At 53.0% G+C, this 62,302-nt stretch overlaps 1 protein-coding gene across 8 annotated transcripts; it reads right to left on the reverse strand.

The window, feature by feature from the left end:
* Positions 1–19,368: 19,368 nt before the first annotated feature.
* MTHFS (methenyltetrahydrofolate synthetase) lies at positions 19,369–56,954 on the reverse strand. 8 transcript variants are annotated; one of them, XR_010404786.1, is made up of 6 exons: positions 56,678–56,954; positions 51,332–51,593; positions 49,913–50,042; positions 47,410–47,510; positions 40,334–47,257; positions 24,136–40,230 (listed from the first exon to the last, which is right to left on the reverse strand). XR_010404786.1 is itself a non-coding variant. In XM_064569773.1 (4 exons), exons 3-4 carry the CDS (start codon positions 51,588–51,590, stop codon positions 19,547–19,549), a joined length of 489 nt encoding a protein of 162 aa, XP_064425843.1. In that variant the 5' UTR covers positions 51,591–51,593; positions 54,307–54,459; positions 56,426–56,539; the 3' UTR covers positions 19,369–19,546. The 8 variants fall into 8 exon arrangements, 5 of the variants coding, with proteins under 5 accessions (XP_064425843.1, XP_064425839.1, XP_064425842.1 ...); XR_010404784.1 differs by lacking the exon at positions 47,410–47,510; XR_010404785.1 differs by having other exon boundaries at positions 40,334–47,510; positions 56,678–56,953.
* Between the last annotated feature and the right edge of the window lie 5,348 nt (positions 56,955–62,302).

Below are 62,302 nucleotides of genomic sequence, written 5' to 3' on the forward strand. Positions count from 1 at the left end.
TGATGTAGTGTTCCATGATTCTTTTAAAGATTTATTCATTTATTTAGAGAGAAAGAGTGCACAGAGGGAGAGAGAGAATCTCAAGCAGACTTCCCGCTGAGCAGGAAGCCAGATGCGGGGCTCAATCCCAGGACCCTGGGATCATGACCTGAGGAGGAGGCAGACGCTTAACCGACTGAGCCACCCAGGTGCCCCATCACATGACATTTTAAAAGCTGAAAAAACAGTAGGAGAAGCTGGAGACGGGGTAACAGAGGCCTGGACCTGGAGCAGGAAAGGGGGTTACAGGGTCCTCCTGGAAGAAATGACAACATCGTAGCTCTCACAGCTGAGTGGGGGCAACAGGGTCAGCCCCAGAGAAGCGCGTCCCAGAAGAGCAAGGGGCAGGAGAGACCGTGCACAGGTGGGAAGGAGCTGGCCCTTCGGGGGCTGAAAGGAGGTCACAGAGGGCAAGGCAGAAAGCAACTGGTGGGGTGGGGGGGTCACAGGGCACCGCCCATCCCGACAGGAGGCTGCGGCGGGCTCCCTAGGGCTGGTGTGGCCCCAGCACAACACAGTAAAGAGCACCCCACTGGATGCCAGGCCCAGCACCTGCACCTGCCGGGGCACCTGCCCGGGGCGCCTTCCCGGGGCGGGTTCTCATTTTAAAGTAGATGCCCCCCTCACCCAGAGCATAGGGCAACCTTCATCTACTCTCTTGGTGGTAAAATCTCTATCCCTTAGCACCCAAATAGGATCTTAGTCCCAAGAGGCTGCTCTAGGATCTCTCTCGGGAAGCCCAGCAAATCCTCAGGACAGCAGGGCTCTGGGAGCCTGGCCAAGATCCCGGGCTTCTCGGGACAGGTGTGCACAGAGGTGAAGCTCCCCACCCGCCTACTCACTCAACAGGACGGAGCATGGTGCTTCTATCTGGCGCCCTCCCTGTCACAGCAGGTTCCTCATCCCTCGCTCCTTTACTCCATCTCCCAAGAGCCCCTTCTTGGAGTCTCGGCCCCTGAGCCCACAGCTACCACTTTCCAGAAATCGAGTGCCACGCGGCAGTCTCCAATTCCCCATTCCCTTTAAATCTCTGTCTTCTCTCTCTCTCTCTGCTTCACGGCTTCTGGGTAATTAAAGCAAAAGAGCCTAGAAAACCCCCTTCTAATCAATAATTCAAAGTGTTGGTCTCCTGTGACATATTTTTTTTTTATTACAATTCTCCGTGTCAGGCATTCACAAATTCTCCAGGATGGAGTTCCCTGCTGGGCACTGAAGTAGAATTAATATCGTCTTTGGGTAATTATGTATTTTTAAATTATCCTTGTTTTTTTTCCTTAAGCAGCCAGAAAGAATTGTTTATGAATAAAGGGAAATGCTATGGTTTCATGAATTGAGCACTTGCAAAGAAAGAGACATTTGGAGTATTTGCTGAGTCGAGAAAGAGGTGAAAATAGTTCAAGCCCATTTAAAAATTCCTGACGTGACATTTCGGCTTTGTAATGAGCACCACTGGGTGCACCTTCTCTGCTCGCCCCTCCCACCACCTCTCTCTTCCCGGCTGCGGAAGATGGTGCCAGGGGTTCTGCCAACCCCCGTTCTCTCCTTCCCTCAATGTTCTACTTCAGTAATGGAACGCTGATTTTGTGCAGCGTGGCAAGGTGTCCAATTTAAAATATCTCCCAACTCGACCACAGCCAGAGGTGACCAGGTGAACGTGTCTGGCCAATGAGATGCAAACCGAAGTCCACTGTGTGAGACCTCAGGGAAAACAAAGTCGACTCACCGGGCATAGGCCTGTGCCCTTGCCTTTCTGTCTTTCTCCTGCCTGGAATGTGAAAGTGATGGCTGGAGGAAGGGCAGCCATTCTGCAACCATGAGGATAAAACACACATGTTAAGAATGGCACAGCAGAGAGCTAAACAACAAGCACCCTAGACTCAGCTGCACTGGTCCTAAACAGACGTCTTTGGGAGTCTTGTGATCTGTGAAAAACCAATTCCTTGTGTTCAAGCCACTGTTAGCTCACTTTCCTGCCACGGACAGCCAACGCAAGCCCCAGATCACACACGTTTCTGGGTAACAGGACACTCACAGAGCCAACTAAACCAGCACACCTGCAGGAGCTCTCCTCTGCTGCACCCGGCATTTTGCCGACTCTCCATGCTCGGAGGAGACTGGGCATCGCCTGAGGTCATCCTCCACACCCAAAACAGGCCCCACCAGCTGCAGGCCGGGAATGCAGCACTGAGTAACTCCGTCACTGAGGACCACCACCTCCCGGGGCCACAGTGAGCACCTGCCGCGGGGGTTCAAGCCCCACAGCGCCCCCACCGGGGCCCGGGCTCCTCAAACCCTCTGCGGGGGCACGCTCCCTGGCGCCCCCGGCTGCCTGAGGTCACCGGCCTCGCAGCCAGTCTGACGCCGGGCACCGCCTCCCTCTCCGGCCTGCAGCACCTTCTCCTCCCGCTTTGCCCCCTGCGGCCCCGGCTCTTCCTCCCCGGGGACTACTGTTTCTCCCCTTCCTCGCCCACTTGCGTTTGAGGGATTTCCACAGGACCCAACCTGGTCTCCTTCCTCCCAGGGACCCGCCCCAGGCCGGGCCGTACGATCCCGTGTGCCGGGGACTCGATGCCTTCTCTCTTCGGCGCCACAGCCCGATGCATGCCGCGGGCCTGCCACTGCCACTGGGCGGCTCCGAAGAAGCTGAGGCCTCAGTGTCCGCACCTGAAGGTTCATCTCACGTAAATCAAAACCACCGCGAGGAGCACTTTGCGCCCATTAGGACAGCTGTTATTTATTTTTTAACAGACTGGAAATACCCAACGGTGGCCAGGGTGTGAAGAAATTACTGGCCAGAACATAAACTGGTGCAGCCGCTGTGGAAAACAGGAGGGCGACCCTTCAAAAAATTAAATGTAGAATTAGCGTGTGATCCAGTGCTTCTGCTTCTGGGCACGTGCCCCGAAGAAGGGAAGGCAGGTCTCAAACGGACCCGTGTATGACCACGTTCGGGGCAGCGGCGCTCACAAGAGTCGAAACGTGGACGCAGCCCAAGTGTCCACTGACAGATGAACGGGGAAGCAAAGGGGCCCCGCGCACCATGGGATGTCGTTCAGCCCTGACGAGGAAGGGCAGCCTGGCACCTGCCCCCACGGAAGAACCCTGAAGCCCTCACACTGGGTGAAGTATGGCAGTCACAAGAGAACGGAGTAGATGGCGGGGGCGGGGGCCGGGGGCACCGAGCACGAGGGCTGGGTGCTGGAGGGCGACCGAGTTCCGGTGTGGGCAGATGAGAAAGTTCTGGAGACGGATGGGGGCGCTTCCTGCCCCTGGACAGTACACTCACACGTGGTGAAGAAAATACATTGTGTGTTGTATATATTTTACTACAATTGTTAAATGTTTGTTTTACCCTCCCTCGCTTCCGCCCCTCTTCCCTGTGTGTGTGTCCCTGCTGCAGATGCACCCACCTTCCCAAAACTAGGGAGTCATCCTTCACCCCCCCTTCCACCTTCCCACCAACCAACCCATCAGCAAGCGCCGCCCACACCACCTTCTACTACGGCCCAGTGCGAACCCGCCTCTTTTCACGGCCGCCACAGTGATCCAGTGCACCCCCCGTGTCTACCCGTGCTGAGCGAGGGGCCCCGCCTGACTTCACGGGTCCTTCCCACCAGTGCAGGCCGCCTCCCTGCCTGCCACCGATCCAGGCCGCCCAGCGCACCTGCAGTCACGTCCAAGCCGCTCGGCGCACCACCTCGCACAATCCGTTCCCGACTCACTCTTCGGCTTCCACGCCCCATTCCCTATGGGGCACGGCCCTCCAGCCAGACCACACCGAGCAAACCAGGGCCTTTGTTAAAGGACTCCCCTGCCCGGGCTGTGCTTACATCTCATGTACATACGTCATACATATATCAGAGGGAGAGTCTTAAGCAGCTAAGAGAAGACTAAACATTACCCCAAGAAAAAAGGGACTTCATGTCCTCCTCTGGGGATGGGATTGGTGTCTGTCTGGCTGCACGTGGGCTTGGCTGTCTCACGTTACAAGAAGCATGACCTTTTATTGTCTGTATGTGGAGGCTACGTGTGGTCTAACGAGATGCGTGTGGGCGTCGAGTAGACAGAGTGGGCCGTGGTGAGGCTGAACCACATTTCCCAGCGGCCGGGCCACACAGGCGAGATCAGGTGCGAGGTCTGGGGAGCCGGAGGGAGCCGCAGCTGTTCTGCTCACACACACCGTCACTGACCGCAGACCCGGCTGGTTGGTGCCATGCGGCAGCGGGCCACACCCCATCGTCCCCAAATCCTCCTTCAGCTTCCCCAGCTCCTGGGCCAGACGTGTATAGTTGGCCCCAGACAGAGGGCCCCGGCTTCTGCAGAGCACCTGCACCACGGGTCCGAGGCCAAGAAGAGACCCAGCCTCCAGCCCATCCTCGCGGTCTCCAGCTCGTTCGGGTGGGTATGGGCCGCCCTTTCCTCCCCTAAGGCCACCCTGCAACCTCACGCTCCCACACCGGACCAAAACCCAAAGTCCTATCACTAACCCTGTGAAAGAACCAGATCCACGTATGTGCAGCCCCCGCGGGGTGCTGTCTTCCTGACTGTGCCCGTCTCACGCGCCAAGAAGCTACCAGGTGCAAGGTGAGCTTGACGAGGAGGGAGAGGAGTGGGCAGGGAGGCTGTGCCAGGGGCTCCCGCGCGGACAGAAGGAATCGGGCTCACGACAGGGTACATACAGCGTGCTCCAGGCCCGTGGAAATGCCCACCTGGATCATCACCCTGGCCCCAGCACCTGCCAGCTCTGTGGCCTGGGCCATGCCACCCAGGGGGTGCCCGCACCCCTTCCCTGCTCCACTCCGGGATGGCGCTCCAGGGGAAGGCGTCTCCGATGGTGGGGACCACGCCGGGGAGGCTGTCACAGAAAAGGATGCTGTGTTCCAGGCGGGCCTGGCGGGAGACCACTTCGGCATAGCCTTTTCCCATCCTGTGTGGAAGGAGTTAATGCATTTTGGCGAGACGGAGTGGGAAAAGGTCATTCTGCAAATATTCAAAAGCAATTTCATGAAACAGTGGGATCTCATCCATCTGCTGTAACAAACTGGCTGGGCGCCATGGAGCCTGAAGCACCATACATTCTGTGAAATGATGACTCCCACCGGGGATATCTCTAGATTTTTCCGGGGCTGAGATGAAAAGATATACAGTACACTGGATACGCGGGCCCATGATGCTGGGGAGACTCTCGGAGCCGGCACTGCTGTTTACGGAAGATCAGTGATAAATCAAGCCGTAAAATTTGCAACCGACAGTTTCATTTGTTCTTTAATGTTCCTCTGATCTTTCGGAAATGAAGAGATTTCACATAAAACAAGGAGTCTGACGAACTTTCATCTTGCCCATAATTGGATCATAAAGTCGGGTACGTGCAGTAATTAAAAGGACAGTGATAAAGGAGTCGGCGTGCGGGTTCGCATCGGGCCTCTGCCGGGACCGAGGGGTTCAGCTCAGGGCGCCCGGGACTGGAAAAGGCCCCGGGCAGGAAGGCTGCGCGGTCGTGCGCTTGCGGGCTGGAGGTGTGTGTGGAGAGGCGCAGAGCCACACTCCAGTCCTAGGACAGGTCGTCTGCAGGATGTCAAGCAGGCAAGGGGAGCTTACACTAGTGCAGGGAGGACGGGAGGTGGCGAGGGACCCCTACAATTCCTGGACCACCACGTACCCCGGACACACCCCTGATGCCCGGGATCTGGGTCCCCTGCGGCTCTATCACTCCCTGCCTCTGCACCAAAGCCACTGGGGTCACATCACTTCCTCTCCGACTGAAATGCTAGCAAAAGGCCAATCACTTTTCATCTCTGATTAAAATGTCTCAGGATGAAATTGGAAATAATTCAGCAAAGGAAGCTCCCACTCTTGGAGGTGCAGGATGCACACTGACTTCGGAGCAGGTGGCAAGAAGCTGCAGGCAGCCTCTCTGCCTATCAGCATATGTGAGGGCTCACTGGGTAGGTGGGCTCCCGGGGGGAACGGGAACATGCTCGGGCAACCAGAGTACAACATTCCTGCTGAGGACTCTCAAGAGCCACCTGTTCAGCTTTTCCCAAGAATGCCTTTGTTGGAGGTACTTGTTAGAACTACAAATTACCAGGTGTTTCTCCCTGGATCCTGACTCAGTGTGCCTAGAGTAGGACCAGGAAATCAGCATTTTTAAACAAGGGTCTCAGGTGTTTCTTACGATCAGGCAAAGAGCTGATTTTTGTCCAGCACTTCTCACATTAAAATTTTGTTAATTTAAAATTAAAAGGAGATTTATTTTTATCTCTCTTAAGATTTTATTTATTTATTTGAGAGAGAGAGAGAGAGCACAAGCAGGGGGAGTGGCAGAGGGAGAAGCAGGCTCCCCACTGAGCAAGGAGCCCGATGCGGGGCTCGATCCCAGGACTCTGGGATCATGACCTGAGCCACAGGCAGACGCTTAACCCACTGAGCCACCCAGATGCCCCTAAAAGGAGATTTAAAAAACAATACCAAGGAGTTCCATTTCTGCCTATGGCCAACTGACTTACACAGATCAGCTCTTCTCCCGAGAACATACAGAAACTTAAAAAAATCTGTTTAAAAACATCCTAGAGCGATAACATGTGGGAGGTCTTAAGGCAGCTCGGAGATCTCAGAAGGAAATCACAAAGGTGAACCTGATATTCAGCACAGCTATTTGCCTTGAAGCATCTGCTGATTCTTAGGAAAAATCTAAAAGCTGAGAAGCTGTGCTTTGTAGGAGCTGGTCAGTGAAGAATCCAAGGGAAGGAGGGACAAAACAGAACCAGCAGCCAAGAGGCTGCGAGTCCAAGCACAGCCCTTACAGCCCGACCCCTGGGAGAGCAAGAGTGGGGCTCAGGGGAAGCAGGGGGAGCCTGGTGTGCATCCCAAACTTTCAGAGGGAATCTGGAGCCCAACAGAAACAGACTGGTTTGCACGAGGACCAAAGCCTGGCTTCCAATCTGCTCAATCCCACACTGGGTTACGAAGCTCTGCCCCTCCCTCACTTCCAAAAGCACAAGTGCATCATCCAGACCCTCGATGGTTTTCACACATCATCTCTGACAGTCAGTGAGCAAATCACACAATGGGAAATGCAGAAGGCTCAGAACCAAGAGAAAAAACGGACATAGAAATAGACCTAATGAGACTCTAATTTGGGAATTATCAGACAGACACTTTCAAAATAAATGTGACAAAGATGTCCGAGAAAATGAAAAACCAGATGGAGAACTTAAGCAAAGAAAATGTATTTTAAAAGATCAATTACACCCAGGGATGCCTGGGTGGCTCAGTCGGTTAAGCGTCTGCCTTTGGCTTGGGTCATGGTCCCAGGGTCCTGGGATTGAGTCCCATGTCGGGCTCCCTGCTTATTAATTTATTATTTACTTGCATTATTTATTAATGACCAATGACACCAGAATCTCTGAGAATTGGGCCAGGACGCGGGGAGGGGAGGGGGGGGTTGCTTTTTACAAATGCAGGTTCTAGGCCCCTCCACTGGAGGCAACTCTGATTTGGTTAACTTGGGGCAAGGCCTGTGAATCAGCATGAAAATTTCCACAAGCCATGGAGGTGATTCTGCAGCAGAGGCTCACAAACCAGCCCTCCGCAAACCCCGCTTGTCCTCACCCCTCAGGCCACAGCTCCAGGGAAGCCAGTGCCTTCTGCAGCCAGGAGGTACGGGATGCAGCTCTTCGGACCCAGCCCCCAGGGGACCCCCCGGGGCACCATGGGGAGGACGGGCACCCCAGAGCCTGCAGGGACTCGTGACCAGGAATGATGGCAGGAAGGGACCGAGATTCCTGGTCACGCATGTGAGACTTTCACAGACCTCCTCGGATTCCAAGTGGGCCCACGGCTACACCATCTGCCCAGCTCTCTGCGTGCCGGGCACTCTGGTGGGCGCGTACCCATGGTCTCCTGCGAGCTGGACGCTGTCATGCCCCATCCTACAGAGACACGGGGAAGTTAGCGTTACACAAAATCGCAGCAGCCCGTGCGGGGGGCGGGGGGGGCAGGATCGGAACCCACAGAGCTTGGCTTCAGAGCCCATACTTAGGACTCTCATGTCTGGGGCTCCCCTAACTCCCGTCCCCGCCTACCCATTCGCACACACTCACCCCACAGGCCGACACAGGGCTCTTTGTGTATCTCCCCCGCAGAGTGTTTTTGGTGGTGGGGAGGCCTGACAAAGCTAAGGAGGTCCTGCTCCCCCCACCCCATCTGTGGTTTCATGAAGGCTCCCTCCTCCCTGTGCTCCTAGTTTCTTTGTCTGGAAAGCAGGGATGCAGTACTAGCTTGGGACTGTGGCCAGGATCACATGCCCTTGAAGGCTGGTCACCCCTCCAAACGCTGAGCTCCAGGCTGACGAGCTGGACATCGGGCTCTCCCGGCCCGTTTGGCCCCGACGCCTCGTCCGCAGGATGGCGCCTGCTGAGGTGTGGGCACCCCCCCAGCCGCCCCACGTTACTGAACGGCTTGCCGGCCTGCAATAGCTTTCCGAACTAGCCCAAGCAGCCACGCGGTCGTCTACGGGGTTTTCAATAAACTTGGAAACCTGATCATCTCATTCTCTGAAATCTCCTTTCTGGTGGCTGATGCTAATGGGATTTTTAAAAACTTTTATGTGAACTTCAATAAAAGGCTGATAAATTAGACGGTAGAAATAAATGCCTTTACAGGGGGAAGCCAGTATAGGCAGTTCCCATCCTGGGCAAGCTTTCAAGAGAACAGGACGAGGGGTGGAGCCCCTGGCTCTCCTTCCCCACCCCCTCCTCACTTGGGGTGGCTGCCTGCCTGCACCCCTACAGCGGCTGCCCAGCAGCCTCAGGTGAGTCCCCACACTGCCCGGGGCTCTCGCATGACCCTCAGCCGCGAGCAGGACCTCCCCGGGGCACTGCTTTCTACCAGGAAGCACCGGGACCTCCTATCCATGGGACAGAGACCTTCCCCTGCAGAGAGGCCTGTCCTCCCGACTTCGAGGTGGAGATGTGGGGAAGGGAGAGGACAACAGGTGGGAGATGGAGCTGGACGGACAGAAAGAAAGAAGGACTGAAAGGGAAGGGGGAGAGGAGAGGGCCGGGGACGCATAGTGGCTGGACCATCCACTCAGAGCCTGAGCAAGGAACATAACCATCCGGTGGAAGACAGAAAAGCTCACTGGGAAATCGAGAGAAAACCCAGATTTGGGGAAGAGGTCAGAGTGCAAGAGAACATAGTAGCCAGCCGATTGAGTGGGGGGGCGGGGCCAGCGGGAAGTCACCCTAAAGCGCACTCCTGAGATGGCGCAGAAACCCCGGCCGGCCCGCCCAGCCCTACGTGGAAGGAGCTGGTTTCTGCAGCCGCCCTCACCTGGCCCAGAACTCACAGCGGAGGCCCCGCTAGCCTTGCACTTGGAATCCCCACACACTTGGAATCCGACCCTGGCCTCAGTTTCCCCGACTGTGGAACAGGCGTGCGCACCTCACAGAGCTGTGAAAACACCACACGTAACTGCGTGGGAAGCAGCTGCTGGGCTTCGTGGGCTCTGGGGGAAGGACCACTGCCCTCCCCTGCTCCCACCGGCTGAGTTTTACACAAGGGACTGGGCGCGCTGGGTTCAGCCCTTCCCGGCTCCCGCCTTCTGGATCTGGCTTCCCCACAGGAAACAGTGGGCCTGCCCCCCCGCCGGGTTCCTGCCGCAGCCGGGGAGGCCTGCGGGCGTCTGGCCGGGGGTGCTCGCCACCGGCGGGAGGATGTGTGTCTGACGCGGGAGGCGAGCACTGCGTGGCCCACCTGTAGGCCACACCCTCCCACCCACGACTCCCACGGCCGCCGCTTCCCCTGCCCTCCCTCTGAGCCCCTGCCCGTCCCGCAGGACGTCCTGAACTCGGAGGAAGAGAGTCCCGTCTGGTGGCTCTGGGACACATACGGCACTCTGGAAAGCCTGCTGCCTACGCAGCTCCCAGGAGCAGCCTCCTTCCATCCATTCTGGCCGAGCTCCTGGTGAGTGATGCACCCTGGTTGGCCTCGGGGAAGGCGTCTAGGTTTTATGTCCACCTGCCTCCCTAGGGTCCTGAGCCACGGCATCCTGTGCTTAGCCTCAGCCAGCACATTCCACTTCTTCCTCCAAGAAAACGTCAGATACCGTGACCCGAAAACACCTGCAGCCCTCCTCGGCTGGGGCAGGAGCTCGGCGCGGGGCAGGGGAGCACGGTTTCCTGGCGGTGGGGGAGTCAGACCCAACGCAAGGGGGTCAGCCTTCGTGCCCCCGCGATGACCAGGCACGGGGCACAAGCCACCACCAAGCAAGGGCTGTAACTTGGGAGAGAGGACGCTCTCCAGCCAAGGGCGATTCCAGGGGCAGGTCTCAGCTCCGAGCCGGCAGCCACCTCAGCCCCACGAGGGGGCCCGGGCAGCGCGTCCAGCAACCCCGGCTGCTTCCAACATAGCGCGTTTCTCAACTTCAGTGTTTGCTCGAAGCAAAAAGCCACAGCTGTGGTATTCAGACACAAAGGAGCCCCAGACAATAGCGTCTAATTTAGGTCCTGCTTTCGGAGAACCTCTTCAACAGCATCTATCCATCCGCCACACATCACGGCCATTCGGGAACCCAGGGAACGTGAACCCCTGTCCACGGGCACTTGGTGCAGTGGCTCCGCTGTGGAGCTCGGCTTCAGCACCCGTCCGGCCTGCCTGCTGTCTGTCTGCCATGACCACAGGTAAAGGGTGGCAGGCGGGGCTTCTCCTTTGTCTGGAGTTCCTGCAGCCTCCACAGTCTCTAAGAGAAGGGACAGTCTGGCTGTTTTAGCCCGCGTCCCCGAAACACAGGGCCTGGGACAAGGAGTGCGCGTGGAACGTGCATTCTGTGGAGTGACCCGGGAAACCGGAGGGAGGACTGAGAACAGGGAGGCAGGAGGGGCGGCTAATCCCAGGGTGAGGTGTCAAGCTGATCACGTTCGCGGGCAGAGGTTAGGTGCCGCCAGCCTGGCCATCCCCCGAGGAGCAATGCAGAACGCACCTCAGGACCGAGGCTGGGAGAGGAGAGAAGTTACTGCCTGCCTCCCACCCTATACAGGTCACGAGCTGCCCCTGGGGTGTGAACGCCTCCGTAACTGAGGTTTGCACATGCGCCCGGACGACAGGGTTCTGCAAGGAAGAGGAGGAGGTGGGGGGGGAGGGGGAGGAGGAGGAGAAGACAGCAATGAGGAAGGCCTGATTGTACTTGCCAGCCTGAGGGTCATCCCTGAAGCTGACTGCAGCCCCTGGTCCTCAGCAGACGCTCGCACCTGGTAGACCAGAAGGCAGAGGGGACCAGAGAGCATCGGAATCCGGGCCCAGCTGCCCACCTGACATTGCTGGGTCGAGCTACTGGATGCAGCTCTGACGTCAGAGGTCAGCTCCACCGGGCGTCGTCCTCCCTACCGGCAAACAACGGCGTAGGATTTCCGTGGCTGGCCAGGGCATTCCAATTTAAGCTGAGCCGCCTGTCTGTCTGTGATAGCTGCCTATTCCCACGTTCTCTTTATCTCTGGACCTCAGACTTTAGACCCCTGTAGCATCTCTGTTCCTACAACTTTAGCATGCCTAAGAGCCCCCTGCAGTGCTTGTCTTAAATGCAAATCCCAGTTCCCTGCCCCCAGAGATTCTGACTTAGTAGGGGGACTAATTTAGCAGGTAGACCTTAAGTAGGTGGACCTCGCTCTCCAATAGAACGTTCTGTGACGGTGGAAACGTTTAACCCCTCCCCTATTCAGAACGGCAGGCACATGAAATGTGGTTATATGACCAAGGAAGTGAATTTCAAATCTCATTTAATTTTAATCCATTTAAATTTTAGAAGCCATCTGTGACTGGGGCTACCACGGTGGACAGGACAGCTCCGACCCCTGCTACTCAGAATGCCCAGCACCCCCAGCATCGCCGGGAAAGGTGGTCAGAAATGCAGAATTTCAGGGGCACTTGAGACCTACTGAATCAGCACCTGCATTTTAACCAGATCCCCAGGCAATGTGTCTGTCGATAAACGGATACTCTCCAGAACATACCGCACCTGAGATGGCCCACTGCTGAACCATCCACCGCTAACACGCCTCTCTGGTGACAGACTGATTCTAGTATCCAACCAGTAATCTAGCCCCTACCCGCAATGCCGGGTCCTCACGTAACGAGCACTGTTGGTCTGAGAGGAAAAGAGGCGTGTGTCTGTGACGAGAGACACGAAGAGAAGTCGAGGCTGAGCTGGAAAGGGTCCTGCGTGCGTGCCAAGGGTTTGCGCTTCACTCGCTGAGCAACAGAACCACCCAGCGCGGGCAAGTGACCCAAGTAATGCTTCATGACAATAACGTGGGGCAACATGGCAGACCGGCGCGTTGGTGGAGGAGGTGATCATGCTAATCTCCACTGTCCACTGGTTCTTGTATTCGGCATCATTTCAGGGAGTAACACTTGCTACCTTATCGTATCCCTAGATATGAGGCACAGGAAAAATTTAGGACTTGCAACAATGCATCCCTTCCACAGTATCAACATCCGTGCGAGTATTGGGATGCCCAGATCTCCAGAATAATACAGTATTCTTTATCTCTAAGCTTGGGAGGAAATAAACACTTTCTGCATTTCAGTCCTGAAGAGATCACTTCTCAGTGATAAACCAAATAAATGTTCGCCGTTTAGAGTAAAGCGAACTCTTTGGGATTTGATTCACCACTGAAACAACGGTTTGCTTCAAAAGCACACTTTTTAAACGTACCATGTTTAAGATTAAAAGTATAAGTGGGAGGGGAATTGGAGGGAGAGATGAACCATGAGAGACTATGGACCTGAGAAACAAACAGGGTTCTAGAGGGGAGGGGGTAGGGGGGATGGGTTTGCCCAGTGATGGGTATTAAGGAGGGCACGTACTGCATGGAGCCCTGGGTGTTATACGAAAATAATGGATCGTGGATCACTACATCAAAAACTAATGATGTAATGTATGGTGACTAACATAACATAATAATAATAATGAAAAAAAAAGACAAAAAAACAACAAACAAAAAAATAAAAGTATGAAGAAGATATTCACAGGACACATAATAACCAAAACCATGAAACACGATGGATTTTCCTGCAGATACCTTGTCAGTTGGTATTCACATGGTCTGTTGTCAGAATAAACCAAAAATATTAACATTAACCACAAATCACAAATATTACGATGGAAAACAGTTACTATTGGCGGTGGGAAGAGGGATGCAATGAAAAGAGAAGTGGGAGATTGAGACGGTGTTTCTAGTCTTTTGTCTAGTCCCAGAAATCCCTCGCTGCCCCGCAGAGGGCAGATCCTGGTCAGCGGGGGAGTCTGACGGGGAAGAGCCGAGAGAGGGGTCTGCTGTTTCCCAGCTGACAGCGTTCTGTGACGTGCTGTTGTTAAAGGCCGAACTGAAGTCATTCCCTCTATGCAAACACCGTCAGCAAAAGAAGAGCCCCAAGCAGAGCATCCAGACGAAGATGGGAAGGCGGGTGCTGGGACACGGGGGCCAGAGATGACGGGGTCACAGGGGGGCAAGCACCAGCAGGAGACGACACGCATGCCCGAGGTCAGGAGGGGCCAAGGGAGAGCGGGGGCCGTCAAGTCACAGGCCGGCAGCTCAGGCGGGGCCCCTCTGCGGAGTGACGGGCAAGGCCAGCCCTCCAACCCCCGGCCAAGTGCACGGCCCTTACCTTACCGGTGCCTCCACGTGGGCGACACACCCCAGGAGTGGGCCAGTGGTCCACTGGCGTTCGGGAAGAAGAAACTGTAATCTCTCTTTGTATTTGCTTTTTTGTCTTTACCAGACAAGAAGTTTGGGGGAAAGTTCAAATATAGACTGACATCGGCCCCTCGCTGTGCCTGCCATCAGAAGTCCCACGTCAGGTTGGTTCGGGTTCAGGGCTATGGTTAGTGTTAGGGTTTGGGTTCGGGTTCGGGTTAGGGTTCAGGGTCAGGGTTAGGGTTCGGGTTCAGGGCTAGGGTTAGTGTTAGGGTTCGGGTTCGGATTCAGGGTCAGGGTTAGGGTTCGGGTTCAGGGCTAGGGTTAGTGTTAGGGTTCAGGTTCGGGTTTGGGTTAGGGTTCAGGGTCAGGGTTAGGGTTCAGGTTCAGGGCTAGGGTTAGTGTTAGGGTTCGGGTTAGGGTTAGTGTTAGGGTTCAGGGTCAGGGTTAGGGTTCGGGTTCTGGGCTAGGGTTAGTGTTAGGGTTTGGGTTCGGGTTAGGGTTCAGGGTTCGGGTTCGGGTTCAAGGCTACGGTTAGTGTTAGGGTTCGGGTTCGGATTCAGGGTCAGGGTTCGGGTTCGGGTTCAGGGCTAGGGTTAGTGTTAGGGTTCAGGTTCGGGTTAGGGTTAGGGTTCAGGGTCAGGGTTCGGGTTCAGGGCTATGGTTAGTGTTAGGGTTTGGGTTCAGGTTAGGGTTCAGGGTTAGGGTTCGGGTTCAGGGCTAGGGTTAGTGTTAGGGTTCAGGTTCAGGTTAGGGTTAGGGTTCAGGGTCAGGGTTAGGGTTCAGGTTCGGGTTCAGGGCTAGGGTTAGTGTTAGGGTTCAGGTTCGGGTTAGGGTTAGGGTTCAGGGTCAGGGTTCGGGTTCAGGGCTATGGTTAGTGTTAGGGTTTGGGTTCAGGTTAGGGTTCAGGGTTAGGGTTCGGGTTCAGGGCTAGGGTTAGTGTTAGGGTTCAGGTTCAGGTTAGGGTTAGGGTTCAGGGTCAGGGTTAGGGTTCAGGTTCGGGTTCAGGGCTAGGGTTAGTGTTAGGGTTCAGGTTAGGGTGTGGGTAAGGGTTAGGGTGTGGGTAAGGGTTAGGGTTCGGGTTTGTGTTAGGGTTCATGGCTAGGGTTTGGGTTAGGGTTAAGTTAGCTGTGCTGGGGGAACAGGATTGGGACATGGGATATTGGTTCTGGGAGGAGGCTCGCTGTCAGCCTAGTTTGGCATTCTATTCTTTCCCTCTAGTCCCAGGAATGAGGATTTACCCACCCAGTATGTAGCTCTCACTGAGCTAACCCTCTTAAAATGCCTAAGTAGCTTTAAATGACTCTTAGAGAGATACAGCAAACCAAAGATAATTCTTCAGAGGCAAGCAGGAATCAGCAACAGTAGCTGATGTTTCTGCTCCTGATTAAAGCTACTCATCAGCCCTACGACAAGGGAAAGCAGTAACATCTGTCTAGAAGGAAGCCCCCAAATCTGAAATTTTCACAAAGATGCTCTAGGAGGAATCTGTGCTCATCACGGTTAATGATGAGCCTCTTCCTACATAAGGAAAAGTGAGAAGCCACCAGGGTCAACAGACACACAGACCCAGAAGATGAAGATGAACCTCTGATGTTTCAGTAATAGCTACTATCTCAAAATACTAATTCTAATACATTTTCAATAATGTTCACTAAATGCAATCATAAATGTTTATAAGTCGTTAAGGAACAAAACACAAACAGGAGCATACCATCTATAAACACTTGTTCTCACAGCCACGGAAGTATGGGTGAAACTCATGAAACAGTTGAGGGCAAAAAACCCTGGAAAAAAAAACATGTTTTACTGGATAACAGGGGGAAAAAACACTGCAGACAATCCAATGACCTAAGTGCTGGAATAAATTTTTCAGGGTGGGAGTTTGGGGGTAAAAGGACAGAAGCTTCCGGCACATCCCAGCTTATGGTCTCATCATGAGAAGAATGAATGAAAGGTTCAGATATTAAATACATCCAAGTCATGAGGAGGATAGAGGTCTCAAAATTAGCTGACATGTTAACAAAGACCGTGTTTTAGGACAAATGACGTAAGTCTAGCTGTGACGGGACTCCTCTGGCTGGCATTTGTCTGGAGTAGGGGGGACCCCCATCAAGGCTCAGCCACAGGATCCCCCCGTCGTTCACGGACAAGAAATGCACCAAGTGATTGACGGCATCACTGATTCTATCCCATGGAGGATTCTATCCCACAGAACAGAGTATTTACAATATTTTAGGCTAGGAGAGACCCATGAAAAATATTTTGGTTCACCTACATTTCTCTGACAATCTCAGGGTGAAATCCTTTTAAAAAGAGCCATGAAGCTTCAAGATGAGTTTGCATGTACTTTTTACACAAAGGTGAGTGTTCCACATTTTCTGACTTGCCCGTGGTACCAACGGCCACCAGTGGCCCACTCCCTAAGCATATACCGCCAAGAATAAATACACCTGATCTGAACCTCGCGGGGGGAAGTCACGTTCCATCGATGAGACAGAAGGGTCGTCTTGCAACTCACGAGGCCTGCACTGGAAATGGTGATTTGGAAAATCCGCCTCATTCCACGATCGTGCTGCCACAGACCACGTTGTGTGCCACGTGTAAACACCTCCACGTCTGCACAACCAAAACACCTGGGAGCAAAACTGTTCTGACTTGGTTTAAAATCTTTCGAGAGCTTCAGTAAGTTTTGAACTCACGTGCTGACAAAGTGAAAGTGCAGCGTTTTCTGATTAATATGCAGGAACGATCCACATCAAGTCCACGGGTATTTACTAGCCCAATTTCAATTAAAAAAGAAAAAAAAGACCTCTGCAAAATGGGTAAACAGCACTGAAAATTTTAACAAGTGTAGCAGTGCTTCTATATGGATCTGCTTATCTCTGGAAGGTATTGTTTTCAGCTCTAAGAGCCCTTCAAACCCAACACTGAAATAAACTGAAATTAGAACCAGACGTTTCAATCATTCCAAGGGGATTAAAATAAGGTTTTCAAAAACAGTAAATTTCCATCCCTGCTTTCCCTTTTAGAAATTAAGTACATCACAGATTACTGATAATAGACGGTTCAATTGTCTCTTCTCTTTTATTTGTGCATGTTTCCTAGTGTGCATAAGATGTTATCTGGAAAGCAATTTGTTGTTTATTTTTAAGCATATAAGCCTGTATTTGGGGAGGGGGCACCCAGTCAGGAGAGATCAGCCCTACTAGCAAGGGCAGGAGGCCAGGAGGGCCGATGACCATGAGATGCATGAAGGGGGCCGAGCAGCACAGACCACGGGACACACACAGACCGGTCCAGGAGGGCCACATATCCACAGTAACAGAAACTGTGTTCTAGAATAATCCAGCCCAGAGACAATGCTGAAGGGGCCGAGTCTTGGCAGCAGATGGTGGCCAACGCACAAAGCAGCAAGGGCACAACACAGACCGGGCAGCCTGCATGCCGCCCGTCCCTTCCTCGAGAATTTACTGGCTATTATTTTGTGCTGGGGACCGGGGTGAACCACACACTCCTGTGACCATGCCTGTGAGGAGCTCATGGGCTCGTGGAGGAGATAAGTGTGCAAACACACGATTAAAATGCAGTGTGACCAGGGCGCCTGGGTGGCTCAGTCGTTAAGCGTCTGCCTTCGGCTCAGGTCATGATCCCAGGGTCCTGGGATCGAGCCCCGCATCGGGCTCCCTGCTCGGCAGGAAGCCTGCTTCTCACTCTCCCACTCCTCCTGTTTGTGTTCCTGCTCTCACTATCTCTCTCTCTGTCAAATAAATAAATAAAATCTTTAAAATGCAGTGTGACCAACTGGATTTCAATGATCTCTGAAAAAGAGAAGTGGAGAACAGGGACCAGGACGCAGGCTTCTGCATGGGGCCATCCACACCTAGACACACGCATCACTCCCAGGTTAGCAGGACTGGGTGACTGCACGTTCTTAGTTACATCTGCTGGTGGACTAGACTCTACAGTTTACCTTCTCAGTAAATTACACTCAGTTCTACAGCAGGGCAGCATCGTGGACTGAGGTTCAGATCCGGTGGCTATTCGTCTTCCACTAGACTGTCCCCTCCCCCACACCCCGATTACGCCAGCTCGCTTCCTGGGTTCGAGGCCTCGTCCTCAGCCTCTGCTTATGCCCTGATGGGCGTTACCTGTGTCTGGGGTTTTCCCGTTCCCAATACGCTCTGCACGATGACTACCACAAAATCCAGGCCACCAGGGTCACTGTTTCCGGGCGGGAGACCGGCAGCCCTCTGGCCTTCTGGAATCTCATGAATCTCACATTTTAAAATATTTTTTACTTTTATGCATAAATCACCAAATCACATGCTATTAACCAAAGAACATGGATCCGTGCTTTAAATGCAACTCTTCTGCACGTTCCCTTACCTCATTCCCACAAACTCTCAAACACCGACCGTATGTGCAGGTGTCTCCGACGTACGGGAAATGGTGAGCATCATCCCTCCTCTTTGGAGCTCGCGGTCTGGGGAAAGGGCAGACGTGACAACCAATAGTCGATGCACACGACACAGCGGGGACACGACCAGGGCTGTTTAAACAGGCAGAGCAACACTAACTCTGGGGACGTAGAGGAAGATCCCACACAAGAGGAGACGCCCAAGCTGAGTCTTGAAGGACAGACAGGAGCTTCCAGGTGAACAAAAGGAGAAAGGGCATCGCGGCCGGCAGAGGAAGCTTGCTGACAAGGTGCGAAGGGCAAGGAGATGCCCCTGCTGCTCCAGGAAGGGCACAGACGTGAGCGTCTGCAGAAGGGGCCTCCTGCAGGAGAAGGCAGCCGGCCGCCCCCTGTTACCTGTAGTCCCTGAACGGCCGGACTCCCAGATTCATGCTTTGTGAGGTCACTTGGGCTGGAGTTTGGGAAACAGCGCCAGACTGCGGGCAAGAGAAGCCAGATGGGAATCTCCTGCCCATTCGTCTCGGAAACACCGTGAGCCTGGACACCGGAAGTGAGGGGACGGGGAGGGGAGTGGCCCGGCGTCAGTGGCACCCTGGGGGCAAATGCCACAGGACCCAGCACAGGCAGGGCACGGGGTGGGGGCGCAAGCAGCGTCTAGGAAGACTCCCGGGTTCCTGGTCACGAGCAAAGCTCCCCCACATAATCCCGCTCCCACGCCGGGATGCCATCTGCCGGCGCGCAGCCCACGGCGCATTTCATTTCCAAAGCAGACACCACAAGCAAGCAAATAATTTCTAACTGATGGGACATCAGATCTTAAACTCCTAAGTGACCGACACGCAGAGACACACAGAGATGGAGCTAAAGCATTTAAATTGTAAAAGGTTTCGGTCCACGGACCGTCAAAAGCTACAAAGTGTCAGACACGGAATCTCAGGGTGAGCAAATGAAGTCATGACAAAGCGCTAGAATATTCTGGGGGAGCTCTGCACACACACACACTGACAGGTCAGTGAACAGTGGCTGAGCCTCCCGAGCCTGCCAAAGCCTGAGCAGGCCCACAACAGGACGCGCTGGAACCGTGTCCACGCGGGGCGAGATCCCCTGGCTGTCCCACTCGGGTGGGACCACAGCACCTCACCAACACGGAGTGAACGCTACAGAAAGATCCACCCGTCACGTCGATAACCAGTAAGACAGGCTGAAAATCATACGGCCATTGCCTCCATTTTTATTCACGTTCTACTCCTGATTTGGGAAGGTGGCTGAATGTCAGGTGTTTTGCAATTACACTAGAAAGCAGGCAGTCCATACGCACACGGATGTCCTGACGGGCGAACGGACACATTCTGCTTTTCTCTGGGACGAAGCCTTTGGCCACAGGTGTCAGGGTTCACGTGGACGGCTCTTCGTAAAGGACTTCGTCCACCTTCATGTCGTTCTCGTCCACGGGGACCTGCGGGCAGATCTGTTCTCGGAAGGCCAAGGCCATGGTGTAGGGTCGCACGTCCTGCTCCTCCAGACAGCGCTTCAGGTATGTGTCATAGTAGCCCCGGCCTCTCCCCAAGCGGTTCCCCTGCTTGTCGAACCCGAGACCCGGCATGAAGATGAGATCGAGTCCCCCTGCGGGAGAGAGGGGCACAGGTAAGAGCGTGAATGGTTTCTGAAAGAGACTCACCCCTCGGGGGTCTGCCTTCTGCTTTGCAATGACATCCATCCTCTCCCCGATTGCTGAAACACATACGACCACCTAGAAAATCCAACAAGCACAGAGTCAGGCAATCAGGGACACAAACACTCAGCAGCTCAGGGAGCCCATCACCCATCTCCCCAGGCTTTCTCCTGTGTACGCCGTGGACAGCGTGGGTTTGTACTGTGGAAGCCCACGGTTACGTGGATTTTTTTTTTCAATAGGGGACAGCGCTGTAAATGCATTTCCTCGTCCTTACGATTTTCTTGACTTTTTTTCTCTGGCTTACTTCATTGTGAGAATACAGGACATGATGCATATAGCATGCAAAAGACGTGATCGTCAACTGTGTGTCAACGGCCAGGCTTCTGGTCAACAGGAGGCTACTGGCAGGTAAGCTCTGGAGGAGGCAAAAGCCACATGTGGATTTTCAACTGCATGTGGGGGTCGGCGCCCCTAACACCCGAGTAGTTCAAGGGTCAGCTGTATTACAAAAACGCCAGATTCCCAGACCCCATCCACACCTAAAGAAAATTTCCATGGATAGGGACTAAGAATGTTTTTCTTTCTTTTCTTAAGCAGCCAGGCGATCCTACACACGGGCCAGGTTGGGGAGCCAGTGGCCCAGCACCGAGACAATCGGAGGAGTGAGAGAGGGTCAGAGAGAAGCCGCAACAGACGGAGCTGTCCTCCAAGTCAGCGAGCAGGAAGGGTGAGGTCAGCTGGTGAGAGGACCAGGCCACCTGCTCATTTCCCCTCCCGCTGGAGGGCCGAGGCCTGCCTGGCCGTCAGCTTCCCCGGATTCACGGGGGAGCAGGCTTCGCCCCGGCCAGGAACGTTCAAGGTACAAAAGGGGGCCCCTAACTGTCCTCTGGCTGGAACACGGGGAACACCGGGACCCAGAAGTGGCCATACATCAGTGAGACAGAACAGGTTGCCGGGGCTCACGGTGCAAGGTAGGGTCTTGGAGGCGACTAAAAGCTGACGAGAGTGAGAGGGGTGGGGGCGTCTCACGAAGGAGGCAATAAAGACCATGAGGTGGAGCATCTCCTTGGATTTTGTGAGGCTACCGAAGGGTCCTTCCAGCGTCGCAGGGAGCATGATGGACCAGCACGACTCAAGGGCCACATCACATGCCCAGCTCCGGGCTGGGCCCAGTGGCCTTCCCTTGCTGGCCTCCTGAGGGCTGGGGGGGGCCTCTGGGTGACCCAGAGCTTGGCCTGGACGGACCAGCCATGCAGCAGGCTGCCAAGGACACCCCGGGTTGGAAGCCATGGATTCTCTGGAACAGGGTGCCCGGGTAGAGGTGTGCCGACCGCCAGCCGGGCCGGCCCCCCGCGGTCAACAGCTGTCCTGGCGACGTGTGGAAGGGCGGGGTGAGCCCACGCACACCTGCCAACCCGTGCCTGCCAGAAGCCTGCAGAGCCCGCCTCCCATCACGGTCGTAACCTTCTGTGTAAACCTGAGTCTCTTCCAACCAAACGTGCTCACGCGCCCTGGTCGCTGACCTTTCCCTTCCCTCCCTGACCCTGGCCTGCTCCTCCTTCTCTCGGGGGATGAACGGTGACTCGTGCACGGAGACCGAGCTCGCTCCAGGTCCTTTCCTGTCGCCAGACCTCACTGGGGCTGGAAGCTCAGCTCTGTTAGAATGAGCACACACACGCACACGCATGGCTTCCCAGGCTCCTGCCGGAGGTGGAGCTCGGCCAACACAGAACAAGCACGTGTGTAACACCATCCCCCTTGTGTGTGCACGACAGCAAGCTCTGCCAACTGCCCGGAAGCAACAGGGACAGGACGCACCCGAGGCTTCACCCGTCTGGCTGGCTCGTTGGGGAGGGAATCGTGGGAACCTTGGCGGGACCTGGGTTTTTAAGGACGTGCCAGAATTGGGTTTGAGTATGTTTTGGAAAGTAAGGGAAAGGTCGCAGGAGCAGAGTGACAAGCGGGGGGGAATAGAAAGAGCAGAAGGACCCCGCTGAGGAGCAGAGAGCACGAGAGAGGAGTCTGCCGGGTCGGGGCATGAAGGTTCGGGAGGTAGAGACAAAGCAATCCCCGCAGCTCAGCAGCAAAACCACAAACAACCCGACCCAACCACGGACAAGGGACCTGAACAGACGATTCTCCAGAGAAGACCAGAAATGGCCAAGAGGCACATAATTTCTGTATATTAGTTTGTATCCTGTGACCTTACTAAATTCCTTTATCAATCCTAGTAGTTTTCGGGTGGAGTCTTTAGGATTTTCTTTTTTTTTTTTTTTTAAAGATTTTATTTATTTGACAGAGCACAAGCAGAGGGAGAGAGAGGGAGAAGCAGGTTCCCTACTGAGCAAGGAGCCCGATATGGGACTCGATCCCAGGACCCTGGGATCATGACCTGGGCTGAAGGCAGCCACTTAACCGACTGAGCCACCCAGGCGTCCCAGGATTTTCTATATATAGCATCACGTCGTCTGCAAATAGTGCAAGTTTTACTTCTTCCGTACCGATTTGGATGCCTTTTCTTTCTTTTTCTTACCTAACTGCTGCAGCTAAAACGCCCAGTACTGCGTTGAATAAAAGTGGTAAGAATGGACATTCTTGTCTTGTTCCTGATCTCAGGGAAAAAGTCTCAGTTCTTCCCCACGGACTGTGAGGTTGGCTGGGTTTCTCCTATATGGCCTTTATTACGTGAGCTATGTTCCCTCTAGACCCAATTGTTGAGAGTTTTCATCAGGAATAGATGTTGAATTTTGTCAAATCCTTTTTCTGCAGCTATTACAATGACAGTGATTTTATTCTTCATTTTGTTCATGTGTGGACCATGTTGACTGATTTGTGAATACTGAGCCATCCTTGCATCTCTGAATAAATCCCACTTGATCATGGTGAGTAATCCTTTTACTGTCTTGTTGACTGTGGTTCACTAGCATTTTGTTGAGGACTTTTGCTTCCACGTTCATCAGGGATACTGGCCTGTAATTTTCTATATTTAGTGTCTTTATCTGGTTTTGGTATGAGGGTAATGTTGGCCTCACAGAATGAATTTGGAAGCATTCCTTCCTCTTTTTTTTTTTTTGGAATAGTTCAAGAATAAGTATTAACTCATCTTTAAATGTTTGGTAGAGTTCCCATGTAATCCATCTGGCCCTGGACTTTTGTTTATCGGGAGTTTTTTGGTTTTTCTTTTTGTTCCTTTTGTTTCTGAAGTAGGTTCCATGCCTGGAGTGGAGCCCAACACGGGGCCGGAACTCACAACCCTGAGATCATGACCTGAGCTGAGATCATGAGTCAGACGCTCAACCAACCGAGCCACCCAGGCACCCCTGTGGGGAGTTTCTTGTTTACTAATTCAATCTTGTTACTAGGAATTGGTCTGTTCGGATTTCTTAGGTCTCCCCGATTCAGTTTTAGAGCCAAAAGGCACATAAAAAGATGCTCAACATCACTCATCATCAGGGAAATGCAAATCAACACCTCAATGAGATACCACCTCACACCTAGGATGTCCACTTAAAAAAAAAACAAAAACAATATAATAAATGTTGGCGAGGCCATGGAGAGATTGGAACTCTTGTACATTGTTGCTGGGAATATGAAAAGGAGCAGCTTCTATGGAAGACCGTATTAACATTCCTTAAAAAACGAGAAGTAGAGCAACTAGGCGTATTTAGCCAAAAGAAACCCCTGAAACCCAGGTCTTGGAAAGGTACTTGCACACCCATGTTCAGAGCAGTCTTACTCTCAAGAGTTCAGAGGCAGAAACACCTGTCTGCTGATGCATGAACAGATGACACCAAGAGGCGCACGCACGGGGACACTGCTCAGCCGTGAGAAGGCAGGCACTCTCGCACCCGCTACAGCGTGGAGGAAGACATCAGGTTAAGCGAAATAAACCAGGTACAGACGGACAAACACTGCATCAGTCTGCTCGCAGGAGGCATCTGAAGCAGCCGAACTCACAGGAGCAGAACGTACTGCGGTGGTTGTGGGAGGCAGGGAGGAGAAGAAACGGGGGGCTGCCGTGGGTACCGGCTTCAGCCCGGCAGGATGCGAACACACGGCAGACATCTGCCGTCCAAGACGGTGCCCATGGCCAACATGGTCTGCACTCTTAAAATTTTGTTAAGGGGGCGCCTGGGTGGCTCAGATGGTTGGGCGTCTGCCTTCGGCTCAGGTCATGATCCCAGTGTCCTGGGATCGAGTCCCACATCGGGCTCCCTGCTCCTTGGGAGCCTGCTTCTCCCTCTGCCTCTCTCTCTCTCTCTGTCTCTCATGAATAAATAAATAAAATCTTTAAAAAAAAAAAAAAATTTTTGTTAAGGGAGTGGATCTCATGTTGTGTCATTTACATTTTTTTTAAATGCAAAGATGCCAAAAGGAAAGCCAGGAGGAAATCGGGATTTCCACCAGTCAATACAGGAGAAAGGGAAGCTAGAGTTTCAGATCACGCACCTCCAGGCCACTAGAAGAGAAGGAAGGAGACAGCAAGACAAGAAAACACCTTTCTCGAGTCCCTCGCGGCAGAGGTGGCCTCGCTCCCCCGGGGTCACCGCGCCCGCCTGCTCTACGGCCCTCACGGAGGCCCACCCTGGGTCTGCACTGGGGAGGCAACATCCCAGGATGGGAAGATGGCCGAAGTGTGACCTTGCCCAGCCGCTCGAAGCGAGCTCTACAGTGAGTAAGCAAGAAGGAGAACGGCTCTGGGATTCTCGGGTGACGAGGGCCCTTCACAGGCAGGGGTGCCGACATCCTGTGTGGGGTGTTGCTGCTGGGCCCCCAGCCAGCAGGATGGGTACCGCTGCTCCTTCTGCCATGCGGTCACCTGCGCTCCCGGCTCAGGTCCTTAGAAGCCCCCTCTGGCCTGCGTCTGCTTGATGAATCCAAGTGTCTTCGGTCCTGGATGCTTTCCCTCCCCAGGGGCCTGAAGGTCACACGCAGGCTTACCAAGCTCCGCTTGAACACGCTGGTCCCACCTTGGGCCGTCCCCGCTAAGGGTCCCAGAGCCACCCTAATGCCCTGCAAGGTCAAAACTCGGCAGGGAGAGCAGGAGAAAACTGCCTGGTCTGCGCACAAATTCTCCCTGAGCCTCTGGCGCGGCCGTTTTCACCACGGGCTCCGTGAGAGGACAGTGACATAGAGCACACACGCAGGAGGACGCCACCTGACTGTGTTCAAGCATGTGCGCCTCACCGAGCGCGCCCGGCACAGGGAGCCCCCGCCGCCCCGGACTGCACCCCGCCGCCCAGCGCGCACTCCGCCAGGCCCGGCTCTGCAGAGTCGTGCTCTGTAGGGTGTCTTCCCCTGGCTCTGCTGGATTTCCAGCGTGGTTCTGCACTCCAGGACGGCAAGGCTAAGCTTCGGGAACCTCATCCAGCCGTTCGCAGCGCATCTGCCCTCCGTTCAGGGCTGGCTCCGACCCACCAGTGCCCCCTGGAGGCAACCCACCGCGGCGGCGAGGCGCTCAGGCCCCGGGCTACTTCTCGCCGGCCCCGCCAGGCTCTCCTGCTTCGGTCTCCTGCGCTCCGAGAGGCAGCTGGGAACAGTGCCTGCCGCAGAAGGGCCGGCCACGGCCCTGAGACCAGGGGTTGCCTGTAAACGCCTCAGCCCAGGGCCAGGCCATGCTGCGCAGGACGAGACACCGACGCTAAGAGCTTTCCTTTTTTAATTAAGAAATGTCAGACTCTCTTTCTCGAGCCAGGTAGCCAGGGGAGGGGTGGGGCTTCTTCAGTCCTGAGTGGTTCTCCGGCCAGAGCTTTCCCAGCCTCCCCTTAGAACAGGCTCTCACTCTGGGTGTGGAAGGAGACCAGGGGAGGGCACTGTGACAGAACAGTGGGGAGCAAGCTTCCTGCACGAGGCCAGAGAATAAATAATCCAGGCTTTACAGGCCACAGGGTCTGAGTCACGATGACTTAACTGCCACGTGGTCCGAAAGGGGCCACGGACAATACGTCCGCAAACAGTGTGGCCGTGCGCCAATAAAGTCTTATGCACAGAGGCAGGTGGCGGGCCAGCTGTGGCCCGTGGGCCGCAGGGCACTGACCTCGCCTAGAAGATAAGGAAAGAGTCTCAGGAAGAAGGGAGCGGAACATTGGCAGAACGGACGAGTATGGTAAGGACAGGAAATCTGGCAACCTGGAAGCCACTGGGGCGAGGATGCCCTCAGTGGGGACATGAGGACAGACACTGAGCCGCAGAACCTTCACCCACTAAAGCTGAAAGAACAGGAACTAGGCCCTGAAAGAAAATGAAGGTAGAGCGTTTCCTAAGTGCCCTTATCTATTCACGGGACCGAAAGCACTGTGCTAGGTGCTGAGGATTCAGTTCTCCTTCACACAACATCCTCTTTCTCCCTGGCCGTGGAATCAGCAGCTGGGCCGCAGACCCTCTTGGGGCACCCTGACCTCAGGCTCCTGTCCTGGGCTGCTCAGCTGGCGGCCTGTCCTTGCCCTAATCCCGCAGAGAAGGCTGGAAATGAGGAGTGTCACAGCCTGGCAGCCACAAAGAGCTGTTTCCTCCCCCTCTTCTTGCTAGCTCAGAGCTGGGGCCACGTCTCCCAGCGACCCCCTCCAAGTACCACCGCACAACCAGCTGGGCACTCACCTCCACCTGTCCATCCAAGTGTGTGTTCACCTGGGCGCTCACCTCCACCTGTCTGAGCTCACCTCCACCTGTCTGCCTGAGCTCACCTCCACCTGGGCGCTCACCTCCACCAGTCTGAGCTCACCTCCAGCTGGGCACTCACCTCCACCTGTCTGTCCGAGCACACGTTCACCTGGGCACTCACCTCCACCTGGGCGCTCACCTCCACCTTTCTGTCTGAGCTCACCTCCACCTGGGTGCTCACCTCCACCTGTCTGTCCGAGCACGCCTATGCCTGGGCGCTCACCTCCACCTGTCTGTCTGAGCTCACCTCCACCTGGGCACTCATCTCTACCTGTCTGTCCCAGCACACATTCACCTGGGCACTCACCTCCACCGGGCACTCACCTCCACCTGTCTGTCCGAGCACACGTTCACCTGGGCACTCACCTCCACCTGGGCGCTCACCTCCACCTTTCTGTCTGAGCTCACCTCCACCTGGGTGCTCACCTCCACCTGTCTGTCCGAGCACGCCTATGCCTGGGCGCTCACCTCCACCTGTCTGTCTGAGCTCACCTCCACCTGGGCACTCATCTCTACCTGTCTGTCCCAGCACACATTCACCTGGGCACTCACCTCCACCGGGCACTCACCTCCACCTGTCTGTCCGAGCATGCGTTCACCTGGGCACTCACCTCCACCTTTCTGTCTGAGCTCACCTCCACCTGGGTGCTCACCTCCACCTGTCTGTCCGAGCACGCGTTTGCCTGGGCGCTCACCTCCACCTGTCTGTCTGAGCTCACCTCCACCTGGGTGCTCACCTCCACCTGTCTGTCCGAGCACGCATATGCCTGGGCGCTCACCTCCACCTGTCTGTCTGAGCTCACTTCCGCCTGGGTGCTCACCTCTGTCAATCTGAGCATACGTTCACCTGGGCGCTCACCTCCACCTGTCCATCCGAGCGTGCGTTCACCTGGGCGCTCGCCTCCACCTGTCTGTCTGAGCTCACCTCCACCTGGGCTCTCACCTTGACCTGTCTGTCCAAGCCCTCAAATTCAGCCTTCATCCTGACGCCCCTTGCTCAAAAACCTTGAGTCAATCACAGTCTCTTAAAAACAACATCCACATTCTCTAAGGGGGTGGGGGGCAGGACCCACCGCAGCCTCATCCCCATCACTGCTCCAGCACTGTCTGCCATGAATCTCAGGCAGTCCCCTTACACGGAGGAGACCACCGTCCCACAGCCCGCCCCATGATGTCCTGTGTGCGAGTCTCGGCTCCTGCCATGCTGTTCTCCACGCCGGCAAGGTCCTCTAATCTCTGTATTTACCTGTCTGGTCATGACAGTCCTGACGCAAACAAAACTCAGTGAAACGTCCACGCAGCCCCCCTGCACGGGAAATGTGGTGTGGCCTGCTCTTATCCTACACAGTGAGAAGGCCCATGGCCCATTGAGGAGGAGGAGCCCTTTCCTCGCCTTCTGGGGACAGTTTTCTCCTTTTCCCAGAGAGAGGCGGAGTCCAGTTCTATTTACTACGAAAGAAAGAACAGGAGTGAGAGACAGAATGAGACTTCTGACTATAACCAAGTCGTTACCTGTTCGGAGCATCCCAGGGAACTCCTAACTCGTATCCAAAGCCCAGCTTCTAGAAGGGAAGAGAGGGTACAGGGGCTAACACAACGTGGCAGGTGCTGTGCTATAAGCCAGGGAGAGTCAGCTGGTCAGTACATCCGCCCGGCAGGCAGGAGGGCAGGGCTCACTCGCCCCAGTTCACGGATGGAGAACGGAGCTCCGTGCTCAGACAGATCAAATTCCTCCTTAAGGGCAGTCAGCGCCGAAGAGCTAAAGTGGAGGGCTTGCCGCCCAGGTGGCTGATGATTCGACACGCCCAGCTCCTATTGCTAAAGATGCACGTGGGACCAGGCAAAGGGACGGAGGAAGCATCAGTAGGGCTGAGTGTGCGGGCTTCTAGACAGGCTGTGGGGTCTGCATCCCAGCGCCAGCACTCAGTAGCTAGGAGACACCTGCCTTGACCTGAAATCTAAGATGGATAAGCATATTAGGACGCAAACAGTCTCAAAGCTATTAATACCAAATGTCAACTTAATCAATGGCTGCATGGGTGCACACCCCTCAGGCCCCGCAACTGATTATAAACATGCCTCTGGAACACGAAGGAGCTGAAATCCTGAAATAAAATACAGGACCAATAATTCATGACGGCTCTTGCAGCAGAATTCTCAGAAATCAATACCAGATGCTTTGAGCTCAGCAGGGTTGCTCTGAAAGAACAGATGGAAGCAGGACCCCCCCCGGATCCCCCTTCCTGGTACAGCCGTACAGAGCTTGCAAGGGGGCCCCCAGTCACGTGATCACAGTAGACATGCTCGACTTCCGACTGTATATAACCACGAGGGTTCTTAAACATTTATTTCCCTGCAGTTGCATACTACTCTGAAGGAGTGTGCCACTAAATAAACCAGCTAAGGCAGACAGCTCTTTGCTTGTTTTTTAATTACACTGTAAATGCACCTTCATTCATTCTGCTGTGTTGGGTCACAATGTATTTTGGCCATTTGGGAATCTCCATGTAGAATCAGACACAATGTAGTAAAAATCATCTTTTTTTTTTTTAAAGATATTTATTTATTAGGGCGCCTGGGTGGCTCAGTCAGTTAAGCGTCTGCCTTCAGCTCAGGTCATGATCCCAGGGTCCTGGGATCGAGCCCCGCATCGGGCTCCCTGCTCAGCGGGGAGTTGGCTTCTCCCTCTCCCTCTCCCTCTGCCAGTCCTCCTGCTTGTGCTCTCTCTCTTTCTCTCTGTCGAATAAATAAAATCTTTTTAAAAAATGATATTTATTGATTTAGAGAGAGTGTGCAAGTGGGGGGAGGGGCAGAGAAAGAGAATCCCCAAACAGACTCCCTGCTGAGCACGGAGCCCAACGCGGGGCTCAATCCCACAATCCTGAGATCATGACCTGAGCCAAAACCAAGAGTTGGATGCTCAACCGACTGAGCCCCTGCCAAGCACCCCGAAAATCATCTTTGAAAGACAATCATCATGCGATTGATCACTTTTGTGTTGTTACTCTAAAATCCTTTCTTTGAACACAGGGCCTAACATTTGTGTCAAAATACAGGACTGGCCTTGCAGTCCTGGGACAGGCATCCACACCAGCCACGGGAGCCATCCCTCCATGTCCCCAGGCAGCTCATCAGCTAACGAGGTCTCCAGGACGTAAGACAGTCTCTGCAGGCCTTCGAGGTACACCTAAGTGTTTTATGAGTTCAAGGCTTTCATTCAACCCCGAGAACGCTGGACTATGTGTTGAAATGAAGAAAGTTGGGGACGACGGGAGTTTAGACTCTTCTAGAAGGGCTGAAAGCAAAGACATAAGAAGAATGGGTGGCATTTGGTGATTTAGGTGTTGAGAGTCTCACCAACAGCACCCCCCTCCTACCCAACCCAGAGAGCCTAGAAAACCTCGAGGACAACAGGATGGAAGTTGAGCTAAGGTGAACTGTGGAGACCGATCAGCCTTTTTTCCTAGAATATGGGTAACCCCCTGTCAGGACAGCTCAGGAAGGATCCACAGAAAACTGGCAACAGTGACCGGCTCTGGAGAAACAAACTTGGGAACAGTAGGACTTGGATGAGGAGGACGCTCCATACCTTCACTCCAACCTTTTGCACTGTTTGGATTTTTTACCACGTTCACAGATAACCCAAATTTTTAAAAAGATTTATTTATTTATTTGAGAGAGAGACAGAGAGCATGAGCGGGAGGGACAGAAGGAGAGGAGAGAGTCCTCAAGCAGTCTCCCCGCTGAGCGCAGAGCCCGACGTAGGGCTCGAAACCAGGACCCCGATATCACAACCTGAGCTGAAATCAAGAGTCGGACCCTTAGCCGACTGAGCCACCCAGGCGCCCCCCAAATTTTTTTAAAACCCTGTTGAAGTATCGACCTTCTAGCATTTCCAGGACAAGGACGTGCTTCCAGAGAGAATGCCTGCGTGTGAACCCCCCAACTACCAGTTACTAGCTAAGAAAAAGAGTCATCAAATTACCTACCTCCTCCTAAAACTCGGCGTCTTCTCGCTCAGATGGAAACAATGCTGGCACCTAGTTTAGGCGCGACCAAATAAACAAACAGATGGTGGCCCGTGAAGACTCTAGTGATGCGCTCAATGAACACCGCCCTTAGTAAACTCTGGGCATGAGTAACACCCGTTCTCCTTACAGTGACCCTGAAAGTCATTTCTTTTCAAGCAACGCAAACACTTGTAACAACGAACGCCGGGCGGGGGTCTCCTCGGCCCACGCCGCCTGCGAGGGTAGGTCTGACTCTCTACTGCCACCTGCTGTCACCGCAAGAAACGTGCGGGCCAGACGCCCACGGGCCAGCCTCACGGAAAGCATTTTCCCCGTTCCACGGGGCCTCTCCCTTCGCCAAGGCCCCTGGAGGAGAATCTGCTTCCCCGTCAAGGAAAATGGAGTCGCTCTTTGACCTAAACCCCTTTTAAAAACTACATCAAAAACTAATGATGTACTGCATGGTGACTAACATAATAAAATTAAATTAAATTAAAAACCACCTACGTGCCAGACGTCGTGCCAGAGCACCTGACAGGCACGGCCTTGCGGGGTCTCCCCAACAGCCCCGCGAGGGCAGGTATTACTGTCCCTGTTCTTCAAACAGGAAAACCAGGGCTCAAAGAGAGCACGTATCTGCCGGAAGCTACACGGCCGGCAAATGCGGGAGAGATGGAATGTGGACTCCGATTTCCCAGCGCTCACGACGTGCGCCAGCTCTTTGTTTCTTGCCTGGAAAGATAAAGCAGACGAGGGCCGTGCTCCTTACCGGCCCTGGTTGGGGTGGGGGGTCAGTCAAGGGGACACGACTCTGTCTCGGTCAGGTCGGGGCCACGGCGAGGGACAGACGGCACATTCAAACTGGGGGAGCGGTGAGCCGGGGAGTGGTCAGAGGGCAGGCGGGACGAGAGAAGCGGCAGACGGCGAGCATGTCCCCCCACAGGGAGCCTTGGCCACCTCCGGGCCTGAAGGTCAAGGGGTGGCAGTGGGGAGGGCAAGGCTCTAGGCGCCGAGAGCTGCCGCAGGAGGGGCCGCTGGCCGGAAGTGGGGCTCTGGGCAGAGAATGCCCCGAGGGCGGGGGCAGGAGGGAGTGAACGCCCCACCTCACACTCCCGCACGCTCTGATCTCCGTTGGTGCCCCCCGCTGGCTGGAGACCTAGAAGCCAGGGCTAGGGCGCCTGTGATGTGGTCCATGCAGGGGACCCTCCCCGGCACCAAGCAGGTGACAGAGACAGATTGGGGGGGGGCACACAAAGGGATCCGGCAAACAATTTACACGTGGCTATGATCGTGCTTACCCCGTTTAGGGAACTGGGCGTATTTATTATTTCTTTACATTCCTCTGCACTGCTTGAGTAAATCTTATGTTTATCATCAGAACAAAGCTATTTTCCTTTAGAAAAAGAAATACTTTTATGAACCCTCAGAAATATTTTGCATATCCCTTCGAAGATGTGCTTTAAACATGTTTGCTCTTTTCTTAGGCGTACCTTCTGCTGTATCGTAAAGCTAACTAGCATGGTGTACAGAAAATAAGCCCCAAACTTAATAAACGATTAAAAGTCAGCAGGAAATGATCATTTGATTTGCATTTCTTAAATCATCATGACCATCTGCCTGAACAACAACCAGAACTGTCTCCCGTGTGAACGACAGCAAGCGAGGTGCTGAGGACCAAAGAGGTAGCAGTGAGGGTCCCCCCACCTGAGTACAGGGCTTGGCAACTACAGCGGGGGTCAAATCTGGCCCCTCGCCTGCTTTTGTAAACCAGGTTTCCTCTTTTTTTTTTTTTAAGATTTTATTTATTTATTTGAGAGAGACAGAGAGAGAGGGAGCGAAAGACTGAGAGGGAGAAGCAGGCTTCCTGCAGAGCAGGGAGCCCGACGCGCGGCTCGATCCCAGGACCCCGGGATCCTGACCTGAGCCGAAGGCAGACGTTCAACGACTGAGCCACCCGGGCGCCCCTGGAAATCCAGTTTCAATGAAGCACAGCCACGCTCTGCATCCACACTGAAACAGCAGAGCCGAATCATTACAGCGGGCAGCAGACGTTGCACGGAGCCCCAAATATTGAGTACCTGGCCCCCTACAGAATCCGTTTGCCATGCCCAGCTTTAGAACATCGCCCACGGGTTACAAAGGAGAAACAGCAACAGCAGACCCGCAGCCTCACCCCAACGGCTCTAAGGTCCCATTCATTCTGGCTCCGAGCCTGGGACACTGTCCCTGCGGCTGGTAACCACGTGGGCCTTCAGGAGGCCCCTAAACCTGGGAAGACGTTACAGAACGTCCTGCGATTTTCAGATTGCTCGCACGACTCTGCTTGTCCGCGGGTCCTCACCCGGTGTAACACGAGTGGATGCAGCGCTTCGGTTTCCCTGCTCGGTTTACAAGCAAAGCTTAGCGGTTCGGAGGATCTTAAGGACAATTCCTCGTACATCCGTGTGATACAAACAAGAAATAAAGTAAGCCAGCGACAAAAAAGCAAACGCTGTATGATTCCACACACACGATGTGTCTGACGTAGCTGAATTCACAGAGACGGGGAGCAGAAGGGCGTCTGCCCGGGCCCGGGGCCACGGAGCTGGGCCACAGGCTCTGACCGGCAAGAGGGAAAGCGCCGAGGCCGTGCATGCGTGTAATGTTCCCGAGCTACACTCGCAGAGGTGGTGAGGATGGTAAGCTGCACACGTTTGTGCCACGATCAGAAACAGACCCGTAAGAGCTTGGGTGCTCAGGTAAGTTCAGGCGGGTCGGGCAGGCAGGCCGTCCCAGGCACGGGGTCTGCGGGGCCGGGCTCCAGGTGGAGGAGCCTGGCTGCCGAGAGCAGTGAAGAACGGTCGCCTCGACAGGCAAACATACGGGTGTTTCCGGGGCTGCCTGGATTGCTCGCACGTTTTAGGAGCCTGCAAAGTCCTCATCCTGAAGAGCGACAGCGCCGCATCACCCCCACGCCGTCCGAGCTTCCTAGCAAAATGAAAGCTGCTCCCGGCTTCCGCCATTCCCTTTACCCAGATGTTGAATGAGCACTTCCCTGTCCGGCAAGCTTTCTGGTCCCGTACATTTTGCTGAAGTAAGACTACACGGCACACGCTGCACAAATGTGCCCATGTGACAAACACACAGAGACGCGTGCGCACCCTGCACATCACGGCGTGCACGCGGTGACACGGAGTCAGGCCGCAGGGGCCCCGCGTCCCGCGGCAGCCCTGAGAGATGCCACCGCAGGGCGGCCGGGGGAAGAGAACCCAGGACCCCTCTCTGCTATTTTTGTCATTTATTATTTCAAAATAAAAAGTTTCAAAAGCGTTCAGAGAAAACATCTCAGGCTGCGACCTCCAACTCAAAGAACCTCAAACCAGACCGGCCGCCGTCTGCTCTCGATCTCGCCGTCCTTCGACTGACCTCAAGCTCTCAACGTAACAGAGTAACCCCCCCTTGGCTGTGCCTCCCGTCCGCGGTCGACTGCGGGCTCGAGCAGGTGATTCTCCCTGGGACGCAGCGCCGGACGGCGGGTCACTCATAACCCGGAGCTCACGGTGCCCGCGCCCCCGCCTCACTCATCTCCTCACGTAGCTTTGGGTGAGCTCACATCACCAGCGGGCTCAGCGCGGAACAGGCGTTTCGAGAGCGAGAGAGACCACGTTCACGCAACTCTCATTACGGTCTATTGCTATAACTGTGCTATTTCATTATGAGCGCCTGTCGTTCACCTCTTACTGGGCCTGGTTTATTCACTGAACTTCACCGTAAGTATGTACGTACAGGAAAAAACATTGTGTATTTGGGGTTCAGTGCTCTCTGTGGTTTCAGGCGTCGCTGGGGGATGTGAACACCCCCCCTCAGCTAAGGGGGGGTGACTGTAACCTAGTCACTGCTCGCCCAGACACGTGCTTTCCAGCCTGCCCCACGCGTGTCCCGCCTTTGCCAAGTGTCTGGAACCCCGGTGATTCCTAACTTTCCTTTAAGACTCAACCCACGATGACCTCCTTCACCTTCACACCAACGCGTGGGGCTCGCGCCTCCCCCAAACCCAGGGAGTGCTGGTGTCCGGGAAACAGGTGCTCATCACGCGCGCCCTGCCGGAGTCTTGCCTCTGCCCTACAGATTAAATGCCCCCCATGCTTCCCACGAGCAGCCCTGGATAAGGTGAGGTCAGCAGATTAAAGGAAGGGGATTTCTCTAAAACTCTATGCTGCATACTTTGTCTTAACACGGCCCGTAAGTGCACCTCTCACTTCATTGCCCTGATTTCTCGTAATGTATAACAAAAAAGAACATTTTTCTCTTGCTCGGGGTCTTTCCTGGAAAACATTACAGACTCCTTGATGGTATGTGGAACTGAACAGTTTCTAGGATTTCTCCCGAACCTCCCAAGTCAGGCTGTGCAGGGAGGGGCGTGGAGTTATTGGCCACGAGCAAGTGTTGGTGTTTAATCCACAGTCGGGCTGAAGAAGGCACACTAGATCGAGGGTCACCTTCACATCCAGTAATGCTACATCCAGGCAATAAAAGTTAGCTGTTTTCACCCAATTATTATAACCCAAGAACCTAACATCATATTCATTAAGAATCTCTAAATATAAACCTACCCAAACAAACTGAACAGCATGCTTCCATTCCTCCAAAATATAACTTCTATGTTGGGCCTACACCTTATCTCTTCTCTGTGACCTTGGTGACTGACTTTTACCGTCATTTGGGGACAGGAACATCTGGGTTTCGGCGTCACCCCATGTGCCTGTGTGACCTTGGACAGGTCGTTTCCCGTCTAGGCCTGTGCCCTCGGCTGCAAGACGGAAGGACTGACTCAGAGGATCTCCAAAATCCCCTCCTGCTCAGCAGCCCCTGGTGTGCTAGTTAAGTGAATAAGGACGTGAAATGCGGGGTATGGCAGATAAAACGGCCACCTCGGACCCACACTGACACCTGTGGGAAACTGGGGAACCCTCAGCGCCCCACAAGTCCAGCAGCCCTTAAAAACCCAGCCTCGGACACCTCACTTTGAAAACATGGCATCAGCAGTGCAAGTTCCTCGTGACACTAAGTCTTCAGGGCGCCTGGGTGGCCCCAGGGTCCTGGGATCGAGTCCCACGTCGGGCTCTCTGCTCAGCGGGGAGTCTGCTTCTCCCTCTGCCCCCTGCTCGTGCTCTCTCTCTGGCAAACAAGTAAAATCTTAAAAAAAAACGAAATAAATTAAGTTTTCTAATATTCAATTTTCTAGAACTTAAAACACATTGAAGAAAATAACTTTAATGTTACTTCCAAGACTTCTAGTCCCATCTGGACAATCTGAGCCTGTGTTCCTCTGCTTTCCTGCACAAGGAGAAGAACTTGACAATACAGCAGAAAAAAAATACTCTATTCACAGTAACAACAAATACTAATTGACTAGGGATAGGACTCAAAGCAAACACATCTGCACAGTAACACGGGAAGGGCCTGGGACAAGCGGGGAGGCCGTACTCCTGGAGACGCCTGAATATTGTAAAGAAATGTTATTTCCCACAAACTAACCTAAAACGTTAACACAATTCCAACCAAGATCTCTAGAGGATGTGGGGAAGAGACTGACAGGATAATTTTAAAGTTAATCTCAAAAATGAATGGTTCGGAATAGTCAGCTCAATTTTTTAAACGAAGAATTGTGGGGGCCGGACTCCCTCTAGCAGGCCTCACGGCACACTGAGGGGACACACGTCAGCACGGGACACGGAGAGACCCGTGGAGAAGACCAACACATCCAGGAACAGACCCAAAAATAGGCAAGAATGCAGTCCCTGAACAAGGTGGCATTTCAAAGTAGTGGGGAGAGGGCAGATTATTTATGAAGCGCTGTTGGGACACCTGGCTGTTTTTTTTTTTTTTAGTAAAAAGTTAGGTTCCTTGCCTTATACAGCAATACACATTCAAAAAGAATATTTTAACATGAGAAAAATAAAGTACTAGGATAAAATAAAAATGTATATATTCTCAAGAAGAAAGACTTCCTAAAAATGAAGCCAAAGGCAGAAATCGTAAAGTAAAAAACTGATTTCGCTAATAAGATTTTAATACATCTATACCCCTCAAAACAGAAACACAAAGAAGAAAATGATAAAAATATTTTCAACATATACATGGCCGACTAATGGCTAAATTTAACAAAGAACTGCGACCAACAACTGGAAAGAAAATGATGAACACAAAAAATATATTTACTCCCCAAAATAAATGGGGCAAAGAACCGCACTTTATGAAAAACAAATTAGGTTAAAAAAACATAAAGCTTACCACATAGTTAGACATTTGCCATAATGAACACGTTAACCACTGCAACCCTTTAGAGGAAGAAGGAGATTAAAACAAGACTGGGGAATTCCTCTTGATCAATTCTTCAAAACAAAACCAGAAACGCCGATGAGTCAACACCAAGTTACTTCTAAGGCTGACAGCCCAAGCAGCATGGGTTGTAAGATGCCCCAAGTGGGTTTCTTCTGAGACTGGTAACCAACTTCTTCAACGTACGAGCGGGCTTCCCGCTGCTGAGCACATGTCTTGGGAAACTTACTGCTGTATTTCCTCCCGACCGCAGCTTACGGAGAACCCGACTCAGCCCTGAAGACCGGGCTCTTCCCAAACATGTCGCACAGGACCGCCCTCCACCCTGGGCGCCCGGGTGCTCTGGGCACACCCCGTGGTGGTCAGTGTGGCCAGGCCTGAGGCCACCGCCTCACATGCGGCATCACCACCACTGACCGCGCTTCCTCCGTCACGAGCAGGGTGGAAGCCTTACCCAAACGTTCGCATTCAGTCTTCGAGGCAGGCATCATTATCTGCGTCTTCAAGTGAGGGGCCGAGACTCGCGCATGACGAGGTCTCCCCGCGCCCCCTCGGCCAGTGGGCGACAGACCCAGCGACTAGACCCAGCTCCCTTGGAGGCCAACGCTCCTGCCTTACCCACTGCTCACCTTCCCCTCCACACGGCTGGCTCCATCCTCCAGTCTGAGCTCCGGTGGCCACGGCCCACTGCCCCTTGTGCGGCTTCCCTTCCAGGGCATCGCCTGTGACTGGCACACAGCCAGGGGTCACGAACGTGTGCACGTTCACTCTGGCCTTCATCCGTCCACCCATCCCAGGAAACAGTGCTCTTCCCTGTCGGTGGTGGGCATGCAAAGCCGCACGGCCTTTCACCGAAAGCAATATGGAAACATCTCTAAAAACATAGAATCCGGCACCATTCCACTGCCAGGAGCCCCCCCCGATGGAGTGATTCGTGTGAGCACGCTCAAACAGAGCAGGGTGTTCTTTATGCCGTTGTTTGTAATTTAAAAAACGGAAGCAATCTAAATGTCCATTAACAGAGGGCCGGTTAAAAAAAGTTAGAGCACATCAATGCTACGCGACCACTTAAAACACTAAGGTCGCTCACCACGTGCAGATGTGAAAGTAATTTTAAGGTTTATTAACAAGTGAAAAAGCGGAACACAACACAGAATATAGAGTGTCATCCCATCCGCATAAAATTTTTAAAAAGAACGCACGGAGACAGATGGAGAAGGGTACCCAGGTATGTTCACCGCGCTCACGTCTGGGGAACAGACGGAGGGCAGACTTGGACTTCTCACCGTTTTCCTCACTCGACCACCGACATCACTGACCCTGAGCGCGTAATTACTTCCATGAAGAAGGAACTGTTGCTCTACCACTTGGGGTTGTCCCTTTCCGTCTGCTTGGTACCCACGGAAATGCGGACGGGCCCAGACGCCGGCAGCGTGGCCGTCCCCGTGCCTTCCAGTTCTTTCACTCACAGCCTGTATCCTTAGTGTCAGGATCTGGAGGCTTGCACGTGGATAGGCCTCCTTCCCACCAACAAACAAACAATGTACATAAAATCATCCCTGTCTCCAGCATCTTTCATTTTACCTGTCAAGCCCACAAAGGGTACCTGAGAGAGGCCAGTCCTGCTCAGGGGCGGCGCTTCCGTGGGGTTTAGCACTAGCTGAGCATGTAGCCGCAAACATGAAGTTCATGATTACTCTTGGAGGGAGAGACGGCCGAGTGCCGGGTGAGTGGCAGGGCTGTTCTCGTATTTCTAATTTCCTGCTTCCACTGATCGTATTGGCCCTGATAAAAGAGGGTCTTGCCGAAAGACACAGCATCCCTTTGATCCTGCCTTTTCCACAGCAAAAGCAGACGTACGAAGTCTATAGTCTCTTTATCTATAGTCTCTTAGGTCTAGCACGTTGCTAATACCCATTTCCATGGACTTAGAGATTGTTTTCTCCTTTTAGCTAACCCTTTCCAAATTTATACTTACGTTTTCTCTCTACTTCTACAAACTATACTAAGAAATAATTTCGAAGACAGGGAACCTAAGAAAAACCTCATCTAGAAAGAGAAATGACCATTAGTCTGGCCCGTGTTGGTCACAGCATCATCTTCTACCCGTCGGCTCCCGTTTATAAACTGGGGGTTCACCCCAGCAGTGCGGAGTCATACTCCAGTGACTCCCGAATCAGTCACTCCTATTTCCTGACCTCCGGATCTGTGCATCCCACTAGCTACCTACAGCATCCCCTGGAGGCCCAGAGCCATCTCAACCGGGTTCAGCACCTGCTCCCCACCCACCTCCCGCACCTCTGGGCTCGGTGAACACCACCATATCCCAAAGCTGGGCTGTGCCCCCGTGGCCTGACGTGGTCAGTCACCAAGACCACACGCTGCGTGTGTCAGAACCCGTGTGTCCTCTCCGTCCTTCCAGTAACGGCCACTATCCTTTCTATTCCAGCAGATTCCCAGCTGACGCCCCGCTCCCCATCTCCTTGGTCTTTGTCTTCCCAGCCCGCCCCCTCCTATGGCTGGCAGGATAATCTTTCCAAAACACAGACTGTCCGCATCACTGCCCTGATTGAAGTATTTTGGGAAATCCCCAGCACCTACAGGATGAAGTTCAACCCCAGATGCAGGACGTGTGCGATCCTTCACGAAACGGGGCTGCCAGTCTCCACTGTGGAGTCAGCCTGAGACCACCCGTGGAGTCACAGCCGGCCTCGGGCTGAGTGTGGAGAGGCTGCTGCTTGACCATGGGAACCCCCCACACACCAACCCTGCCCTTCCTGCCTAATCGGGGGACCCAGACCTCACTCAGGAGCCCACGAACCCCACACCGCAAGACTCCCGCAAATCCTCTCGTTATCTACTACACGGCCCCTGACAGAGAATGTTTGCCGATCCCTGGTCTAGAATTATGAGTGGGAAAACCAGGGTGACCCACGAATTCTATCCCCATGCAAGAATCCACCGACGTGTCCAGAAAGCCTCAAAGATAAAAGCATTCTGAAAATACCGCACTGAAAAAAATCACTTAAAGGAATACTCCATTTGACCGAGAAATTAATAAAAATACAGAAACCAAGAATGAGGAAGGCATGGTTTAGATGCAGAAGCAGTGAACCATGGACCCAGGGAAATTTAGAGTTGAGTTTAAAGTGACCGTCCTTTATTAATGTAGTAAGAAAATAATCAAACGTCAAAAACACAATGCCTTAAGGAATAGATACACATCTTTGAATAATTAATGGTTTTAAAATCCCAGTTTGTGTTGATAAAAACTAGGAAGAATAAGCACATTCGCTTTATCTTTTACAGGTGGTGAAGTCAACAGACGTCCTATTGGTAATGTCAGGGAGAATTCCAGGTTCCAGAGGCATTTCGCAGTGACCAGCAGACGGGAATGGGGAATTACAGGTCCTAGAAGGGGAAGGACACACAGGAACAGAAATGGCAAGAGGCATTTTTTTCCCCAAACAGAATCCACGATGGCGGAAGTAACCAGAAGGAAGGCCACACGCACCAGTTACCACGAAACACAGGGCAGGCTGAGCTCCCCTGGCAAGAGAAGACTCCCAGGTGAGGGCAAAGCAGAAACCCAGCCGCATGCTGTTCACAAGAGGTGCAGTCGGTCCCCAGACGAGGCGCCAAGGATTACAGACTCCAACACATGGAGGAACAAAACAGATAACAAGGAAAAATTCAAGACATCGGGCTTTTCATGGAAGAGGAGGGTTGGTTTCTATCCATTTAAAAAACCTGCAATTAAACATAACAGAAAAGAAGTCTTCCGTGCTAAGAAACATGGTGCTGAGACACATAGAGTGTGTTAACCAATGAGAGAAATGAAATCCTTCAGTGCCTCGGGACAGAACACCCTCTCAGATGTCAACCTCAACACAGAAACGCAGTTTAAACCACGTCACAAGCGTGGGGGTCTGTGTCCGCGCACACCACTCAGACCTCGCCCCGTCCCCACACACAGACGACAGACTTTTGCAAGTCTGCACAACACTCACCAGCAGCAAATGCTATTGCCCCAGCACCCACCTTGCCGGCATTCCCTTATTAACAGAACTGTGACTTGTTAAAAAAAAACAATTGTTTAAACTATATTCCTAACCCTCCTATGGACAGGGGTCATCACAGTTCAAGCCAATGAGATGTAAGGGTTTCCAGAGACGCTCCTTAAAGCAGGGACACTCAACCAGTGCCCCTCGCCTTGTTTCTTCGAGCCTGATACAGATGTGATGGCTGGATCTGCGCAGCCGTTCTGCAACCACAAAAGGCCAGGAAGACCGCAGACACTGCATGCCAACAACCACTGGCCACTGAAGTCCTCGTGGCATGAAAATAAAAATAACTCCTTTCCTTGTGTAAGCCCATTCCGCAGGATTTCTGTTTCTTAGAGTTGAATGCAGTTCCTAACTCAAGTGCAGTAAGCAAAATGTGTAATCAATCCAAAAATGATAAATCATATGTGTCAATATTCCCTTACTCCAGAGCAGTGAAATTCAAAAGTGGTAAAACACTTTAGAAATTTTTAAAACGATGTTAGCTGTCTCCTGAGCCAATGAAGCATCCAATCCTATGGTCATAAAACAGAAGATAACAGGACCAAGTACATTATATGTCAAAATCTGCGGAATGTCATTAAAGCTATGCTCAGAGGAAAAAATTAGAAAACTTAAATGTTTTTATTAACAAACAGGAAAGAATGAAAGTAAATGAATAAGGGTCAGAAAAAAAGGACAGGAGCGCAGGGATGTAATAATCAAGAAAGATAAAAAATAGAAGTGAATGAATTGGGAGCGGGAGGAAACAAGCAGGGGCAGAATCAGGTGAGCAAGGGGCTAACGAAGCGGAGGCGGGCCTTGCGACATCGCGCCTGCAGCTGAGAACGCAGTGTGTTCGCAGGGATGCTCGCCAGGACAGTGAAGCCGATCCTCAGTGTTCTTAGCATCATCATCACCATCATCATCAAGACAGCGGGAGGAAACTTTCGGGGTGATGGACAGGTTTACGGCATAGGATTTTCAAAGCAATACGTACGCTGTATTTACAGTAAGTGCATACAGAGGCCATTTATCTGATATTAAAAGCACAAATGGGGGAGAGAGAATAGAGGTTTATAGCAGCCAAGTCGCAGTATTTGGGAGGAGGCAGCATTTAAGCTGAGCTTTGAAAAGGGATAATTAAGATCCCAAAGGGCTGACAAAGACGAGGGGCATTTCAGGCTTAAGGCACAGAGACCTTCTCGAAAAGAGGAAACACACTCACACCTCTCTCCTCTCTCCTCAATCTTGCTACAGAGGCTGGACTTCTGGTCCAGGCACAGGAGGACCACAAGCCAGATGAGTTCTCGGGTCCCTCAGGCAGCGCTGTGAGGCGAGGAAGACAAGTATCTGCAGGACGGCCAGCCAGCAGATCCCTCCACACCCTGGAGTGGAAAACTCACCCCAATACTAACCAGTCCCTACCGGCAAAGGTGAGCTTTCATTTCATTTACTGGCGCTGCGTCCCTGAGGTCACCTCTTGCCCTCTCACATGTCAATGGGGAAAATTCTCTAACCCACTCTTCTAGAAAGAACATGTCATGATGTGTCATAAAGGAACATCCCAGTCTTGTGACCTTTCAAAATGCTACAATGAAGAATTTTAAAGGGGTGTTTTCACTGCTGAAGGCATTCAGACAGACACTCCTAGCTCTGGCCTGCACAACAGATGAACAAGAGGGAGGTGACATGCAGTCGGGGGCTCCAGGGTCCCTGGGTCTGCCCAGGACTGTTCATTAATCCTTGGGGGAGGGCCCCAGGGAGACGGAAGGACAGACAGAGAATGAGGGACCACCTGCTGAGGAAGAGAGCAGTGGGCAAGACGAGGCGCCGTCTCTGTGGCCACGGGAACCCATGGTGGGGCTTGTTCCCACACAGGTCTTACCTTTAAGGATCACAATTTACTTTTTTCTAATTCAAACTCCTCCTAATAATTCTGCCTCTTCTCTGAATTGAACATAGACAGAAACATACATAAGCCTAACAGACATTTTAACGTCTCAATTAAAGGTAATAAAATAAAAACTGAACAAGAAAAAGTTTAAACACTTGAAGTCTTATATGTGGGGAGTTTTAAGTCACCCGGCTCAGCCCTGAAGGATGCTTCCGTGTGCAACAGGACCCTCGATGAATCGTTATGCTGGAACAGAGCGCGGAGCAGGTTCGCCCATCTTGCCAAGCCTAACAGGCCATCACCTCTAAGGAAGTACCTTTTAATCTTAATGGGCTGGGAGTTAACAAAAAGTAAATCACCACCCTGTGAAATGAGCATGCATGCACTCTAAAGTAGCTCCCGCATGCTGGAACGCGCCAGGAAGCCTGCGCCAGGGTGCTCACCATTCAAATGAAGGCTCCTGCTGTTCTTCCTGTGCATTTCCTGGAATCTAAAGTGCCTGGGGGAAAAGTGTCTTGACTTCAAGACCAGTGTGCTTTCAGATATGGTGACTTAGCACATGCTCTTCCCTGGGAAACTAGGACCATGTTCCCGTGAGCACGATCACCCAGGGTACCTGCTCCGGGAATCACGCTCATGCAGAAGGCAGGGATGGAGAAACACAGCCCAGGCGGACAGCGATCTTCCCGAAGGAGGTGCTGGGAAGGGCGATGGCACTCCCACGGGCAGCGGGGGGGAAGCAGCAGAACAGGGGTACCAGCATCACTAACCACCCGCGAGTCCTCGAGCAGTCACTCCACCTCCCATGTGACGACCAGGCAGATGCGGTGAGGACCGCAGGGCCTGCCCCGCTTCCCACGCCTACGTCTGGGGACAGCTCTCCACTGTGCAGACAGAGGTCCCCCGAAACTCCCGCACGGCCCCGTGTGATGCACTCCAAAGTTACAGGTGCTTTATTTTTAGGCGTGACGATCTATTTTGAAAGTTCACCTAAAATTAGTGAAGGGGATTTTTGTGAAGCAAAAGAGACACGTTCAAGGTCTAGAAACATCACTTCCAGTAAGAGCATGAGCTGTTGCTATAAATCATCATGAAGCATCCAACCACGTAAGATGTTAGAACTACTTATTTCTTGGCTTCAGAAAATTCAACAAAGAATTCCCAAGCACACTGTGACAGTTGTCTGTGGGGGCGGCGGCCTGAGAGTCCCCCCAGGGCCCGGCCGAGTACCACCTGCAGACGGGATTCGGCTCGGTGCTCTGACCCAGGAGACGCAAGCCACTCTCAGCCTGGTATTACCACGTGTACACGGCATCCCAGGACACAGAGCGGCCCCCTCCGCGCACACGGAGGCATCGAGAGCCGGGCTGCCTGCAGACCCCCCACACCTGCCAGGTCCCACCAGTCTTTCACACGCACTCAGACCCACAGACCCAAAGCCTGCACTTGGACTCCCAGCAACCAGCCCAGGTATGGTAACCGCAGCAGACAGGTAGGTATAATACTCCACCTCGACCTGAACCCTGCAGCGTCCCCAAACCAGTGCTGGGACAAGATCACGTCCAAGGTCATTCCCGCTCGGGACTGATGTCAACCCTTTACTCACAAGCACCAAATAAAAATGTCACAGCATCTTATAAAACAACACTTTCTTTTTTATATATAAAGATTTTTCTTTCTTTGAGAGAGAGCATGAGCGGGGAGGAGAGAGAAGCAGGCTCTCTGCTGAGCAGGGAGCCCGACGTGGGACTCGATCCCAGGACCCCGGGACCATGACCTGAGCCGAAAGCAGACACACAACTGACCGAGCCACCAGGCGCCCCTAAAACAACTACTTCTGACCTACTTTTTTAAGTGCCCCTAGGCACAGGCTTCTAATTATTTTTAAAATCCGGCTTTCCTCGAAGGGATATAAAATACTGATCTTCCATCACTCTGCGTAAGCGTTGTCTGAATTCACGATAATCACGGCGTTGGCCGCTACCTCAGTGAACTTCTACTCAAAATCTACGATGAGCACCACACCACGCACCAGGAGTACGGGGACCCAGGAGAAGGTCTGCGCTTCCAGAATCTTCCAGAATCCCAGTCTCCAGCGAGTGTTCTTTCCACCAAGCACCTCCCCGACACCAGCCAGATGTCCTACAATGAAACCGATTCTGACGCTGCCTGGAGACAGCATCAGACTCCACAGGTGAAGGATTCAGTCCCCAAGACTGTGCCCCGTTCAGAGGCCATCACAAGTCCCAGCTGTCACCTGGGCCTCGGACCCTCCAGCTACACGGCCGCTCCTGGGGTCTGTGAGCAGCTCACAGAGCTCTGAGAAACACTACCCTTGCTGGATCACTGGTTTACTATAAAAGGCTGTAACTCAGGAACAGCCCGATGGAAGAGGTGCAGAGGGCCAGGTGTGGGAAGGGGGCGGAGCTTTAGTCTCCCAAATCTCCATGTGTCCACCAACCCAGAAGCTCTCCGAACCCCATCCTCTTGGGTTTTTATGGCATCCTCAAGACAGAGGTGCAACTGATTAAATCACTGGCCACTGGCCCCCCCCGAACTGCAAGTTCTGACCCTCCAGCGACATGACTGGTCCCCCCAGTAACTAGCCCCCACCCTTCGGTGCCTTCCAAACATTATCTCATTGCCATAAACTCGGGTGGAGTTGAAAGACATTTTAATGAATATCAAGACACCTTTATCACTCTTTTAATTTTTTTTAAAGAATATATTTATTTGTCAGACAGAGAGAGAGAGAGAGAGAGAGCACAAGCAAGGGGAGCGGCAGAGGGAGAAGCAGCCCCCCGCCGACAAGCAAGGACCCCGATGCGGGACTTGATCCCAGGACCCTGGGATCATGACCTGAGCCGAAGGCAGACACTTAACGACTGAGCCACCCAGGCGCCCCACCTTTATCACTCTTATCACTAAGGAAATTACAAGGGTTTTAGGAGCTCTGTGCCAGAAACCAGTGCCAAAGACCAAATATATATATATTTCATATTATAAATCACAGTTTCATGAAGTCTATCAGCAATAAAAGAAATGTACCCCCAAGGAGAAATAAAACAGGGGGTAAATGTGAGAAGCCAGGTGAGTGGGAATTAGAGAAGGAAGGAGTGAGGTTTTGGGGGCAGTCAAGGAAGGTCTGGAAAAGGCAGCTGAGCTCAGGAACAGCAACTGGCATTCACCGAGCCCTAACTGTGCGAGGGACCCCACTAGGCCCTTCACACATATCCTAGTCCATCCTCTCAACACAGGGAGTGCATTCTGTGCTCATCCACAATTTTCACATGGAAAAAACGTGTACTTTGAGACGGTAAGTAACTTGCCCGAATTTTAGAGTCTAAATTCGAACTCAGGTCAGTCTGACTCAGAAGGCAATGCTCTCAGGCACTAGGCTAAATAAAAGATGCTGCCTGGAAGGGACACGAGACACCCCAGCCCGGGGAAACAGCGGGGACAGAGTCCACGGCGACACACACGGGACGCTATCGGGAGACAGCTCAGCACAGCGACTCTGAGCACCCGCACAGAGCAGTGACCGTGTCCTGAGCACGCTGCAGACACGGCCTCCCGCGAGCTTCCCAACGGCTGGGAGGCGGCGCACGACACCGTCTGCAGGGGAGAAGTCTGAGGCCCGAAGGCTGTAAGTCCCACAGGAGAAAGGGGCAAAATGAGATTTATGTGATTCCCATCTATGTTCTGGATTGCTGGGAAACCGCTGTCCAGCAGACCTCTGGCTGAAGCAGGAGTCGAGGCGGAAGGACGGGGAAGGTCCAGAGGGTGACCTCAGTGTTTCAGGGTTAACCAGTGTCCCTTCTTCTGGCAAGGAACCAGGGTCTGCTCAGGTACACAGATCTATCCAGGGCCCAGGGAAAGGCTTCAGAGGGGAGGTGACCTGCCCCAAAAGGTATTTTAGGAAAGTCAGTATATCCGGGAAACCAATCTGAAGTTTATTGCAATGGAACTGATCTGAAGAATCAAAACTGTAGACAAAAGATTCCCCCAAAGCTGGAATTCGAGACAGGTGATAAAAACATTGCAAAGAAAAATCTGGCGATGTGTGAAAACCAGAGGGGTGGAAAAGAGACAAGGATCATCCTACGTTCCAAACCGTCTCCTGACAGGAATGGGGAAAACACAAAGAGAATGATAAGGATGAACTCAGACATCCTTGGGGACAGGGGGACATCTAAGTGGCAACAAAGCGCTGAACGGGACAGCACGGAGCCCTGCAACAGGCTCGCACAAACCTGTCCTGGCGAGGACCACGGGCTCGTCAGCTCTGCGGCGACGGGGACCGGTCCACCCCGCTCCCTGCTCTGCCCCCGTCACAGCTCACACAGACCAGGCGTGCGATAAATACTTTCTGAAAGAAGTATTATGATCCGATCTAAATTTATTCAGCTTACCCTCAAGGATACCATGACTCTGTCAAATACCTTGATGAAATTCACACCCACTCTCTTTATTATATTCTTTCTGAGGCCACGCAATCCTGTTAGAGAAAGAAATGAGGTCAATTTAACGGGAATTACTTTCAGTGAACCAAGCCTCCCCCTCCCAACAGCACTGTTCACGAACACCAAGGAGGAAGCTGCACGTGTTATGCTCGAAGACTCTGTCCTTGACAACGTCCCATTCAATTACTTTAAAGTGTTCTGGTTGAGGACGAGAAAGTCTCCATTACGATCGTTCATTCAAGTCACGTTTCAGGGGCCCACACACAGGTATGAATTCCCAAAGAGCCTCTGGAAAGAGGAGAAATAAAACGACAGCACGGACAAAGTGACGGCAAACAGCTTGCTATGTTCTACAGAATTCCAGAAAGGGGGGCGCTCAACAGTCGGTTGAGCGTCCGACTCTTGGTTTCGGCTCAGGGTCGTGGGATCCAGCCCCACATCCGGGCTCCGTGTGCAGCGGGGAGTCTGCTTGAGGATTCTCTCTCTCCCTCTCCCTCTGCTCCTCCCCCGCAAAACAAATAAATCTTCAAAAAAAAAAAGGAATTTCAGAAATGATTGACAGGACAGGTGAGTCTGAACTTGGGACTGTCCAGTGTCCATCCCCCTTGCTCCAACCTAGTGCCTGTTTTTCCCGTGGCAAGTCCCCCGCCTGACTCCCAGCTCAGTGGTTGGAGAAGCGCTGCAGGGGTGGACACAGGACCCACTGGGCAGTGGGCACATGCTCCTCCCTGCTCACAGTAAATGGCCCAGGAGCTGGCCTCGTCCATGTCCCTGGCCATAATGACTGATTTGGGGGATGGCCACTTGACCCAATTTGGGTCAGTGAGAATAAGAGCAGGGTTTTACTCGCAGACTTGCTTCTTTCTGCCAGGAATGTGAATGGCAAGGCTGCTGTGGAACATGGAGCTGCCATGGGCCACCAAAGGCCACCACGGGCCACCACGGGCCACCATGGGGCACCTGGAACTGAAGCCAACCCAGATGAAGGCAGAGTCAAAACTGATCCTGAGAACTCTGATCTAGCCGTATCGAAAGCTAGCCCTTCTGTGGATTTTTCAGTCTCTGAGCCAATAAAATCCCATTTTCAATTAAGCCATGTTGAATCAGATTATGTGCTTTCCGCGGAAAGACTCCTGGCTCACCTAATTGCCTGAGCGGCCCTCACTCCGAGGACAAGTTCAGGAAAGAGGCCGCCCCTCTCTTCCACTTAGCGATCTCGTTTCGCTGTACACACCATGCAAGCAAACCCCATGTGAAATTTTTAAGAACTTACAATTACAACTGCAGACACAAAAGCTCACTCTTTTCTAAGCCGTGATAACACGGGCAAAACAGAAAGGTAAACAGGCTACATAAGCCATTCCAGGAGGGACGATCTGAGGTCTAACCAGCTCATCCCAGACACCATGAAGCTCGATTTGCACCTCAGCCCCAAAGCTGCCACATGCCAAGCTGCTGAGGCCGTGGGAACCCACGGTGCCAGTGACAGACGTGCCTGCTCAAACATTTCTACCAACGGCAGCGAAGAGCCTCATCCCCAGGTTGCAGTGGCAAGAAACCAGGTATGACCCCCCCCCGCCCTGCAACCCAGATCACAAGGGTCTGCCAAGAAGAACACACACGGGGAAAGCAACTGGCCCCGTAACTACAGCGTGGATAAATGCACTGGAGGAAGGAAATGAACAGTTTCTTGGGTGGACTTCTTTCTATGCAGGGCCAAGCCCTGAACTTCTATATTCTTAATATTCTCTACCTTTTCATTTCGTGCCTGTATCTGACATGTATTGCAGGCTGGGATAGTTTTCTATTTACATACATTTGCTGTCTCCCCAGTTAGAGTGCGACCCCCTGAAGTCCAGGACCTCCTCTTTCCAGACCTAACAGTGTCTAACACAATGAAGATGCTCAGGAAACGTTTCTTGGAAATTATCAAAATATTACACCCTTGGCTAGCAATGAGTTGATAGTAAAATGAGTAATTCTGTCTTCCTTGCTCAAAATTAAGAAGTTACTATTTGGGATGCCCAGGTGGTTCAGTCGGTGAAGCATCTGCCTTTGGCTCGTGTCATGATCCCGGGGTCCTGGGATCAAACCCTGTATCAGGCTCTTCACTCAGTGGGGAGTCTATGGATTCTCTCTCCCTCTGCCCCTCCCCACCCCGACTCATGTGCACACTCTCTCTCTTTCTCACTCAAAAAAAAAAAAAAGAATAACTGTTTACCAAATAGCTCTAAAAACCACACATAAATGATTTAGCTCATTGACTTGGACTGAGTTTATCATAAGCGGGAAATGAAACTAGATTAAGAGGAAAGATCATGTCTCCTCCTTACTCTTCCCACTGCTGTACTTAAATAGAAATAGAACAAAGGCATAAAGGTTCAGGGTGCACACTTTGGCTCAACCTAAGGAATACACTCCAGAATGGGCCAAACTGTTACAGAGACTGTACCCCGGGAAGAACTGGCGATGGGGATTTCAGCAGGGACATCACGAGGTGGTGTGAGCACTGAAGGGGCAGCTAACACAGAGTCAGACAGAGCTAGACGGTCTTGGGTCCCACCCGTAAGCCTGCAAGTCCGCAGAGGTAGCTGCGTTCATTCTGAGCAATGTCCCAGCCTCATCGTGCAAGGCTGGGCTACTCCCCGAGATATACCGCACCCCCTTATTGTCTCATTGTCTTCAAATACCTGCAATCTCTCCCCTTGAAGACAGGCCACCGTCCCATAATGTTGGCATTCCTCCGGTCTACCGACGCAGGACAGGAAGGAGGTAGATCTGAGTATACCTTTGGTGCGTAACTTCTAGCAGAGTGCAGGACTGGATAATAGAGGGGGAGTTAAAGTTGCCAAGCAGATGACCCCCCCACCACGATAAGCCCTGCTCTATCCCCTCCCGCCCCATAATGCTGATTTTGTGGGTTACAGCGTTAGGTTGGAAGGAAGCAGAAAGAGAGAGATGACTTCACAAAACTGCTCTGGGGTTCCTTGCAACCGTTTAAGTCTTAGTCAAACATACACCTTTAAGAAGGTCTGAGTCATCATTTGACAAACTAGTATCCCTGTCTTGTTTTGCTTTCAGCTCTTTGACTACTTATTAACGATTAAATCTCCCAAGCGGCTGTTGGCCGTTGGCCAGGGAAGAGCGTGTGCAAAGGCCCAGCAGTAAAGAAAGCCAGCAGGGCTGGGAGACAGAGCTACTCAGAGTGGCTGGAACCTGGATTACACAGTGGGGGACCGGAGAGAGGTGAAAACGGACAGACACGCAGCACCAAGTCGGGAAGAGCCTCGTAAGGAGTGTCCGGTTCCCCCCCAGGGCAGCAGGAGGTCGCCGAGACGCCTGAAACAGGGCAGAGACGCAGTCAGATGTGTGTCTTGGGAATCTCGTCGCACGGACTGTGTAGAGAGCGGACCAACAGGGCAGAGAGGTGCGAGAGGTGGCAAGGAGCAGCAGTGAGGAGGCCGTGGGGACAACGCTGGTGGCTTGGACTGCAGACGGGCCGCGGGGCCGCAGAGGAGAACGGCGGACACGCGCAATAAACATCTGGCAGTAACATCCTAAGGACTTGGCCGTGGACCACACGAGGGGTGTGAGAGAGAGAGAGAGAGAGAGAGAGGGGAGTCAAGGATGATCCTGAGATTCCTGGCACGGCCAGCCGCGTGGCGGACAGCACCACGCACTAAGAGGGACACGCGGCCGGAGGGGCCGAGGGGGACGGGATTCAGCCTGGAGCAGGCTGATGCCCACGTGACATCCAAGAGGAGGTGTTCAGAAGGCAGGTGCCTGATCTGAAGCGGAGACAGAAAAGCTTATTAGCATTAATAATAATGTGCTCCTTAATATATGGAGCATAAGGGGGATCATGGGAAATGATGAAATTCTCCAGGGAAAATGTCGAATCCGACCCATGGCTAAGGGCAAAGGCGGCCACACCTGAATACCTTAGTCTCACAGCCTACGGGGGCATCTCGCCCTAAGCCGGGTAACGAGGGTGTCTTGCAACAGAAGTGCCACACCGTTCGTCCCTGTAAGAAAAGCGGCCCCCACGACCCGAATGTCCCCGTCTGCCGGCACCCTGGGATGTCAGTCTCAATACCGTTAGTGCTCACCTGTCGACAAAGCTTCCTCCCGAACCTCGTCCTCTCCGGGCTGATGAATGTTCCAGGACGTTTTGGGAAGCGAGGAGACTTCCTCGGGCGATGCCAGCTTCACCATATCCATGTGATTGCTCTGGAACTGGTACCTCGGGATGAAGCAGGTTTTGCCTCGCCGGAAAATGTCCTTGATGATCTCCTCTGTCTCGATTTCGTCTTGCATGCTCAGGAAGATGGAAATCCTTTCGGACTTTTGATACCGACTGTGGGCCATCACCTAAATGGGAAATGGCAGTCACATTGATCCCCCAAGGTTACACGTGCAAACACCAGTAGCGCCCCCCTTCACGGTGTTCATGCTTTCTCCCTTCTCTCTCCACCTTCTCCAGCTCCCTGAACTATCCAAACACAAATCACCAACGGGGAGCAGAGTGGCAGAGGGGGCCGGACAGGGCTGCATCCTGAAGCCCAGGGCTTGGTTCTGAACCCAGCAACCACCTCTCTGACCCCTTGTCGTCTTTCTCTAGCAGGAGCGAGAACTCGTTAGAAAGTTGCTGTCTGCACGCAGAATCCCAGGCCTGCCCTCCAGCCACATGTGCCGGCTGCCTTCAGTCACCCCACACACTGCCCTGAGCATCTCTGCCTTGCTTTAACTCTGAACCTCGGTTCTCACAAGCTTCTTCACTCCCTGGACTGTCAGGCTCATCTCCCCCTAAATTCCACCCATTTAAGCCAACTCGGGCGCTCGCTTCTCCTGATTTCTGCAGAACACTTACAACACTTAAGAGTGCACTTAACATTGACTTATGTATCATCGGGCTGATTACTAACTGTTTCACGAGTCCTAACTACAGTATTCTAACCAGGCTGTGAGCTCCTGGAAGCAGGGGACATGCCTGTCCTTCTTCAGCTCTGTGCACCTCTGTCCCCACCTCTTACAATTTTTCTGTCCAAACAGATGTTAAAGTGTTTGCAGAGATGGGAGGTGGGGATCCTGGAGAGGCGCAGTCCTTCTAGAAACAAATGCCCGGTTGCAAGAAGGTGGCCCCAGGATGAGAGAACGCCATCATGCTCAGTTTGTTCATGCATCAGGCAGGAGAGGGGCTGAGCTTTGCCAGCCACAGAGCAGTTAACCGCAGAACTGCCCCAGACTCACAAGTTAGCTCTTAGCTCCCCTTCCTTTTCTGTTCTTCCGAGCTAAGAAGACCCAGCTACCGCAACACTGGCTTATAAATAGGCCTGGTAGAAAGAGACAGATACAGAAAGTCAAGCTACTCCTAATAGAAAGGAGCGCATAGAAATTCAGTAGACAGAACACGCCAGACGGTGGCTGAGGAAGGAAGTGAGCTCCATCTCCTTGGGAAGTTACAACACTGTGACAAGGCCTGAAATAAGGCGAAACGAAAAGAAATGCGACACCCAGACCCTGCGCAGACCTGAGGCTTCTGGTACCCAAGTACTTTCCGAGAAAGTTAAGTGTCTGTCGTGTTTGTTCTCTTTAAAGAGAACATGAAACATCAAGAGCTGAATACGCAGCAATAGACATCAGTTAAAATTCAGGGCGAGGCTGTGTGTAAGCATTTATCTTTCCTACTTCCTGAAATCTCATTTATACGACAGTAAAGAAGCACGAAAAGAGAAAACCATTATAGCACTGAGAACAGGAGAACAGACACGTGACTACTTTCTGTGAGACAGAGAGGAGATGGGACAAACAGCAGCTGACATAAAACTCACAGGACATGGCTATGGGGCAGGAAGAACCCATCCCTCCCCAAGTGACTGCAAAAGGCAGAGATCCCCAGGAGATGTCACACCTTCATTCATAAATACAATAAAGGTTCAGCAAACATTTTAGGAAGCCAAAACACAAAAGAGAAGGACTATTGGGGGGGGGGTGATCCAGTGGGAAACCGAGATAATTCAGAGAATGGGGAATTTTTAAATTCAAATTCAAGATAGTTGCATCTATAAAATAACAACAGGCTGCTATGGAAAGAAAGCAATCAGAAAATCAAGAAATGATACTTGAAGATTAAAATTAAGAATACCAAAATTTGAAAGATCAGGAGAAAGACTTCAAGTAGGAGAAAAAGACAAAGAGATGGGGAAAGTAAAAAAAAAAAAAAAAAAAAAATCTTAAGAGACACAGAAAGTCAGCATAGGATTATCACTATTTGGTTCACAGGAATTGCAGAGGCACAAAGGCAAAGAAGTAATCAAAGATATAATAGATAAAGATACCAGTCTTCAGATTGAATGAAGGTCATGAGTGCTGAGCAGAACAAAGGAAAATATTTTTTAATTTGAAATTCAAACTATCAGTCAAATATGAGGGTAAAGACATTTTCTAATGCATAAAGTCTTAAAAAGTTTACCCCCATAGATATTTCTAAAAAGAAAAAAATTACTTGAGAATATACTCTAGTAAGATGGGAAGAAAGAAACCCAACCAGGAAGATACTGGGTTCGAGTAGCAGCCCTAACTCAGAAGCAGAGTGGGAGGAAGCCCAGGCTGTGCACTGGGCTAGAGCAGAGGGAGCAGGGGGCTGGAATGCTCTCGGGAAGAAAATGGATTTATTTAAACAAACAAAATGAAAAAGAATCTACTGATAAGATGAATGCATATTCTTGTTTTGCCAAAAAGGAAAAATAAAGGCGATCAGAAGCTCCTTGAAAAACACAGAGCTAAATTAGAAATGTAAATTCCAAATAGGAACAGACTAAAACATGTCACGATTTTGAGCAATTTAAGAGCATAATGAAAGAGAGTTCTCATAATGACACTTGAAACATTCTCCGCCTAGCTACATCTAGCGACATAGAAATATACATCCTTTTCTTATAATCATACAACTTCGTTTTACAGTGAATACTATCTATATAACCAATATATTGTAAATACTATTTACCTAAAGTCCAAATTTGGAAATCAGTCACAGAAAATGCTCAGTAGACTCAATCTAATTATAAACAGAACACAGGGGCACCTGGGTGCTCAGTTGTTAAGCGTCTGCCTTCGGCTCAGGTCATGATCCCGGGGTCCTGGGATCAAGCCCCGCATCGGGCTCTCCGCTTAGCAGGAAGCCTGCTTCTCCCTCTGCCTCTCCCCCTGCTTGTGATCCCTCTCTCGCTGTGTCTCTCTGTCAAATAAATAGATAAAATCTTTGAAAAAAAAATAAAATAAATAAAAAATAAAAATAAAACAGAACTCAAATATAAAACTTGACAATTTAAGTACGATGATACAGGGGTCAGAAATTGGCAGATGGAACAGAAGACAGAGTACAGGGCACTAATTTCCTTATTTAGTTGGGAGTCAAGATATGGCATAAAGTTGAATTTCTTCACCGTACATCGCTTTTCCGATAAATTTCTAAATTATAAAAAAAGCTGCTGTGTCATTAAGAATGTGCCTTTTAAAAAACGTTATTGAGAGAAAGGCATCACTTAGCACCTTTACTGAACGTGCACTATGGTAAAACACTGTTCTAATCACAGCATGTGGAGGTTTCTGGCCATGATCCATTGGTCGACCATGAAATCAATAGCAGGTTACAATCAGCATTTTTAAGTAAAACAATATAGTAAAGTTCACTGTATATAGTAAGAATTGTGAAACACTGGGCTGTGAAACATCTCTTGTATGTGTGTATTTGCAGGGGGTAAAATGTACGGAGTACGGAGGGTCATGGTCTGCTTTTCAGCTTTTCTCTCTCCTCTGTTGCCAGCTCTGAGCGGTCACCCTATTTTGTCACCGGTTCTGTGTCTGCGCAGCTACTGTTCCCACCTGGGATTTATGAACTCTAATCTTCTACAGGCAGACAAACCAAACTCATCTTTATTTTCCCCACACCATTCCAAAATCTGCTCCAGCTCCTCTGTGCCTCCCGTCTGGTGACCTTAAACCCCCAGCTCTGAATGTTGAAATCACAGGAGACTCCTCTCCTTTCCAGTACTCTCTGAGCTCTCTCCAACCAGTTGCCAGGTCCGGCTGATTCTCAACTGCACAGACTCCCGCTTTCCAAAATGCTGCCAACATGCTTTTCCTAAAGGATAGATCAAAAACACGTGTAGGGATGCCTGACCCGCTCAGTCGGTGAGGCACGAAACTCTTGATCTTGGGGTTGTGAATTCAAGCCCCGCCTTGCTTGGGTGTAGAGATTACTTAAAAATAAACTCCTTAAAAAATGTGAAGCACCAAAGTCATCCCTTTACCCACCTGTTTAAACCCTCACAATAGGCCTACAAGGATGACATTATCCCTTTAATGGATGAGGAATCAGACCCTCGGAGAGATTAGGAGACTCGGCCGTGGAGCCAGATTGGGCGCAGATCTGGGTAGCCCCACAGGCCGTGTTCACCAGCGTGCTTCTTTCTCCTGCCAGAATATTCTTGCACGTGCCACACCCCCTTCCCTCCACCTGGCCACGTCCATCTTCCTCCACGGGTGCATCTTGAACATCTTCCGTGGCGCTTTCTACAGCTTTGGCGTTCACCGTAGACCTGAGAGCACCGCGACTCTCCACGCAGCGCAGACGCTCCTTCAGAGCAACGACCAAATCTTTTTGGTCCCCGCCACCCGCACGTGGCCAGCGTGGACCGCAGCGAGCGCTCGCTGTGCGCGACCTAAGGCGCCAAGACCGAAGCACCTGCCGGCGAGGCCAAGCTCCTCCACCTGTCTGCTCGCCCCGGGCGCCCGGCACCGCCTCTCCCTGCAGCTCCAGTAACTCGGTGCGAACGTGCGCACCAACCCTGCACACCTGCGTGGAAGGAGGGGGAGGTGGGCTTGCTTGGCCGCTGTCACCCACGGGGACCTCGCACCTGGGAAGCGGGTGGACACGGAGCAGGGGAGGGTGAGGATGGGATCCGGCTGCACAGCTCACGGCAGGGCGCGCCGGACTGCCCAGGCCCGCCCCGCCTCGCGTGGACGACCCGCGCTCCCGGGCAGCGCGCGGGGGCAGGTGCACGGGCGCGCGCTTCTCCGCTCGCGTCCCCGAGGCGCCTGGGCTCTGGCTGCGCGTCCACGCTCCCGGGGCCTCGGGGCCCCTCGGGCTCAGTGCCCGCCGCTCCGCCCGCCAGAGCTCCCTGCCCCCACCCCGCGCTCACCTCGGCCGGCTGTCATCCAGCCACCTCCACCCTCGCCCTCCGTAGCCCGGGACCCCTTCGCCGCGCGCTCCCCCGACGGAAGGACGTGCGCGCCCCCGGAGGCGTCCCCCCGGCTCCCGCGGAGACGCGCGCGCGCCCGGGAGCGACGTGCGCGCGCCGGGCTGCGCCTGCGCAGGCCGCCACGCCAGAGCCCCCCTGGCCGTGCCGCGAGCGTGGCGGTTCGCTGCGGTGGCGGACCTCGCGGTCTCGCACCTTCTGGGCCAAGAGGCGGGACTGGCGCAGCCGCTCCTCGGCGCTCATCGCGCGCAGACGCTGCTTCAGCTCGGCCCGCAGGCTCCGCTTGGCGCTGCTCACGGCCACCGCCGCCATCTCTCGGGCTCCCCTGTGTTCGTCCCCGCTTCCGGGTCGCGGGCGCCCCGCCCCCAGCACACCTCCCGCCTGGGACCGGGTTCCTCGCGGCCAGGGGGAGGGTCCGGGCCCCGGGCGGCCCCTGGGGAGGGGGAGAGTCTGGGCTCGGGCGGCCCCGAGAGAGAGGCGGGGAGGGTCCGGGATAGGCGGGTTCCTCGGGGGAGGGTCCCGGCTCGGGGCGGCCCCGGGGGAGGGTCCGAGGTAGGCGGGTTCCTGGGGGGAGGGTCCCGGCCCAGGGAGGCCCTGGGGGAGGGTCCGAGGTAGGCGGGTTCTTCGGGGGAGGGTCCCGGCTCAGTGAGGCCCAGGGGGGTTCCGAGGTAGGCGGGTTCTTCGGGGGAGGGTCCCGGCCCAGGGAGGCCCCGGGGGAGGGTCCGAGGTAGGCGGGTTCCTGGGGGGAGGGTCCCGGCCCAGGGAGGCCCTGGGGGAGGGTCCGAGGTAGGCGGGTTCTTCGGGGGAGGGTCCCGGCTCAGTGAGGCCCAGGGGGGTTCCGAGGTAGGCGGGTTCTTCGGGGGAGGGTCCCGGCCCAGGGAGGCCCAGGGGGAGGGTCCGAGGTAGGCGGGTTCCTGGGGGGAGGGTCCCGGCCCAGTGAGGCCCTGGGGGAGGGTCCGAAGTAGGCGGGTTCTTCGGGGGAGGGTCCCGGCCCGGGGAGGCCCTGGGGGAGGGTCCGAGGTAGGCGGGTTCCTTGGGGGAGGGTCCGGAATAGGCGGGTTCCTCGGGGGAGGGTCCTGGCCCAGTGAGGCCCTGGGGGAGGGTCCGGGATAGGCGGGTTCCTGGGGGGAGGGTCCGGCCCAGGGAGGCCCTGGGGGAGGGTCCGGGATAGGCGGGTTCCTGGGGGGAGGGTCCGGCCCAGTGAGGCCCAGGGGGGTTCCGAGGTAGGCGGGTTCTTCGGGGGAGGGTCCCGGCCCAGGGAGGCCCAGGGGGAGGGTCCGAGGTAGGCGGGTTCCTGGGGGGAGGGTCCCGGCCCAGTGAGGCCCTGGGGGAGGGTCCGAAGTAGGCGGGTTCTTCGGGGGAGGGTCCCGGCCCGGGGAGGCCCTGGGGGAGGGTCCGAGGTAGGCGGGTTCCTTGGGGGAGGGTCCGGAATAGGCGGGTTCCTGGGGGGAGGGTCCCGGCCCAGGGAGGCCCTGGGGGAGGGTCCGGGATAGGCGGGTTCCTGGGGGGAGGGTCCGGCCCAGTGAGGCCCTGGGGGAGGGTCCGGGATAGGCGGGTTCCTCGGGGAAGGGTCCCGGCCCAGTGAGGCCCTGGGGGAGGGTCCGGGATAGGCGGGTTCCTGGGGGGAGGGTCGAGGCCCTGGGGGAGGGTCCCGGCCCAGGGAGGCCCTGGGGGAGGGTCCGAGGTAGGCGGGTTCCTGGGGGGAGGGTCCCGGCCCAGGGAGGCCCTGGGGGAGGGTCCCGGCCCAGGGAGGCCCTGGGGGAGGGTCCGAGGTAGGCGGGTTCCTGGGGGGAGGGTCGAGGCCCTGGGGGAGGGTCCCGGCCCAGGGAGGCCCTGGGGGAGGGTCCGAGGTAGGCGGGTTCCTGGGGGGAGGGTCCCGGCCCAGGGAGGCCCTGGGGGAGGGTCCCGGCCCAGGGAGGCCCTGGGGGAGGGTCCGAAGTAGGCGGGTTCCTCGGGGGAGGGTCCCGGCCCAGGGAGGCCCTGGGGGAGGGTCCGAAGTAGGCGGGTTCCTCGGGGGAGGGTCCCGGCCCAGGGAGGCCCTGGGGGAGGGTCCGAGGTAGGCGGGTTCCTGGGGGGAGGGTCCGGGCTCGGGGCGGCCCGGGGGGAGGGTTAAAGGTCGGCGGGGGACCTCCCAGGGGGGAGGGTCCGGGCTCCGGGTGATCCCGGGGGAGCGTCGGGGGAGGGGGCTGTTGTCCGGGCTCGGCGCGGCCCCAGGGGTCGAGTGACCGCCTGGCCCCGGCTTCCCGACCCGGCTGTGGCCCGGCCTGGGCTCGGGGAGGGGCGCCCGTGGGGGCCGCAGCGCTGGCGCGGATTCCTGTGAGTGAGCCTTGCGGTCCTGAGGAGCTGTGTGGGGCCTGACCAGAGCGCAGGGGCAGGCCGATGAGAAGTACGCAGGATGCACAGATCTACTGGTTAAAGCGAAAATGATTTAGTTTTTTGGCAAAAACACTCCTTTCTCTTTTCCAGGGGGCGGGAGGGAGCCGGTTTATTACCGAGGGACAGGACAGACCGTTGATGCGGCGGATGCCTTTGTGTTCACCTCTGCGGAATTTAGGACTCAGAGTAAGTTGCCCGGTTTACGACAGGTTCAAGGTACAGCAGTGTTTTCACTGTGCAATGCCTGGAACTTGGGCCTCCTGGGAAAGCTCTGTTCCTTCAGGAACAAACAGTGGGGAGATGGAGACACCAAGGTTTCTTTGTCTTGCAGAGCATTTACCTGGACTGGGAAGAAGGAAGACCATAATTCAAGGGACTAACTCAGTGTGGAGAAAGGCTCTTAAACTCTAGATTTACCCCTCACAGGTTGACACCAGTGACCCGATGAAAAGGTGAGAGGGTTCGTTTATTTTACAGGTAAAGAAATGGAACTGTAAAATAACGAGAAGTGAGAAAATTTAGTTAAGTTTTATGTTAATCAATTTTACTGAAGTTCCTATGGGAAAACAAACATTCAGGAAGAGCCAGGAAAACACGGAAAATGAAAGGCCCCCCTGGGGAACTGGCCCTTCCAAACCTTGAAACATACTTTAAAACCTCTAATTACAATAGTATGGACTGCCACACGGTGGAACAATGGAATAGAATAGAAAGCACGGAAATAGACCTGAAGCCATATGGAAATTTAGTATATGGCAAAGATGATGTCTCAAATCCCTGGGGCCAGCTTCAACTTTTAAATAAATGGTCCTAGGAGAGCTAGAGAGCCGTTTTTTTAAAAGATAAAATTATGGGTCCATATTTCACACCATACATAAGAAAAAATTCCAAATGAATTAAGGGTCTAGTGTAAAACCTGAGATTGTCAAAGCCACAAAAGAAAAGTAAATGGACTTGATCAAAATTAAACACATTAGTACATTAAAGGACGCCATCATATATCTGATAAGGGAATTGAGTCCAGAATATATAAAGAACTCTTACAACTCCGCAATAAAAGAAGATAATCTATTTTAAAGCGGGCCAAAGACTTAAATATAGACAGGTCTCCACATAAGATATACAAATGGCTAATAAGCATATGAAAAGATGTCAGCATCATTAGTTATTAGAGAAATGCAAACCACAACCACGAAGAGATACCACTCACACACACTCACGTGGCTATAATCAGAAACACAGAAGAGTGTTGGCGAGAATGTGGAGAAACGAGCCCTCGTGCTCATGGGAACGTGAGATGCTACAGCATGGATGGGCCTAGTGACAGGCCACACGAAAGGCCACATACTGTATGGTCCCATTTATATAAAATATCCAGAACTGGGCGCCTGGGTGGCTCAGTCGGTTAAGCGGCTGCCTTCGGCTCAGGTCATGATCCCAGGGTCCTGGGATCAAGCCCCACGTTGGGCTCCCTGCTTGGTGGGGAGTCTGCTTCTCCCTCTCCCTCTGCCTGCCTCTCTGCCTACTTGTGTTCTCTATCTCTCTGTCAAATAAATAAATAAAATCTTAAAAAAATATATATATATCCAGAACAGGCAGATCCGTAGAGACAGCAAGTAGATGAGTGGTTGCCTGGGGCTAGGAAGGAGGGGAGTGGAGTACGGGGTTTCTGTTTGGGGTGATGAAGATGTTCTAAAATTAGATTGAGATGGTAGTTGCAAAGCACTGTGAATGTACTAAAAACTGCGGAATTGTACATTTTAAAAGGGTGAATTTAATGTCCATTACATCTCTGTAAAATAAACAGTAGTATAAAAGAAAATCTACACGTATCTGCTCATTTCTGAAAGAAGAAAATGCAATACATATAAACTGGAAACAGACTTTGGGTCCCCTAGGGAAGAGGTGAGGACAGGGTGGGGGAGTGGGAAGGGAGTAGCCACGTGACAAGGGGAAAGTGGTGTTTCTTCGACGACACCAGTCTGGGTAGCTCTGACCCTCAGAAGCATGCCAGCATCTGCATACACGCGTGTGCCCATCCATACAGCCAAGGTGTGGAAGGAAGCCGAAACAGTGCAGGCGGGGACAGGACGGAGCTGCGCTGGATGTGGCTAAGAATCACCACGACATTGGATGGTGGAGAAGAAAAGAACCAACTTAAGTAACTTCAGAAAACAGCATTTTGGCTGTCTACTGTAAGACTAGAGACTAAAACAGCTCTACACTAATATAGCACTCCAGTTAAGACATTTGTTTTCCATAGGGTTATAAATTAAATTAGTAATTGTGAAACTCCTTTATCTGTGTTCTAGAACTGAGCAAATAAGTAAATACATTGTAGATAATGAGAGTCCCGGTTTCTCCCCATCAGGAAAAACAAGTTACAAATAAGGAAGGAGTAAAGGTTGGAATGAACCCTGTTGTGTTGCCTTGGAATTGGAAGTGTTGATATAAATTTGTGATTTTAAATATATATACAAATGGATAGAGAAATAGAGATATGTGCTACACACATATACTTATGTTTCCTAGTTCTGTTCATGAGAGGACCTAGAAGCAATGACCCTCCATAGCAATGAAATCTAGCGTCCAGATCTTGGTTTCCAAATGTCATTTTCCAACAAAAATATAGGGCTTCCAGAGTTGAGGCAGGAGCAAGATGGGCCTGGACTATCTGGTGGTGCCACAAGGTAAGAAAGTGATCCCAACGGAAGGGAGCATGTCCGAAGGGGAGCTGGGACCAAAGCTCGGACCATTTGAGCAACAAAATAATAATTTAACTCTATAATCCATGAACTAAAATAAATATCCATAGTCCATGGTGATTGATAAATGAATAATGATAAATAAATAACAAGAAAACAAATAGTCACAGCTCCTTATCCTATAATTCTAGCTAATAAATGTGGAAGGAATGATGGAAACCAAGAATCACCATTAGGCAAACATTGCACTTATAATCAGTGCAGGTAAGAATTGTTGATGGGGGCTAAAATCAGCAGGCAAAAGAATAAGAAACAACATTTTTGTGGTCTCAAAGTATCTCCCTGCAAGATACTTAATAGATGTTAACATGGTGCAGTATTACGTAGATGTAATATGGTGCACTAAAAAGGACACAGATTGTTTATGTGGTACTCCTTCCTGCTAGGAAAATCAGGAAAACTTCAGTCATGAAGAAACAGCAAACCCAAATTGAGAGACATTCTATAAGCACCTGACCAGCACTCTTCAGAAGTCTCAAAGTCCTGGAAGCCCAAGAAACTTGGGGATTGGAGACGAAGGAGACGGGACAGGATAGTTAAGTACAGTCAGCTGTCCTCGATGGGCTTCTGGACCAGAGAAAGGGCCTTAGTGGGAAAACCGGTGGGATTCAGGGAAGGCTTGTATGTTAGGTGATGGTGTGGTATGGACATTAGTTTCTTTCTTGGATACCTGTACTAA

This window comes from Mirounga angustirostris, unplaced genomic scaffold (assembly GCF_029215605.1).
Source record: "Mirounga angustirostris isolate CCGP_5_RB_7025 unplaced genomic scaffold, mMirAng1.0.hap1 SCAF_9, whole genome shotgun sequence".
NCBI lineage: Eukaryota > Metazoa > Chordata > Mammalia > Carnivora > Phocidae > Mirounga > Mirounga angustirostris.

Bases quoted from the DNA above. Each gene is read 5' to 3' on its own strand.
- MTHFS (XM_064569769.1), bottom strand. From the start codon at position 56,794: ATGGCGGCGGTGGCCGTGAGCAGCGCCAAGCGGAGCCTGCGGGCCGAG. The intron at 51,594-56,677 runs GTGCGAGACCGC...TTTCCCATTTAG, and splicing joins CCCGCCTCTTGGCCCAGAAG to GTGATGGCCCACAGTCGGTA. The intron at 19,777-51,331 runs GTGAGCACTAAC...TCTCTCCCGCAG, and splicing joins GGAGGAAGCTTTGTCGACAG to GGGGACTCGATCTCATCTTC.